This window comes from Denticeps clupeoides, chromosome 3, assembly GCF_900700375.1.
Source record: "Denticeps clupeoides chromosome 3, fDenClu1.1, whole genome shotgun sequence".
Lineage (NCBI taxonomy): Eukaryota > Metazoa > Chordata > Actinopteri > Clupeiformes > Denticipitidae > Denticeps > Denticeps clupeoides.
Genome location: NC_041709.1, coordinates 20,039,448 through 20,100,395, shown reverse-complemented (window position 1 = coordinate 20,100,395; position 60,948 = coordinate 20,039,448). Strand labels below are relative to the sequence as shown.

The 60,948-nt window shown below is 42.7% G+C and overlaps 4 protein-coding genes, 1 long non-coding RNA gene and 1 other non-coding gene across 10 annotated transcripts in view; 4 read left to right on the top strand and 2 right to left on the bottom strand.

Annotated features, from left to right (window-relative positions):
• The first annotated feature begins 494 nt into the window (after nucleotides 1-494).
• LOC114785974 (retinol dehydrogenase 12-like) lies at nucleotides 495-11,380 on the top strand. Its single transcript, XM_028972638.1, has 6 exons — nucleotides 495-763; nucleotides 4,885-5,124; nucleotides 6,694-6,783; nucleotides 7,372-7,560; nucleotides 8,007-8,116; nucleotides 11,072-11,380. Exons 1-6 carry the CDS (start codon nucleotides 601-603, stop codon nucleotides 11,249-11,251), a joined length of 972 nt encoding a protein of 323 aa, XP_028828471.1. The 5' UTR covers nucleotides 495-600; the 3' UTR covers nucleotides 11,252-11,380.
• Nucleotides 11,381-21,748: 10,368 nt separating this feature from the next.
• Nucleotides 21,749-22,280, bottom strand: LOC114785179 (uncharacterized). Its single transcript, XR_003749027.1, has 3 exons — nucleotides 22,181-22,280; nucleotides 22,009-22,105; nucleotides 21,749-21,911 (listed from the first exon to the last, which is right to left on the bottom strand). It is a non-coding gene; the product is annotated as an uncharacterized LOC114785179 (long non-coding RNA).
• Nucleotides 22,281-30,503: 8,223 nt separating this feature from the next.
• Nucleotides 30,504-39,664, top strand: LOC114786198 (retinol dehydrogenase 12-like). The gene is made up of 6 exons (XM_028973093.1): nucleotides 30,504-30,847; nucleotides 32,890-33,129; nucleotides 35,283-35,372; nucleotides 36,001-36,189; nucleotides 36,456-36,565; nucleotides 39,356-39,664. The coding sequence occupies exons 1-6, from the start codon at nucleotides 30,577-30,579 to the stop codon at nucleotides 39,533-39,535; spliced, it is 1,080 nt and encodes a 359-aa protein (XP_028828926.1). The 5' UTR covers nucleotides 30,504-30,576; the 3' UTR covers nucleotides 39,536-39,664.
• A 7,376-nt stretch (nucleotides 39,665-47,040) lies between these two features.
• nop56 (NOP56 ribonucleoprotein homolog) lies at nucleotides 47,041-52,872 on the top strand. Its single transcript, XM_028973086.1, has 12 exons — nucleotides 47,041-47,135; nucleotides 48,050-48,139; nucleotides 48,228-48,342; nucleotides 48,555-48,719; nucleotides 48,958-49,156; nucleotides 49,879-50,066; nucleotides 50,246-50,397; nucleotides 50,629-50,729; nucleotides 51,033-51,181; nucleotides 51,411-51,532; nucleotides 51,719-51,880; nucleotides 52,113-52,872. Exons 1-12 carry the CDS (start codon nucleotides 47,133-47,135, stop codon nucleotides 52,347-52,349), a joined length of 1,683 nt encoding a protein of 560 aa, XP_028828919.1. The 5' UTR covers nucleotides 47,041-47,132; the 3' UTR covers nucleotides 52,350-52,872.
• LOC114787240 (small nucleolar RNA SNORD57) lies at nucleotides 51,573-51,647 on the top strand. Its single transcript, XR_003749370.1, has one exon. It is a non-coding gene; the product is annotated as a small nucleolar RNA SNORD57 (small nucleolar RNA).
• A 2,032-nt stretch (nucleotides 52,873-54,904) lies between the features above and the next one.
• Nucleotides 54,905-60,948, bottom strand: part of ubap2a (ubiquitin associated protein 2a) — an 18,814-nt gene continuing 12,770 nt past the window's right edge. The window contains exons 17-27 of one of the 5 annotated variants that reach the window (XM_028973614.1): nucleotides 60,771-60,942; nucleotides 59,482-59,542; nucleotides 59,160-59,388; nucleotides 58,914-59,005; nucleotides 58,561-58,611; nucleotides 58,302-58,383; nucleotides 56,985-57,341; nucleotides 56,363-56,464; nucleotides 56,199-56,266; nucleotides 55,836-56,027; nucleotides 54,905-55,737 (exon numbers count right to left, since the gene is read on the bottom strand). In XM_028973614.1, the coding sequence (XP_028829447.1) occupies nucleotides 55,642-55,737; nucleotides 55,836-56,027; nucleotides 56,199-56,266; nucleotides 56,363-56,464; nucleotides 56,985-57,341; nucleotides 58,302-58,383; nucleotides 58,561-58,611; nucleotides 58,914-59,005; nucleotides 59,160-59,388; nucleotides 59,482-59,542; nucleotides 60,771-60,942 (1,502 nt within the window). In that variant the 3' untranslated portion in view covers nucleotides 54,905-55,641. The remainder of the gene's footprint in view (nucleotides 55,738-55,835; nucleotides 56,028-56,198; nucleotides 56,267-56,362; nucleotides 56,465-56,984; nucleotides 57,342-58,301; nucleotides 58,384-58,560; nucleotides 58,612-58,913; nucleotides 59,006-59,159; nucleotides 59,389-59,481; nucleotides 59,543-60,770; nucleotides 60,943-60,948) is intronic. The other 4 variants (XM_028973617.1, XM_028973616.1, XM_028973618.1 and 1 more) reach the window with 4 other exon arrangements.

Genomic DNA, 60,948 nt, shown 5'->3' with positions numbered 1-60,948 from the left:
GTTGGTAAACACAAGTACATCTTATTGAACATAATTTATTTTCATCACCAATTATCATAGTAGAAGAGCTTTCTCAAGCAGTTTGTGATGCATTTTGGAAACAGGAGATGAGCCCCTGGTCTAATGTGCCACCTGGCTTGAGAAACCCGCTCTCAAAGACTTACTTTTAGTCATTATTTGGGTAGCACACATATTCTGAATGCCTTCGGCAGAATTCAAATGAGCCATTTTAAGATTAATCTAGGATCTAGATTAATTTTGCTTACTCTCGATTAATCTAGATTCATTCAAAAATTACAGTGAGATTAATCTAGATTAAGAAAATGAATGTATGCCCACCTCTAGTTTGATGACACCCATGATTCGTCCAACGCTGCATTACAGTGAAGGTGTTTGGCCAAAAGCATTTACAGAATCTATGTTGGCTGTGCTGGTCATTGTTCGTAAATTGCTGAATATTACCGGACTAACCAGAAATTCCAGCGCCCCATCATGCCTACTAGTCAGACGTTAAGACCCGGCGGAGGATGGAGACCGGCCGCCCTGCTTGTAAAACTCGGACCTTTCGGCGAGTCCGGACTTCGTCTCGTTCGCCGGACCATGCCGTGGGAGTGGAGGGACGTGGCGTCGCAGCCGCTGTGGATGGTCGCCGCGCTGGTCCTGGCGCTGGTGGTGCGCGCGCAGCGGAGGGGTCGCTGGGACCCGCGCGCGTGCCGCGTGGGGCTGCGGGGCAGGACGGCCGTCGTGACGGGCGCCAACACGGGTAACGATCACGCGTGATCTCGCTGTAGAAATGCATGGCGTGGATTTTTTCTGTGTGTGTTTTGTGTGTGTGTGTGTGTGTGTGTGTGTGTGTGTGTGTGTGCGTTACGCACAACTTTTAGAACTACTTTATTTTCGACACAAGACTCCACGCAGCCTCCACACAGGGTGGTAGCAGCCTAGTGGGTAACCAGAAGACCCAGGTTCACACCACCGTTATAATAGTTTTGGATTCTTCATTAGTTTTAGTTTTTATTTCGTTTTGATTAGCCTTAATTAGTTTTTAGAGGCAGATTTACTAGTTTTTATTAGTTTTGATATTTTGAAATTGCTTAGTTTTAGTTTTTATTAGTTACAGTGTTTTATTTATTTATTTATTGTAAATTAGGATATTTGTCAGGTGCATGAATCAAAATCACCAGAATAAGTATTGTATAATAAAAACTCAACCAAAGATACATTTGGAAACATGTATTCAGAGGACACACCCATCCTCAAACTGAAATACAACAGCCCACAAGATAACAGGAACGAAAACCAATATCATGTTAACAGCCCTAAGTACAATATTTGTGCAATACTGCGTCTGACGTTAGATACACAGTGTGCTGAGTACAAGTGTACAAAGACACGCATGAGCATAAATACAAACACGCATGGCCAACCAATCTTTTTCCTACAACTTCTTCTCGTTTGTGGTGTTCCTGCGTTTTTACTAGCCAGTGGAAGCAGTCCATTATGGATGCTGTATCGCGTTCCTTTCCCATGTTACCTGGCCTGGCTACCGCTTCTCTTTCGGGGGAGGGCGGGCGAGAGGCTGGCTTGTCCAGGTACTCTTCGTGGGTTTTTTTCCCCCTTGAGAGATATTCCACATATTGTATCACCTGCTTCTACACTGTCATAATCAAACAAATCCCAAATAGGACTCTGCCGCTTTCTTCCAACTATGGACACGTGACATCACAGACCACGTGTTGCCATACTGGTCAAACACCTGGCTTAAAACTGGCAGCGTGAAGTAAATAGATTTTAATTCAACCCAAAAAACGGCATATTACAAAGACAAAAACGAAGGACGTTTTTTCTATAATATTAGTTTGTTTAAGTTCGTTTTGTATACACACAAAACAGTTTCAGTTAGTTTTCGTTTTTTTAAACTCTCGCTGTTGTTTTTATTTCAGTTAACGAAAATGCTTTTTCAATTCTAGTTTTAGTTTTTTCATTCGTTTTCGTTAACTATAATAATAACCTAATAAACCCCACTTACTACCATTGTGTCCCTGAGCAAGACACCCTCTCCAGGGGGGGGACTGTCCCTGTAACTACTGATTGTAAGTCGCTCTGGATAAAGGGTGTCTGATAAATGCTGTAAATGCCTCCTGTGACACATTTAAATACCTGTGACACAGCCTGAGGTGGACTGGTGCCCCGCCCTGGGCGAGTCTTCGCCCCTGGGCGCCCCTGGGCCCGGTGTTCCCTGAGTAACAGTGCCGAGGCGCATTGGAAATGGAGATCCAGTGAGTGAGTTGATCTCCAGACGTGCAGCAGACTACAGGACTGCGATGTTCCCAACGTTACACGTTATGGTTCTGCAGTGAGAACCCGCACTGGCCTCCCGTGGCTGCCCGTGTTAAGAATAATCGTTTTAACATTTAACTCTTGCCTTTGAGGAGGAGCATGAAGAACTTGTGCCTCCTCTTTTTGGTCCTGGCTCCTCCTACCTTTACTTTAATTTGCAGATGCTTTTATCCAAAGTGACTTACAAGAGGAAGACACCAGCAATTCTCATTCGATTTCTATAGATTTTGAGTTTACAAAACTAAGAGCCCTGATAAGGCCTAACTTGTCAGAAAAAAGAACAAGTTCGGAAATTGTAAATTATTTTGTGCAGTGTGTATGCATGTGCGTGTGTAAGTGTTAGATTCATCTGAAATGCTTTCTGAATAAGTGGGCTTTCAACTGCTTCTTAAAGGTGGGGACATGTCCTACCTGTTGTCATTAGAACAGCTGAGCCCCTTTATATATTAAAGTATCTACTGCACTAAATACACTTAACTTATCCATTACCAAAATAAAAAAATCCGTACTAATGTTTATTCTTTTGACTATACTTTTTTTTAATGTAAGGCTCTTTGAAATGTATGTAACATAGCTGATAGTCTCCATTGAGCAGCAACGGAGTCCAGCTATACAGGTATGAAGATCAGATATGGACCACGAAGCACCGATGTGCGAAGGGTCTACTAAATGCCATACATGTAATGTATTGTAAATGTACATCGTTCTGCTGTCTATGATGGGGAAGTGTGAACACACAGTGAGGCAGAGTAACTGCAGTCCAGTCAGAGTGAAACGAAAGTGATTAGTTGTCACATGACACACCACAGCACAGCACCACAGAGTGAAACGTGTCCTCTGCTTTTAACCATCACCCTTGGTGAGCAGTGGGCAGCCATGACAGGCGCCCGGGGAGCAGCGTGTGGGAACGGTGCTTTGCTTGGTGGCACCTCAGTGGCACCTTGGCGGTTTGGTATCTGGATCGCATCTGGACAAGGAAGCAGTTGAAGGTGACCTGGACGGCCGAGTCACTTTTACTGTTAGATCGTGTGGATGGCTGGCTAGTTGCGCTGAGAGCAAGATTGTTGCACACCATTTTTGTCCTTAAGAATTGACAGTGGGAGGTAAGGTCTCACCCCTTTGGATTCTCGTCCAACACGCTGGAACTTAAAAGGAATTTATTTCATTTTAAATGGAGTTATGCAACTTTGAATGTGCAGTATTCTGAAACAAACAACAAATAAAACGGAAAAATTTCAGCATGAATATATAATCAGCAGTACATTTAGGGTCATTGTCCTGCTGGAAAGCTGACCTCCGCTGATCGACTTCTGTATTTTACATTTACATTTACAGCATTTATCAGACGCCCTCATCCAGAGCGACTTACAATCAGTAGTTACAGGGACAGTCCCCCTGGAGCAACTTAGGGTTAAGTGTCTTGCTCAGGGACACAATGGTAGTAAGTGGGATTCGAACCCGGGTCTTCTGGTTCATAGGTGAGTGTATTACCCAATAGGCTACTACCATTTTGATTCAATTCTGACTGGAGACACCCCCTCTGAGGAGAAACATCACCACAGCATGCCTGTACTTTGCTTTCGTCTGACTTCAGCACCTTCTTCCAAATGTTTGGGAGTCTCCGAATTTCCTTATCGTTTCCATGAAGCTACAGCCACTCTTCCGTTGTGCCCAGTTACTCCCATGTCTCCAGTAGAGCTGCCTAGTTCCTTCAGGCTTATCCTTGGCCTTTTGGTTGCTTCTGTGGTATTATTGGTATGTAACTTACCAAAAACATATATCCATATAGGCAAAAGCAGATACGCTTCAGTTTGCTCCCATAAAACGTCACAATGACCCATTTCGCCAAACATTACGATATTTTAGGTTATATTGTTTTAGAGTTGTTTTAATTTGTTTTAATGACTGTTTAGCTTTGAGTTGTTAAGACAATGGTTGCCTAGCAGTTAAAAAAAGCGGACCCGTAATCGGAAGGTTGCCGGTTCAAATCCCGATCCTCTCGATGTGGTCACCGTGTGCTGTGCTGCAGTGTTTCACAATGACAATCACTTCACTTTGGAGTTGATTTTTCATGATTTTTTTTTAAGTTAATGCTTTATTGTTATATGGTGTCTGGCAGAGATGCCACCACTTCTGTCTGTCCTCTGAAATTTAAAATCTTAGAATTCACTTCTATCCTCTAATGGACTGCCATCTGTTTTGAGAAGTGGAATATTTTTTTCTAGATGATTGTTCAGATATGCATCTCACTTGTTTCCTGAAATTCCTAAAAAGGGCTGAAGCATTAATCAGTAGAGGTTTAGTTGTCTAGTTATGTACTTGGTATTTGAGTTTACTGGCAGTTTCATAATACTGTCATCAATGGGAAATTATTAGGAACAAGAATTGGCACCATAGCCACCATATTGAGCCATCACCACTTTTCTTTAGGTTGTCCACTTTAGGTTGTCCATAATACAAGGATACAGAATAAAACTATATTAAAACTATACTATAAAAAAATAAAATATTAAAATAAATTCTTCATTGCCTCTTGTTGATCAGGTATAGGGAAGTTTGTTGCACTGGACCTTGCACGGCGCGGAGCTCGCGTGATCCTGGCATGTCGGAGCGAGGCCCGTGGCTCGGCTGCTGTGCAGGACATTCGGCAGCGGAGTGGGAATGATAATGTCCACCTACGCATACTGGACACCTCGTCTCTGGCGTCAGTCAGGAAGTTTGCTGCTGGAATCTTGAAGGAAGAGAAGCAGCTTCATATCCTGGTGAACAACGCTGGAGCTTCAGGTAAATGCAGCACTTCTCACCACTGATCAGACAAACCAGACATACCAAAAATCAGTAGTTTTGGTTTATTCAATTTTGATTTAGATACAGGCGTGAGAATGAATCAAATACTGGCTTTCACAAAGTTGGCTGCTTCAGTGTTTTTAGATCTTTTTGTCAGTTGTTTCTGTGTTGTATGGAAGTATTATCATGTCACTCATACATTGCATGGTCCACATAAAAATGTCACAGCCTGTGTTTATATGTAAATGTGAATGATGATGCTCATCTTAAGAACTGTAATTTGAGCGTGGCAAGGTCCAAAGAAAGCTAAAGCACCAGGTTGATCCTGATTCTCAGGAACACTTGATCCAGCTTTCTATAACAAACATGTTGATCCAGCTTTCTGACAACAAAGGTCAAAGTTAAGTCCAAAGCTGCCTTTAGGGCTAAATTTGCATGCTAGATTTAATTCCAGGCTTTCTGTCGTGAATCTGACCCAACCTGTAAATCCATTTGAAATTCAATGGGATTGAATATCTCTGCAATCTGCAATGGCATCCTTATTTAGGGGAAGCAACTTGTGTGTTCTTGATAAACGCCTTCACTTTTAACTTATAGAAAGTTCCTTTGTTTGTCTTTTCCTTTTACTCTACTGCTTGGTTTCATGTTTTATCTCTATTCCCTTGCAAGGTCTGCAGCCACTTGACTGACTTCATCCAAGATTCTGCAATATTGAGCTTTCCTTATGTCTAGAATTATGCATAATTTCAGAATGAATCCTGCCAATCATTTTCATATTCTTTCTTCCAACCTGCATTTAACAAGGAAGCAGAGTCTGAAAACCTGCCTGAACTGAACAACAAAATAAGAGGATGTGTTAGTCAGACTCTTGGCAGATTGTATCATTAATTAGGGAGGTTTTATAATGTAGTCTGAAATGAAACAAAAGTGACATCGCATAGTCTGGAAGCAGACTTTTCTCCAGTTTAATTGTAACATTACATATTAAATGTTAATATTCACTACCTCACAGCAAGTCCCATTGGAAAAATTGTAAAATGATTTCTAGAAGAACCAAAAACCTATTAGCCTGAACGTTTTTTCAATATTAATTTCCTTATGGCTAGAATTAGTTGCATTTACATTTACGGCATTTGGCAGACGCCCTTATCCAAAGCAACTTACAATGTGCTTTCAAGTTACCATCGATGAAAAGATCAATTCTGGTTCACTAGGAACACCAACTTTGAATACAATCTTTTTATTCACTCTGTTGTAGATTCTGTACACAAGTTCGACAATAAGAAGGTTTGTAACTTGTGTACAGAATCTAATCTGTACACAAGTTAGATTTAATCTAAATATAATTTAAAGAGGAAGGTCTTGAGTTGTCATTGAGCTGTTGCATAAAATGAATCCTGTCATAGCATCTTCTCAAGGCAATATTCCAGTCTGCATTTAAGAAGGAAGCAGAGCCTAAAATATCACCATAGCACCAGAGCCCGTTAAGATGTAATACTATTATACACACTCATCTTGAGACTCTGAAATATTTGTATATGTGTTTGTATGTGTGTGTCAATGCAGGATTAGCCAGAAGCATCACAGAGGATGGGCTGGAGCTTTCTTTTGCCACCAACCACGTGGGACCATTCCTCCTGACCAACCTCCTGCTGGGTCAGACTTTGCTGCATCCTCAGAACTAAATACCCTGTGATACCTCACACTGACTTCATAGTCACTTCTGATACCTTGAATTCACTTCTCAAGTCATCTACTCACTGTGTGACTTCACAGCAAGAAACAGGACAGATGTCACAGTTGTCATGAGTTACAGCAAAAACAAGAGTTGGTATTTTAGTCAGACTTTTGACAGGTTGTTTCATTAACTAGGGAGGTTTTATCATTTAGATGAGACATGCACAGTCTGAAAGCAGTCATGACACTGCGGGCATATAATGATGTTATAGAAAGTGTGCCTTCAGACCTGACTCTGGCTCTCAGTAGTGACATACCAACCTCGCTTTTAAAATTCCTCTGGAACTGTGATAATATTTTTGATCTGCTGCTAAGTACAGTGCTGTGCAGTAAGTGTTCATTTTTTTCTCTAGTATAATTGTAACATATTCTATATTAAATGTTAAAAATTCACTACCTCACAGCAAATGCCTGTTTCTATTAAATTCTAGAAGAACCAAAAGTGAAATATACTAATATACTTTGCCTTTTTGGGATTGTGTGTGTGTGTGTGTGTGTGTGTGTTAGATCTCCTAAAGAGATCCGCCCCTGCCCGCATTGTAAATGTTTCATCGGCCAACCACTGGCGCGGGGAAGTGAACTTCTCTCATTTCCATGGCGACAACCTCAACTACAGGATGGACACCGTCTACAACAACACCAAGCTGCACAACATCCTGTGCACCAATGAGCTTGCACTACGCTTGAAGGGCACAGGTACCCACCTGAGACCTATGGCATGTACTTACTGTGTCTTCGCCTGAAGGGAACTTCTGAAAGGAGTTAGATTGTCTATTCTGTTACACTGACCATATTGACGGCACATGATTAACTGGTTAGAATGCTCCTCGCCTCGATGGGTCAGAGCTGTGTAATGTACAAGAGGGACCAGCACGATGTTCGGTTTTACTCTTGTGGCTGGTCGGTGTATGTGCATTTATTAAAAATACACCAGACACAGCAAACAGGTAATGTGATAATAGACTAGTGGCTGAGATTTGTTTAGTGGTCAGATTAAGGATTTGTAGTGTTCATCTGACCCATGACTCAAGATGTCAGATGGCCACAAACATTTTGTAACGTGTTCTTTTTGTTTAGTCTTTAAATTAATCTAACACTTTTGTGTGTGTGTGTGTGTATGTGTATGTTTGTGTGTGTGTTAGATGTGACTGCAAACTCCCTTCACCCTGGAGTGGTGATGACTGAAGTTATGCGCAATTATAACTGGCTTGTCCGTTTCCTCTTCAACTTGGTGGGAATTTTCTTCTTCAAGGTAACAATAGAGATATAGTTGTTTTATAAGTTGTAGATATTATATAAGTTACAGTTGTATAAGTAAGTTTTTAATTGTATGCCTGTTTGAGAAGTGGGCTCTCAAAAAGTAGTATAACTTTAGTTTCATGCTTGACTTTTTAATGTACAAAAAGAGTATTTCTAAATTACCTACAGCATACTTTATAGTTTGAATTATGACAACTTGCACTGAACAGAATCAGCCATGGTCGCGTGGTCTGGACGGTAGTTGCATGGTAACCAGCCTCAAGCAGTCTTAATAAGCATCATGACTCACATAAATGCAGCCAGGGAGGTCACACATGTCCATAAATTCTAGACTTCAGCTCAGTGTCAGCATGAAGGGACAAATTTTTATCCAATGTGACTTGTCCCCCTGGAGACAATCAGTTTCTTGCTCAGGGACACAATGGTAGTTACCAGGTCTTCTGGTTCATAGGTGAGTGTGTTACACACTAGGCTACTACCTACGTCACGGGTGGGCTGGACATGGCGATGAAGGACACGCACAATGACCCGACGGCGAACAGACACGAACAGGATAGTTTTATACAATTATATAAATAGACAGCAGGTGAACACGATCAGGAAGCATTACACAAGACGAACATGAAACTCCGGTCCGAACTCCGGACCGATCCGGAGTAACCCCTGCCGGTCCGGATCATGACAACCTACCTACTAGGCTACTAAATGTTCTCGGCTTCTTCCCAACATGGGTAGCACGTAATTGTCAGTCTGCTTTGAGCAGCGTGCTGTTTTTGCGCACATGCCTTCTGTCGCATCTGCAGCTCTGATGCATGGTTTTAGAAGCTGCCCAAATAATGGAGCTGCAGCTTTTGAGTCCAGATGTTTTCGTTTGAAACCATTAGCTGAGCTGATGATGACTGTAGTTTTGTCTTTTCCTTGCAGCTCTAAATTAAGTGCATTCAACACGTTGTTTTTAAAGAGATTTTACCTCCAACAGAACAGGCAATGTTTCCATTGTCTCTTTACCATTTTTGCAAATAAATGTTGTTGGTGTGTCCAGTGTTAATTAGGATTGTTGGGGAAAGCATCATTAACATTGCACTTACCAATAAATCCATTCACACGGAGGTTTGTTGCAGGTGCATTGTCTGACGCAAATTTACAAAGCTGAGTTTTCTGAGTGAATTTTTTTAAATACTTGACTCCGCATGTGTGTATTTTTTTATGGGCAGTCTGGTTAACATCTGTGAACGCCACCCATCCACAGCGCCACGTGACTGTACTTCTTGATAGCTGGAGAGCTGAAGATAATATTTTCAGCTTGTTTTTAATGTCATCTGCTATAACAAATGCCTCTTAGCATCCCACAAGGACTCATTTTGCGTAATAGTGCACAGATTGATGCTTCGATGTCTGCCTTTCTCTGTCTTAACTCACTTTTTCAAGGGAAGTCTGTGTCGCAATTTTTTTCTTTTTATAAACAATTCGAAAGGAAAGCGCGGCATTTCCTTTCTTTGGAATAGCAATAGTAGAAATGACAAGGACGTATGACATTGTAAGAACAGATCCTCCTCCCATTCTAGATTGGGAGTCCTTCACTGAAGAGCATTAGGTGGTTTGACTTACAGCATGTAAAAAAAATTACCTGGCTCTTGTTTCTCCCTAATACACCCATGATCACAGTGCCGTCAAAAGAACGTCTGCTTGTGGTATGAGAAAAGGTAGAATATGACATTGGTCAACATGTGAATAGTCAATGATATCAGTACAGCTCTCAGGATCCAACAGTTCTAAAAATTTCTCCAACCTTTCCTCTGGTAATGCATGGCCCTTCAATCTGTTATGACAAATCCGTATGATTATGCATTTTTTTTCTGATTGCAACATAACTTCTGACGCACAATCTCCCCAAGAGATACTGCATGGATATAAATCCAACCTGGCAACCCACATCCTTGTTCAGGGAATGTGTGCATGAACGGAGACTATGCCAGTAGGAATTATACATGAGTCAAGGTTTCAGCACAGGTTTAATTTATTATTTGCCACTTTTGTGAAACAATTACTATTTGACTCATGAGGAGAGAAAGGGCTCTTGGCCAGCCTCTTTAGTTAGGTTGTTTAAGCTGCTAACTGTTGGTTCAGCCCACTGAGGTGAACAACCGCTGGTTCACGTCAGATACGGTGGAATGAGCTACATTTTATTCAAAGCCAAGCACACTAAATACCCAGCAGGCACCCCAGTTATGCAATAGTATAAAGGGCCGTGCTTACAGGAAAGAGTTCTGATGTCATCTGTCACAACTGGAAAGATAGAACAGGCAGCAAAAGTGCAATGGTTCTGTGTTTTAGGGTAGATAGACCCTTAACTGGCACACAAAAATTCATGAATGGTCAAGAATGACAGTAAAAGCATTCTTTTTGTTAGTCTTTGTAGTATGTTAGTTTTGAGGATAATAGTGATGTCACATGGGTTGAGGAACGAGGTGCAGGAGCCCGACATTGTGCCAAACATTACAATCAAAGGAACACACCACCGGATCAATGGATCAATGCAGTACAGAGGAGCGAATCCCTTACATCTGATAAACCAGTCAAGTGGTGCCACCTACAGTTTATTTTTCCTCAAAAAAATGTAACGACAGTAGCAAGTTATCCAGAATGACTAAAAATGAGTTGTTCAGTTATTTACAGTAAATAATTTGGTGAGCAAACGGCAAAGGTCACTGTGATGTCACGTGCTGCTGAACACGATATAGCAGGCTTCTTTCTGACATTTGGTTTACAATTTCACGTGAGTTAACTGATTTGTCACCATGTGGTCATAATCCTTGTTTTATACTGTATATACATTAATTGTGATATGACTGTTTGGGGCATTCACCTTCAGGGGTTGGTGTTACTGTACAACTTTTTAAGGCATGCCACTCTGTGTGTGTGTGTGTGTGTGTGTGTGTGTTTTCAGTCATCAGAAGAGGGTGCGGTCAGTACCATCTACTGTGCGGTTGCGGAGGAGACTGAAGGAATTACAGGGAAGTACTTTGACAGTGACTGCTCGTTGGTGCTGCCCTCACCTTCAGCACGTGACCCCGCTCTTGCTCGAAAGGACTTTGAGTTCTGTGATCAGTTGGTATCTAATCTCTGACCGCACCTCATCTAAAATGGTGCCGGAGTTTCAGATTTCTTTCTTCTTCTTTTTTTTGGTGGACGTGCATTTTATTCTGCCAATTGTAATACCCATTATGCAACATTTAATAAATCTGAAGTGTCCTCAGTTGTGTTTGGTGGCGTCTGTTCAGTTTGAAAATTTCTGGGGACAACTGTGGAACAGTGTTGATTCATATTAAGCAAAATGTTTAATCTACGACATAGAACAATATCTCAAATCCGAATTTTAAAAACAGTGGGATTTCACATATGACATTAAGATGTTTGGGTATTTATCTGCTAACCTGCTGCAATGCAGCAACTCACCATCTCCTATAAAAACACTGTGTGTGTCATTTCAAAGTGATCGTTTTTGTCATTGTGATACACTGCAGCACAGCACATGGTGACACAACGAAATGTGTCTTCTGCATTTAACCATCACCCTTGGTGAGCAGTAGGGTTGCAAAATTCCCAGAATTTTCAAAGATGGAAACTTTCCATGGGAATTTATGGGAATAAACTCGGAATTTTCAAAATTGAAGGTTGGCTCTTCTTAGGGAACTTAAATATAGTTGAGCAAAGTATATTTTAGCATAATATTGACAAAAACAAACAAATGCAATTCAAATACACTTGAATATCCATGCCATTCCTTAATCACATGTACAGAGCACATGCTTGCTGCATGGCTATTGAGACCACCTACTGGCACTGTGCATGCCTCCATCACATGTACACATAGACCACACTTTTGAGCCTGAAGGACAAAGAGCATTGAAGGCACACATTTGAGCCTGTGGACTTAACAAGTGAGGTAAGTTGGTGGGAAAGAGTATCTAGCAGTCAGAAAATCCTCAAACCTATTGCAGCAGCAATAGCGAAGATAGAGGGGGATGGTGCCATCTTGTCAGATGTCCAGTGCCTTTTTGCAGAACTCAAAGAAGAAATCCAGACAATTCTGCCCACTTCCCTACTACTGAAAGCAGAGGAAACGGCTGTGGTCAAGTCATTGGAACAGCGGAGGGAGTTCTGCATGAAGCCAGTGCATGCAGCAGCATACATGCTGGACCCCAAATATGACAAGGGCATACTTTCTGGGGAAGAGATCAATGGTGCCTATGCGGTCATTACAGCCATGTCTGATCACCTGGGTCTCGATAAAGGCAAAGTTCTAGGCAGTTTGGCAAAGTATCGAACAAAGCAAGGCCTTTGGAAAGGGGATGGAATATGGCAGTCATGCCAGCACATATCTGCAGCCACCTGGTGGAAGGGACTATGTGAATCTGAGGCCCTTGCACCTGTAGCCTCCATCCTCCTCCAACTCCCACCATCATCAGCCGCCTCCGAGCGCAACTGGTCACTGTTTGGGACACGGAGCCATCCTCAACAAGGCTGGAAAGTGACACTGAAGAGGAAGACTCAGAGTTGGATGCTGATGAGGTCCAGGAAGTGTCAATTGACTGAGCAAAAATGAGAAAAGAGGATTGCTTGAAGGAAGATTTGCATGTTTAATGGGACGTTTTGGAGGATAAGTGGCATTTTTCATTTAACCTTTTGAATGGGACTTTGTGGAGATTTTTGAACAGGGGGCATTTTTGAATGAGCGGGGTTAGGGGATGGTAATGTTGAACTCAACATTTCTGTTTTTATTCATCCATGAAACAAGTTATTGAAACGTGTTCTATTCTGCTGTACTTACAAATAAATCTGTTGAAATATCTGTTGAAAACATTTTGCATGTTTATATTTATGCTTCGAAATAATATATTCCCAGTTAGTTCTCCTTAATTCCCATTAATTTCCAAAATTCCCAAGCTTAACTTACCATGGAAATTTACTGGAAGTTTTCCGCCCCTTTGCAACCCTAGTGAGCAGTAGGCGGTCACGAAAGGCGCCCGGGGAAAGGGGCCTTTCGTATGAAAGGCCTATGAAAAAAGGGTTGTGTAAAAAAAACGTGGGGAGAGAACAACTCTCTCTCTACACCCACACAAAAGCACTGTATTCAACCTAGGGCTGTATACCTTGGAGAACCTGGCGATACGATACATACCTCGATACACAGGTCACGATTCGATACGTACCTCGATACAGAGCTGTCTCGATATGATTTGATACAATGTGACACGATTCGATTCGATTCAATAAAAATACATGGGCCAGAGCCAATTAGTTAATGCTGAACACATTTACTCAACAAACAGAACTCAATTTATTGAAGACAAAAGTGCATTTTGCTTAAATATTTGCAACTTAAAGTGCTCTGATTAATTGTACACAAATTGTATTTGTGTACAACATTTAACTTTCCAAGGGTACCGTCTGAGCTCACACAAGCACAAAATCTTCTTCTTACCATTCTTAACTTCTTATTGAATCTTCTTATAATTCTTTTTTGTGACACCATGTACTGCCATAACATATTTCACTATGAAATCACTTAAATGCTATATCTTGCTTTAACATTTGGCACAACAACAACAAACAATCTCCTGTGCACGGACTGAGTTAGATGGAAGCTTGGATGTTGCGTTGTCCAAAGTAGTTTGCGTGGGGTCCCGTGTTTTTTGGGGCTGCGGCGAAGCTAGCTTGTCCGCATGGTGTCTTTGCAGGTGGGCGCGCAGGTTAGTTGTATTACCGGTGTAGCGTATAGAAGCCTGGCAATGCTTGCAGATTGCATTTGTTTTATCGATCCATTGGGTTCCTTCCTTTGTTTTAAAACCAAAATGTGTCCAAACATCTGCCTTTAGGAACAACGGCGCTTCTAAAATCTTCTTCTTCTTCTGGTGTTTTATGGCGGTTGGCAACCAGCTTAATGGTGCATTACCGCCACCGACTGGACTGGAGTGTGGATCGGGATGTATGCATTCATTAATATGTTGGGTAAAGAAGGGAAAGGCCATAAGGACTACAGAACTATATGTTATGTAAAAAAAAATCACACATTTTACATAATATTAATAATACCCATATACAATTATTCAATTAATGCATTGACCAAATGCATTATTAATATTCTATATTATTTTACTTAATCCACATTCTTGGATAAACTTAATAATATCATCATATATCTTATTAGCCATATTCCCCAATAAACCGGTTAAAGACATGTCATGATGATTTGCCTTTTTCATTGACTGAAAAAGACGATATCTCTCATTGTTGTATTTGGTACATTGAAGTAGAACATGTTCAACTGTTTCTTGTTGATTACAATGTCTACATTCCCCAGTTGGGTGCTTGCCAATTCTATATAATGTGCTGTTAAGTCCAGTGTGTCCGATTCTAAGGCGTGTTATAATGTTTTCTTCCCTTCGATACCTACTCCCTATTCTCCCGGCATCTACTGATTTTTGTATTTTGTATAAGTGTCTGCCTGCTTCATGGTCATCCCAATACATCTGCCAAACAGATTGTGTGTATTTCCTGATGTATACTTTCTTAACGGAATACATAGATCTATTTCCTTTATTCTTATTGATTGTTTAGCCAGAGTATCCACCTTCTCATTTCCCTCCACTCCAGTATGAGCAGGAACCCATATGAATTGTGTAGATATGCCCTTAACTTTCAGATCGTACATTTTGCAGAATATTTTATAGACAATATCCATCCTAGCTGATGACCTGCCGGATTTTATACTTTCTAGTGCTGAAAAACTGTCCGATGCAATGGCACTATTATTTATTTCCATTTCTTCTATCCAATTTAGGGCCAATAATATTGCCAGTAACTCTGTAGTGTATACTGAGAGATGATCGGTTACTCTTTTCTTAATACAAAACTCACATATTGGGACATACACTGCTGCACCTGCACATCCTGTTTCCGTTTTTTTGGATCCATCTGTAAATACAACCTGTGACTGTGGGAAATTATCCTCAAAATATTTCTGCACTATATACCATATTGGAATGTTATTAGAATAATTTTTTAGTTCCTGCTGAATTCTGAGATCTACTACTGGCAAGGGAAATAACCATGGAGGAATGGGAGAAAGTGGGACTGCAGAAGGGTCAAGTGTGGGGGGTGTCAACTGTAGGGCCTGTCAAAGCCCATTGAGACATACTGTATGTGATTTTGGGCTTTATAAGAAATAAACGTTGTTGTTGTTGTTGTTGTTATTACTATACTGCAATTGATGTAGTCCTACGATTCTTGCTTTCGCATCGCCTATCCACCCAAAACTTGTGTAATTTGTTTCATTGTGTTCCCAGCACTCTTTTAATATACTTTTAACAGGATGTTTTTCATTTTGTCCTTGGAGACTGTCCCAATATGCCATCATTAATTTTATTCTTCTGATCCTAAATGGCATTTCTCCCATTTCCACTTGCATTGCTGACACTGGGGATGATTTAAATGCCCCACTGCATATTCTCAGGGCCTGAGCTTGCAATACATCTAATTCCCTGAGGTTTGATTCTGCTGCTGACATGTAAGCTATACATCCATAGTCAAGAACAGATCTCATAAGTGCCCAATATATGCTTTGTAGAGATGTTCACTTGCTCCCCATTCTTGCCCTGATAGACACCGAAGCATATTGATGACCTTTTTACATTTGTCCTTAATTTTATTCAGATGCTTTTACTTGCTCCAGTTGTTGTCTGTACAGATACAAGGAAAGGGGTGAAATTGTGTGTCACCTAGAGAAACAAATAACCTGTGTTTTTGCAATAGATATTTTAAATCCCCATTTATTAGTCCACTTTTCCACTTCATCAATTGCAGCTTGCATTTTATTATTGACATACAGTATATTCCGGCCTCTAATCCACAAAGCCCCATCATCAGCATATAAAGATTTCCCTATGTTTTGTTCAACCTGAGAGAATATATAATTTATCATTATATTGAATAATAATGGACTACACACACTACCTTGTGGAGTACCATTCTCTACAGTATATACCCTGGAATATTCTTCACCTACCCTCACTTGTACCTTCCTATTAAGTAAAAAGTCCAAAACCCAATTATATGTTCTACCATTAATTCCCACAGATTTTAATTTTATCAATAGTCCTTCCTTCCAGAGCATATCATATGCCTTCTCCACATCAAAGAAGACTGCAATTACTACTTCTTTGTTGGTCTGTGCTTTCCTTATATCTGACTCAAGACATAATACAGATTCCATAGTATTTCGACCCTTATGAAACCCACTCTGATATGGAGATAAAAGACATCTGCTTTCCAAGTACGTAGTTCTTTCTGTAATTATTCGTTCCATGATTTTGCATAAATGCAAAGTCAAGGCAATTGGTCTGTAACTAGAAGGATCTGTTGGGTCTTTCCCTGGTTTAAGAATAGGTATTATTATTGCTTGTTTCCAGATTGAAGGCAGATGTCCAGTGACCCAAATTTGGTTAAACAAGATTAAGATTATTTCTAATGTGTTCTCTGTCATGTGTGCCAGCATTTTGTAACATACCCCATCCTTCCCTGGAGTAGTTTGTCGAGCATTGATTATTGCTCTTTTTAACTCAAACATGTTAAGTGGCAAATCTAAGGGGTTTTCTCTCACATCGTCTTTTTGTAAGATATTAGGGTATTCCATTAAGGTTCTATTCCTACTCTGTCTGGCCTCTACTGAAAGATTATCAGAGCTATGGACTCTCAAAAATGTCTGAACTAAAAGTTCTGCTTTTTCCTGATTGCTAACAGCCGTTTTATCTCTATTACTCATCACTGGTAACTCATAATTTTTCCTGATCCCCCCCATTCTCCTGATCATGCCCCAAACATCTGATAATTGTACTTCTCTCGCTATACTGCAGCAATATTGTCTCCAATATGTACGTTTTTGTGTTTTAATTGTTTTCCTAACTTTTGCTTGAGCCCTTTTGTACAGAATCAAAGCCTCCACAGAATGATGTTTTTTGAGTTTCCTAAATGCTTTATTTCTTGCTTTTATAACTTCTTTGCACTCATTATTCCACCAGGGTACACGTCTAACCCCTCTGCTTTTAGGTATTATTTCCTCAGCTGACTGAATAATCACATTAACTAGTTTTTCATTAAGTGCATCTATATCCCTTTGGTTCTCCTCTCGAAGGGTCACAAATTTCTTTTAAAACGTCCCAATTTACATTCTCTAGTTTCCATCTGGGAATTCCATTTCCTTTTTCGAAACATATTTCTGTGCCAACTTTAATCATTATCGGGTAATAATCACTCCCTACAGTATTATCTTTTAATACACCCCAAGTGCTAATCCCTGCTATTGAACTAGATACAAATGTTAGGTCAAGTACCGCTTCTGTATTATGTATATTATTATATCACGTTCCTTCTCCATTATTAATACATACTAGATATTTATCATCAATAAATTCTTCTATAAGTAGGCCGTTTGCATCTGTAGTCTTACTCCCCCATAATGAATTATGCGAGTTAAAATCCCCACACCATATTACGCTATTTTGTGGTGATCCCACAATCTCTTCTAAAATGCTTTGACTTAGTTTTTCACATGGATTATAGTAATTTATTATATCTATACATCCTCTTTCTGTCCATATCTTACTTCTAATTGACTCTAAATTTAAATTTATATGTTCTATCTTATATTTCATACCCTTCTGTATAATTGTTGCTAGTCCTCCTCCTTTGCCAAATTCTCTGTACCTTCTAACTATATTATAACCGTTTATACTAAAGTCTAACTGTGGTTTCATCCATGTCTCCTGTATACATATTACATTTGGTTTGTCTGCTAAATCATCTATATATTTCTTAAACTCTTGACCATTTGCTATTAGGCTTCTTGCATTCCACTGTAGAATAGATAACACCATTATGATGATCCAGCCCATGTCTGAGAGGATTGGGTTTCTTCATTAAGGATATGTCTGACTGTTTCCCAGGGCAACTCTTTAATATTTAGATACTTCTCCGCTGATTTGACAATTATTTTGATCCTTTCATTTCGGCTTTTCGTCTGTGCAGAACAATTTATTATTTCTGCTACATGTCCTGCTACATGTCCAAACCTCTGACATTTAAAACATCTAAGTGGTGGAGGTATGTATAACCTCACATTGTAACACATGTATCCAATGTATATCTTTTCTGGGAGAACTCCCCCCTCAAAAGTGATCATAATCGAGGTACTATCATTTAAACTTCCATTCCTGTTTGTTTTTAGACGTTTAATTTCTTTTACATTTGCATTTGTTATGGGGCAGTGGTGGCCTAGCGGTTAAGGAAGCGGCCCCGTAATCAAGAAGGTTGCCGGTTCGAATCCCGATCCGCCAAGGTACCACTGAGGTGCCACAGAGCAAAGCACCGTCCCCACACACTGCTCCCCGGGCGCCGGTCATGGCTGCCCACTGCTCACTCAGGGTGATGGGTTAAATGCAGAGGACAAATTTCACTGTGTGCACCGTGTGCTGTGCTGCTGTGTATCACATGTGACAATCACTTAACTTTATTATTATTATGTTTCGTTTCACATCTTCTACCGATATATTCACCGGGATTCCTGTAACAACTCCTTTTATAAAGTTCCTGCTGTTGGCCTAAGAACATTCCACTCTCTTTCCATTTATCCTGCTCATTTTGATTGCTTTCTCTTGCTGTTTTGAGTCTCTACAAATAATCAACAACAGTCCGTTTCTAAGTATTTTAGCACTCTGTACTTCACCTATTTTTTTATTTAATGCTTTTGTCAACAGTATTGGATTCATACCTTCAAACAAGTCTCCATCATGCATAAGTTTTGCAAACACTTTATATTCCTCTTTCGTTTCGTCTACAATTGATCCCCTGTCAGAGTTACTTTCATCCGATTTACTCTGTCCTTTCTTTTTCCGTTTATTATTCCTAACCATATCCCATTTTTCATAACTCCCGCCACCTGACTGCAGCTGTGCTCATCACCGGTGGCCAATCCTGACGGCGCATCGAAAGGGACGACATTTTAGTGGACCTTAGTGCACATATCTTAATGTGTGTATTTTTGAGTTCTGGCAATCGCCACACGCCTGCGGGTTTGTTTATGTTCTTTACTTAAGTTGACAAAGTTTTGGCCACCGCACCGCTGTTTTATTTGTATTTATTGTATATTTGTTAATAAAACCCCCTTCCCAGCATGTCCTGCTTCTGCGCTTCCTTCCCCCGTAAGTCCGTAGTCGTGACAGAGAGAGAGAAAGAAAAGCTAGGAGAAAAGTGGGAGAAGAGAAAAGAGCAAGAAAGCCCAGTCCCTTTCCCACATATGAACAGATCTTTTTTACACCTGGCCTGCAGGAAGACCAATCAGAACCTGTTGTTTCTGACGTCACGCCCCCGGTGCCTCCCGTCTGGGGAAGACAAAGAGAGTGGGCGGTCCAGACGGCCGACACCTCACACATTTGGCTCGGGGGAGGACCGGCAAATGTTGCACTGCCGTCCGACAAAAGACATGTAAAACGAAGGTGTTGAATCTTCATGCACAACAAAGGCACAGGAATGTCAAAATCTCTTCTTAAAGATGGCCGCTATGCAAAACAAAAGCGTAGAAAGGCCATGGTCCTGCGACACCCCATCTTATAGTTGGGATTTGAGCCGACAACCCTTCACTTACGACTCCGCTTCCTTACCCACTAGACCAGGCAGCGGGGTAGTGAAGGATGATGCTTCAGAGGATCGTGGACAGGCAGGGATGTTATCGCAGCATGGGGTTCAGACGCAGGCAGAGTTTGATTGCCAGGGAAGCACTTGGCTAAGTCAGAAAAAGACTCAATCTAAAGGTATAAGATTTGGTTAAACCTGCAGTTGGAAATGGGGGAGGGGGAGAATGCCAGTGGCCTGGGTGCTGGGGCCGTGAAGAAGCACAGAGTTGACAACCTGGCTTTCTTGTTATATATATACGGCACCGTATTTTTCTCCCACACAGTTTGAGTAGATCGTCACCAGCCAGGGTCCGCACCATAGCAGCTAATGCGTTGAAGTATTCCACCGCGGGCCAATTTCACTCTGGCATATTGTAAAAAAGACCATGTGGTGTGAGAGATAACAGAGTATTCTCCCTCCACACAAAGCACTGTATTCAACCACTCTAATTTGATGTTACCTGACAGAAAGAGGCATGGCACAATAGAGGTTAAAAATGAACAGTTTCTAATTTATTAACACCGGTAAATAATTATTGTAGTTACATGTAAATATTGAATGTAAAAGGGTACCAAGGTTACAGAGAAAATAAAAATAAGAAGAAAGAGTAAAGAAGAGAAAGAAAAAGCGATGAGAAAAAATGGGAGAAGAGAAAGACTCAGAAACCTTCCGGCTTCCGATGGAAAAACCCCTGAGCAAGAGAGCTCAGTCCTTCTTTCCACATGTGAGCAGACCTTTATACCCCTGGCCTACAGGAAGTTGTCACTGGCCTACAGGAAGTTGTCACTGACCAATCAGAACCTGTTGTTTCTGATGTTACGCCCCCGATGCCTCCCATTTGGGGAAGACAAAGAGGGTGGGCGGTCCTGATGGCTGAAACTTCACACGTTGCCGTCAGACAAAAGGCATGTAAAACAGGGGTGTCGAATCTTCACCCACAACCGTCAACACAGGAATGTCACACCTCCCCCTGCAGACATCTGTTATGCAAGACAAAAGCAGGCTCCCGTGATGTCCATTCTTACAATATCTCTTTTTCTGAGGAATACCAGATGGCTGGTCAAAGGCTCCTGCCAAATAAATGCAACTAAATTGTTTAGTCTGAAGAGTGCGAGGCTTTTGTTGTAAAACCATGTGCCTACAATGAATCTCAGCAATCTGTTTTTTTCATGATGTGCCAAGATCGAAGGCGCAAAATGCTGTCCCTGTAACTACTGATTAAATACTTCAAATAGCTGCAGTGCAATGAAATATATTTGTATCTGTATTTGAACAGATGTGAAAGTTTCACCAAAATAACCATGTGCTGTCCTTTATCACGGCAATTTAGATTCGCTGCATTTGTTGGAAATAACTCCTGGTACCTAAGTGTTTTCTGCTCTCTGACTACGTTTACATCTGGTGTGTGCATCTCTGCTCCTCTCCGGGTTCAAACCGTTGCCTAATCTGAGCAGAAGTTGTCTTCAGTTCTGCAAAGTGGTTTTGTGGAACAGCTTCACGGTTCTTGGCCTGAAGAAGCAGGTTTGTTTAGGTACCCTGTTTAGGTATTTGCAGCTGCTTCATCCTGTTTATTTCTCTGAGGTGAGACGTGACGTGTGATGAAAGAGCTGCGATTTCCGAGGCCGTCCAACAGGGACAATGAACAGTTTTCTCTCCCTGAGGGGCTGTTTGTGGGTTAAGACGCTCATTCAAACCTTCTTTAGGCTCTCACGAAGGTTCTCATAAGAACCTTTAGGCAATTTAGCGTAGGGAGAAGGAATAAAGGTAAATCCGGGAGCATTTTTAACATTTTGCTTGAAAATGTGAAACCGATGCCACTTAGAGGGAGGATTCTCACAGACAAGTACACACGGTTAACAAAGTTGGCCTTTAGGCGATGATAAATTAACTTTATTTATACAGGCTAACCAGCCACCGGGGATGCGGGTACGTTGGGAGGAGCAGCCGAAGGAAGGAGGAGGATACAGGTTACAACAATGGAGCATTTTGTCTTCACTCGGCGGTGAGGAGCGAAGTCGTCGGTGAAAAGGCAGCAGTTCCTCTTTCTCACGGAGCCGCTACAGCACAGATGCAAAAACAGCGAGTGCGCGCGTCTGTGTTTGTCGTGTTAACAGATTTCAATCATTGCTTATTCTCGACATAAAGATACGTTACCGTTCACGGCTGTTTGCAGCGCGTTCTGTAAGATGTCACGAGTCACATGCTCCAGCTGTTTAGGGCTCAGTCTGACTGCAACGTGTCCCTCCTCGTCCTGCAGGCAAGTAGCCAATGCAATACTGAGACAGAGCGATACTTTAACGGAGGTACACGTCACACGCACACTTACCGGGAGTTCAGTCTCGTCTTCCTCTGCTGTCTGAGCGGACGGCTGTTCTGCCGTCTCGTCTGACCGGAGGCCCACTTCTTTCTTCCTCTCCTTCTCGTCCCACAAGCGCAGGGCAACGTGTCCGGAGGAAATACAGCAGATCAGAATCACAACCACTTACAAATAATAACACGCAATCGATCGCATGATCTTGACAATAGCTGGTCATTAGTTGGTTACTTTACACGGTGGATTTTATTGAACAGATATATACGGCTTTTTCTCTGTCGTTTCGTGCTGAAATCTAACCCGAATCAGTGGAATATAGAAGCATGGATTAATGACTCGTGGTGAGGATCCAGCAGTAAAACAAGTCGCTGTGGGCCTGGTGTGCTTGGTCCTGAAAACGTGCACCTATGTTTACCTCTGGCACTGAGCAGAAGTCGTGGGCGCCAACACAAACCCGGCGAGAACTGTTTGTTTATCTAAGCAGCATGCAATTTTGTTAACGTAACAAAACAAAAAACTACGTGAAACATCGATGTCTCCAATGTCTCCACAAGTCTGTTATCAAGTCTGCAATATTGTTCTCCATCTGTAGACCTTTACTTGTAGGAGATCATGTAATTAGTAATGACCCTCTGCTCCAAAAACAGGCAGCCCGGTCAATCTCGGTGCAGTTCTGCATAAGTAGTAGAAACTTTAAATGGCCAGTTGCTCTGACCCTCCCCCCCACATGCTACTGCGCTCGAAAGACCCTGACCTTTCTACACATATGACACACACTCCGTACTTGCTCCACCCCACCAGGGCAAGTTATCTAGTGGTCTCCACCCCCCTGACGCACATGTGTTCACCCCAACAACTCGCACACACACACCCTACAAGTAGATATAGAGGTATCTCCTTGGGACCTGTAGGGTCAGATCTACTCTCTCGCTCTTTCTCTCTCTCTCTCTCTCTATTACACACACATGCACAATGCACAGTTCAAACATAATTGATTCCACGTGCTTGAATAAATTCTGAACACTGGGTACAAACTGTTCTCTTGACTTCATCCCATCAGCCAGTGCTACTCAGATACATTATACACTGAAACTCACTGGTCCCTTAAATATGCCATGCCATCGTCAGTATCATCATCTACATATAATGTGACACAAGCCCATTACATAATAATAAACAATATAAATGTCTACAGTTTATAAATGCTAAATTACAGTGAGTTTTTTTTTCAACATAGGATTGTTCTATGGTTTTACACCATGCTAGAGTAAGGCATGAAAATGTCTTCAGATATTATAGACATCTGTCAGGGCCGCATAGCAGGGAACGGAGGAAGACGTAAGGGAGATGTAATAAAAACACACATGACACACGGGCAAAATGACAGGAGAAGGACACAGCAAGGATACGTTTATAATAACTAAAAGTGAAAAGGTGAAAGTGAAGTGATCGTCATACACTGCAGTACAGCACACAGTGACACAACAAAATGTGTCCTCTTCTTTTAAACATCACCCTTAGTAAGCAGTGGGCAGCCATGACAGGCACCCGGGGAGCAGTGTGTGGGGACGGTACCTTGGTCGGTGGCACCTCAGTGGCACCTTGGCAGCTCAGGATTCGGCAACCATTCCTTACCTGCTAGGACACCACTGCCCCAGTTGGGCATAATTACAACTGATGAAAACAATCAACCAGAAACCCAGCAATTGTTCAGAATGTGATGATAATCAGTTCATTTTCTTGTTAAATGACAAGGGGATTTATGGACCAAACCAGAGCGTTTTGAATTAAAACCAGGTTTGGATTTTAGTGCCAGATGTCACATGGTGCTTCGTGTTGCTTTGTGGTGCCAAACGTGGGATGTGTGATCCAAGCTGAACAGTCTACAGTACTTTTTTTCTTTTAACTACAGTATTTTTTTTGCTCTTGAAAAATCTCATTAATGACTGAAACTGTATCCTGGTTTTGGCGCCAGTGCATTTGTCGCCAAGGACATCTCTGATACAGCTCAAACAATTAGTATTTGTTTTTGCTCAACGGTGTTGGGTTCTGATGACACTTTGTGGTGCGCCTGCCGGACCAAATGAAGAGAGATGAGAGAGATGTCTGTCATTTTCATCATAGATACACTTCAAATGTGAGAGACAGACATCACATTGTGTGATTTTTAAAGAATTTATTTGTATGTGGTGCAGAAAGTAAGCACCTACAAACATGCAATAATTCTGGCCCTCACCTACCTGTTACTTCTTAAAATATTTCTTCTGTCCTCCACATTTTTTATTGTATAGCCCATAATCACATACAGCATGTCTCAATTGGCTTTGACACCCCCACACTTGACCTTTCCGCACACAAGGAAAAACTCCACAAAAATAAAAAAAAGGAAGAAACCTTAAGAAGGAGTGATACAGAGAGGGACCCCTTTGGTGGTCTTTTCATTGGACTCTGGAGGTCGTCTGGGCTACAGACAGCGGCATATGTTTGCATTGTACAACTGGTCTATATCGGTCTATAGTATAGGTGCTATTTCACAAATTAATCATTTTAAAGATATGATTTATAACATCGGGTGCTACTTGTTTAAGGAAACTTGTAGGAAGTGGATCTAATATACAAGTACTTTGATTTGACAATGAGTTTAGTTTAATTCATTCAGGCTCAAGGAGGCTGAAGCGTTCTAATCGGTTGTCCGCTAGGGGAATATTATTTTCCATAGTAATATCAATGGAGCTGTTTTTTTATGTTTATTTCTTATTCTTCTTATTTTTATTCATAACAATTTTAGCATTAAAAGTATTAAATAGGAATCTGGGATTATTTCTCGTCTATTAAAGAGGAGAGATACATCAATCGAGCTGCGCTAAAATCCTTCCTATAGTTACGGAGGCTCTCCTTCCATGCTATCTCTACGGCATTTACATTCTAATTGCCAGGCCGTCTACTTTAGCGAGCACATCTGATCGTTATACCAAGGTATTACTTTTTTTTATCTATTAATTTTTTCATTTTTAAGGGAACAACATTATCTTACATGGTATGCAATGTCAATTCTAGGCATTTAGTTGCTCGGTTGAGTTCAGCGGGGTCTGAGGGCGAGTTAAGTGGTGATAAATCTGGTAGGGTATTAATAAACCTCTGTGCTGTAATTAATACATATTAATTAATTATTGTTACCTGTATTAATGGCACCTGTCTGAAGTCATTATCTGTATAAAAGACACCTGAACACACCTTCAAACAGTCAGACACCGACCTCCACTATGGCCAAGACCAGGGAGCTGTGTAAGGACACCAGGGAATATCTACAATAGAAAAGCAGCTTGGTGAGAAAAGATCAACTGTTTACTAGGAATTACTAGGTAATTGAATCACAGACAGTCTCCCTCAACCTGGAGCACACACTACGTTGTCATGGATTAAAATCCCGCAGCGCTCAAAATGTCCCCCTGCTTAAGCCAGCACATGTCCAGGCTCGTCTAATGTTTGCCAAAGACCATCTGGTTGATCCAGAGGAGAATTGGGAGAATGTAATTTGATCAAATGAGATCAAAATAGATCTTTTGTATTTACACTATTCGCCGTGTTTTGGAAGGAGAAGAATGCTGTCTTGTCCTAAGAACAACATACCCACTCTGAATCATGGGGGGTGGGAACATTATACCTCCACCCCCATGCTCCATACCTCACTGGAGGTATCAATATTCAATGGATATCAATCTGTGGCCTGATACACTGTTGAGCTATTCTGAATTTAAACCATGACAAAGATCAGATCCACTTGCTTAAAACAATGTCTGTTTGATCCAGTGGTGTTTTTTTGTTTGTTTTTTTGGATGACATATCACTGAGCCAATAAGAAAAACATACAGAGCCATGAGAAGAGCCTTCACACATTTACACTCTGAAGCACTACGAGACCCACTCACTCACTTTTTATTACTGCTTTTTCCTAATAGTGCCGACAGCAAGAGGAGTCCCATCCTCTGTAGGGCGGAGTTCAGGGAAACCAAGTTATCACAGTTTGCAGCTTTAAAAAAAAAAAAAAAAAAAAAACTACTAATAGCAACTACTAATAGATATTGTGTGTGTGTGTGTGTGCGTACAACCCCATTTCTTAGGGTTCCTGGACTGAATGATCTTTGTGTGTACAGGGAGGAGGTTTGAGGGTCTCATCACTAATGAAGGATTATATCAGAATTTAACCAGCACCATGGTCAGAGCCTCAGTTATTTTTCAACAACTCTTGTCTGTGTAAAGCATGTAAAACATTTTCACATAGAGGTAGTTACTTACTTATTACCCAAGGTCTTCACTAAGTTTGGCTGACCAAAGTCTGGGGTTATAAAGTGTTGTGTGTATGGTGACCCAATCTCTCTCATTAACATAATCCAATACGCAATCCATTAACCCTTGTGCCTCGTTCCTCAGGATTACCGATATTGTAAAATCATGCCTTGACTTTTGTAATTCCTTGCTTTTTGTCATTGTTCAGACATCTTTAGCTCAATTCAATTATTACAAAATGCAAATGCATGTTTGCTCACTGGTTTATACAGACGAGATCACTTAAACACGATCTTAGCCTCAATACACTGGCTTCCTGTCTGTTTTAGAGTCCGTTATAAAATAGTTTTATATGGTTTTAAATCACTGAATGGCTCGGCTCTAGCCTATTTGTCAGACCTACTCCGTTCCTACACTCCACCAGGTTCTCTTAGGTCTTTAGACCAGAGACTATTGTCTTTTCCTCGGTCACATTACAAGCTGAGAGGTGACAGGAACATTTGCAGTGGCCGCCCCACGTCTATGGAATGACCTGCTAATCAGTGTCATACAGGCCCGTCAATCACTGTGTTTAAATCTAATTTAAAAACTCACTTTTACACCCTGGCTTTCAACCCAGTGTGGCATGGTTCTTATACAGTGTTCTTATGCAGTGTTTTATGTGGTTTCTTAGGAAGTCCTTTCTTAACTCCTTTAATATGTTGTCTTAAATATTTTATTTTAATAAATTGCTGCATGTACTCTTTTTATTTAATTTTTGGTTTTTCCTGGACATTTTTTTCCAAGTCGGTCCTGTCCAGGTAATTAAAAATGTTAATTAAATTTTAGCTAATTTTTTGTACCCCCTTTCCCTCTTCATTTGCATAAATGTACACGCACAAAAACTGCCATAAAATCCTCATACTTCAATATTTTTTTCAGATTTTTTTTTTTTCATAAATCACTTAATCAACTTGAGCCCTTTACAAAATTATCAATATTTTTTAGGTTTTTGAATACCAGTTTAATCATTTGAATCACTGATTATTGTTTTGAAAAACTATTAAACAATAAATATTTTCCAAATGGTTGCGAGATGTGCCAATTGTTCTAATTTGAGCCTTGGTCATGTCAAAGATAAACAAAAAATGGATTTGATTGCATTTGTCAGGTTTGACGGCACCTGGACACATCACCTGTGCCCAATCCGGACAGCTATTAAAAGCCTGTGGCTCCACCCCTCTGCAGCGGCGGCATTTTCATGAACTTGACCTGGCAACGGTTTATGTGTATGTATTTTGAGTTCTGGCAATCGCCACATGCCTGTGGGCCAGTTTGTGTTTTCCCCGTTTTCGGCCACCGTGCCGCGTTTATTTGTGTTTTCTGAATGGGTGGTAAGTAGCCTAGTGGGTAACACACTCGCCTATGAGCCAGGAGATCCAGGTTCAAATCCAGGTTCAATTACTACCATTGTGTCCCTGAGCAAGACACTTAACCCTAAGTGGCTCGAGGTGGGCTGTCTCCTGTAACTACTGATTGTAAGTCGCTCTGGATAAGGGTGTCTGATAAATGACATAAATGTAAATGTAAATGTAATGAATACAATCCCTTTCCCAGAATGTCCCGCCTTTGTGCTTCTCTCACCCGTCAGCTCGCTGTCGTGACAGAATGCCGCCGCTCCAGACAAAAGCACAGAGGAAAAAGGCAGTGAAGTGAGGTGAAAGTGGGCGCCAGCGGGAAGCACTGGAGAGACGGCCGATCGAGAGGATCCATGGCTAGACATGCTACTCCTTCTGGTGGAGCGCTTTCTTTTACGGCGAGCCATGGCGCGTCTGCTGGAGAAACCCGGAAGCGGCAATGGAGGAGTTCCTCCAGCGAAGAGATGGCCGGGCTCCAGACTGAATGGCCAGAGTACTGCCCATAGGAGTTGATCGCGCCCTGGGTCAGGGATGTGGACACGGACTACGAAAGCGACATGGATTGGTGGGCGGTCGGGGCCGGGATGGCTCCACCCATCGCGCGCGTCCGAGATCGTCGCGAAGTCCGTGAAGACCCACGTGACTTCTGGAGGTACGAGGTCGACACGGAATACGACGACGATGACGCGGGTTGGGTGGTCGGTGCCGGGATGACTCCGCCCATCGCGCCTGTCCAGGATCATCGCGAGGTCCGCAAGGTCCACGTCACTCCCAGAGGTGCGACAACAGCGAGGAGGAAGACGGCGACATGGAGGTAAGCTGGTGGAACAGGGTGACGGGAGGTTGCCAGCCCGCAAATGCGCTGCTGGGACTGCCTCCCGGGGAATTTGCCTCTCCAGCTCTGGTCGCCGACCCGCCTTCCCTTTGCCCGGACGTTCCCCAGCTAAATGGCAGTGCAGCACCAGCGCCCCCGCCTGCTGGAGAGGGCATCAACCACCCCCCATGCCACACACCCACCACCATCTCCAGCTATGTGCCCAGCCCCGTGTGGGACGACCCTCTTGTCCCAGGTCCCTTCAGTGGAGCAGCAGGTACATGCCAGTCATTTATAACATCCTGTGGTATGTACTTTGCTGCCCTTTCAGACGCGGAGAAAATCACCACCATCCTCACGTGTCTGACTGGGTCAGCATGGGGCTGGGGTGCAGCCCTTTGGCAGCAAGGAGAGATGGACAAAATTGGTTTTCAGGACTTCCTGGAGAGACTGAGGGCAGAGTTTGATCGGCCAGAGCCAGGGATCGAACTCTGCCCCACCACCACATCCAGCACCTGTCAGGATCCGGGGCAAGAAACCCAGCACTTGCGGGGACCCGTGATTCTGGCTGTCCACCTCCAGAGGGGTGCGTCCACCTCCAGAGGGGTGGAGCACCATAGAGCCCGCTGGATGGCATGAGGACCCAGCTGGGACAGGCAGGAAGAGGGCATAGCCCTTGGAGGGGTGGCTGTGTAAGGATTGACGGCACTTGGACACATCACCTGTGCCCAATCCGGACAGCTATTAAAAGCATGTGGCTCCGCTCCTCTGCAGCAGCGGCATTTTCGTGAACTTGACCTGGCAACAGTGCCACCGTGCCGCATTTGTGTTTTCTGAATAAAATCCCTTTCGAATGTCTCCCCCGTCAGCTAGTGGTCGTGACAGCATTAGTATTTTTCAAATAGTCCCTTTCGTACCCTTTATGGCCAAAAATGTACACGCCCAAAATCTGCCATACTTATGATTTTCTTTTCATAAATCACTTAATCAACTTGATCCCTTCACAAAATGACCAAATTCAATGATTTTAAAGTAGACCTACCTGTGTGCGTTTATTTTACAATTCTGCTGTGTATCTGACAAACATCAAAAACTAAATGAGATTGAATGACTAAATGATGTTAAGGCAGTGTAAATATTATATTTTAGTGTTTTATATGTAGTACTTATAATAAGTAAGTACATGGACATGCTGTACACAAATTAGAAAACAATTAAAATTAAAATAAAAAAACAAACATAGACTTTTACATCTACATAGAGCATGCACAAAATACACAAGAAATGCTGCAAAAGTCACCAAATCACCTGGGAAAAAGATTTTTTTCTTCTTCTTCTATAGAATCAAAAAGCTATATACTGCCAGTCTTCGTGGAACAAGGGGGCTGTCTCACGTACTGACGAGGACACTGGTGAAGAAGCGGATCCATATGCGGATCGGCACAAAGAGGTGAGTGAGGTGAGTCCGTTTTTCTGCGAGCGTTAATCAGCTCACGCTGCAACACGCTGTGTGACCCCCACACACTGCTCCCCGGGCGCCTGTCACGGCGGCCCACTGCTCACCAAGGGTGATGGTTAAAAGCAGAGGACACCTCTGTTGTGTCACCATGTGCCGTGCTGCAGAGTTTCACAATGGCAATCACTTCACTTTCACTTCTAAAGTCATATTTGTAAATGTAAATACACCGGATACAGGAATCCAACGAAACTATTATCATGTTAACAACCTTGCTGCAGCATTTTGTTTGATAGAACATTATTGTGTTTGACACCCATGATTTGTCCAATGCTGCATTACAGTGAAGGTGTTTGGCCAAAAGCATTTAGAGAAGCAGCCAGAATCTATTTTGGCTGTGCTGGTCATTGCGGTTCGTAAATTGTTGACTAACCAGAAATTCCAGCGCCCCATCATGCCTACTAGTCAGACGTTAAGACCCGGCGGAGGATGGAGACCGGCCGCCCTGCTTGTAAAACTCGGACCTTTCGGCGAGTCCGGACTTCGTCTCGTTCGCCGGACCATGCCGTGGGAGTGGAGGGACGTGGCGTCGCAGCCGCTGTGGATGGTCGCCGCGCTGGTCCTGGCGCTGGTGGTGCGCGCGCAGCGGAGGGGTCGCTGGGACCCGCGCGCGTGCCGCGTGGGGCTGCGGGGCAGGACGGCCGTCGTGACGGGCGCCAACACGGGTAACGATCACGCGTGATCTCGCTGTAGAAATGCATGGCGTGGATTTAAGCCGCGTGTTTTTCTGTGTGTGTGGGTGGGTGCGTTACGCACAACTTTTAGAACTAGAGGCTGGCTTGTCCAGGTACTCTTCGTGGGTTTTTTTCCCCTTGAGAGATATTCCACATATTGTATCACCTGCTTCTACAACAAGGCACTTACTTTTTATTTTTGACACTGTCATAATCAAAGAAATCCCGAACTTTCTTTCTTCCGACTTTTGCTGCAGCCATCACGCTAGCCGGCGGCGTCACGGACAGACTATGGACACTATAATAACTAGGGCTGCAACAACGAATCGATAAAAATCGATTACTAAAAGAGTTGGCAACGAATTTCCTAATCGATTCGTTATGTCGCGCGACGCGGAGACGTTTGATTATAAAAAAAAAAAAGTTTATTTGAGCGCGGAGCGGAGTGAACACACTCGGTCTCTCTCGTGCACAGATGCTAGCAGAGTTTGGCGCCTCATAGACAGCGCGGAGTAAAAATAAAAAAAACGAGCGGAGGACAGATACATGGCGGAGGCAGAGAAATCTGCGCAAAAATATGCAAAAGTGACATGGCACGGCACGGGAGCACCACGGCAATCCAGCCCCTGAAACGCGTGTTTGATGAGGAGGAAGGGAGTTCAGCAGCAGGGGAAGTCACTACAGAATCCTACTTTTGTTCGACAAAACTATTTCAATGTGAATTGTGTAAATTTGAATGATCAAAACTGAATTTGAATTTGCGTCTCCGCGTGGACGGCACTCGCCTATTGTGTCCCTGAGCAAGACACTTAACCCTAAATTGCTCCAGGGGGACTGTCCCTGTAACTCGCTCTGGATAAGGGCGTCTGATAAATGCTGTAAATGTAAATGTTTACCCGTCATCCAGCTTGACAAGCATGACAAGTTAGCGTTAGCTCGTTAATAACAGTAGTAAAGCAGGGGTGCTACATCACCAGGAGAAACATCACCACAGCATGCCTGTACTTTGACTTCAGCACCTTCTTCCAAATGTTTGGGAGTCTCCGAATTTCCTTATGGTTTCCATGAAGCTACAGCCACTCTTCCGTTGTGCCCAGTTACTCCCATGTCTCCAGTAGAGCTGCCCAGTTCCTTCAGGCTTATCCTTGGCCTTTTGGTTGCTTCTGTGGTATTATTGGTATGTAACTTACCAAAAACATATATCCATATAGGCAAAAGCAGATACGCTTCAGTTTGCTCCCATAAAACGTCACAATGACCCATTTCGCCAAACATTACGATATTTTAATTTATATTGTTTTAGAGTTGTTTTAATTTGTTTTAATGACTGTTTAGCTTTGAGTTGTTAAGACAATGGTTGCCTAGCAGTTAAAAAAAGCGGACCCTTAATCGGAAGGTTGCCGGTTCAAATCCCGATCCTCCAAGGTGCCACTGAGTAAAGCACCGTCCCCACACACTGCTCCCCGGGCACCTGTCACCACACATCTCGATGTGGTCACCGTGTGCTGTGCTGCAGTGTTTCACAATGACAATCACTTCACTTTGGAGTTGATTTTTCATGAATTTTTTGATTATTTTTTTTAAGTTAATGCTTTATTGTTAGATGGTGTCTGGCAGAGATGCCACCACTTCTGTCTGTCCTCTAAAATTCTTAGAATTCACTTCTATCTCCTAGTGGACTGCCATCTGTTTTGAGAAGTGGAATATTTTTTTCTAGATGATTGTTCAGATATGCATCTCACTTGTTTCCTGAAATTCCTAAAATGGGCTGAAGCATTCATCAGTAGAGGTTTAGTTGTCTAGTTATGTACTTGGTATTTGAGTTTACTGGCAATTTCATAATAGTCAACTATGGGAAATTATTAGGAACAAGAATTGGCACCATAGCCACCATATTGAGCCATCACCACTTTTCTTTAGGTTGTCCCATTAGGTTGTCCATAATACAAGGATACAGAATAAAACTATATTAAAACTATACTATAAAAAAAGAAAATATTAAAATAAATTCTTCATTGCCTCTTGTTGATCAGGTATAGGGAAGTTTGTTGCACTGGACCTTGCACGGCGCGGAGCTCGCGTGATCCTGGCATGTCGGAGCGAGGCCCGTGGCTCGGCTGCTGTGCAGGACATTCGGCAGCGGAGTGGGAATGATAATGTCCACCTACGCATACTGGACACCTCGTCTCTGGCGTCAGTCAGGAAGTTTGCTGCCGGAATCTTGAAGGAAGAGAAGCAGCTTCATATCCTGGTGAACAACGCTGGAGCTTCAGGTAAATGCAGCACTTCTCACCACTGATCAGACAAACCAGACATACCAAAAATCAGTAGTTTTGGTTTATTCAATTTTGATTTAGATACAGGCGTGAGAATGAAACAAATACTGGCTTTCACAAAGTTGGCTACTTCAGTGTTTTTAGATCTTTTTGTCAGTTGTTTCTGTGGTGTATGGAAGTATTATCATGTCACTCATACGTTGCATGGTCCACATAAAAATGTCACAGCCTGTGTTCAATCATGCCTTCAGTGAGAATCTACCAATGTAAATGGTCATGAAAATAAAGAAGACCCATTGAATGAGAAGGTGTGTCCAAACACACTTTCCTGAACTGTATATGTTTTTTTTTTTTTATTTAGTTATTCTGGTTATTAATAAAGGGGTTTATGGTGGTGCAGCGTTTCAAATTCAAACTTGTCTCCAACAAGTCTTAAGAACTGTAATTTGAGCGTGGCAAGGTCCAAAGAAAACTAAAGCACCAGGTTGATCCTGATTCTCAGGAACACTTGATCCAGCTTTCTATAACAAACATGTTGATCCAGCTTTCTGACAACAAAGGTCAAAGTTAAGTCCAAAGCTGCCTTTAGGGCTAAATTTGCATGCTAGATTTAATTCCAGGCTTTCTGTCGTGAATCTGACCCAACCTGTAAATCCATTTGTAATTCAATGGGATTGAATATCTCTGCAATCTGCAATGGCATCCTTATTTATGGGAAGCAACTTGTGTGTTCTTGATAAACGCCTTCACTTTTAACTTATAGAAAGTTCCTTTGTTTGTCTTTTCCTTTTACTCTACTGCTTGGTTTCATGTTTTATCTCTATTCCCTTGCAAGGTCTGCAGCCACTTGACTGACTTCATCCAAGATTCTGCAATATTGAGCTTTCCTTATGCCTAGAATTATGCATAATTTCAGAATGAATCCTGCCAATCATTTTCATATTCTTTCTTCCAACCTGCATTTAACAAGGAAGCAGAGTCTGAAAACCTGCCTGAACTGAACAACAAAATAAGAGGATGTGTTAGTCAGACTCTTGGCAGATTGTATCATTAATTAGGGAGGTTTTATAATGTAGTCTGAAATTAAACAAAAGTGACATCGCATAGTCTGGAAGCAGACTTTTCTCCAGTTTAATTGTAACATTACATATTAAATGTTAATATTCACTACCTCACAGCAAGTCCCATTGGAAAAATTGTAAAATTATTTCTAGAAGAACCAAAAGCCTGAACTTTTTTTCAATATTAATTTCCTTATGGCTAGAATTTGTTGCATTTACATTTACATTTACGGCATTTGGCAGACGCCCTTATCCAGAGCGACTTACCATCAATGAAGAGATCAGTTCTGGTTCACTAGGATTCCCAACTATGAATACAATCTTTTTATTCACTCTGTTGTAGATTCTGTACACAAGTTCGACAATAAGAAGGTTACAAGTTAATCTAAATATTCTTTAAAGAGGAAGGTCTTGAGTTGTCATTGAGCTGTTGCATAAAATGAATCCTGTCATAGCATCTTCACAAGGCAATATTCCAGTCTGCATTTAAGAAGGAAGCAGAGCCAAAAAAACCTGCCTGAACTGGACTTCTGCATGTGCTCCACAATGCCCCCCCCCTTTGACCTGAAAGTGGCAGCATATCAAACACTATCAAGTGACGTCAATAAAGTTTCACTAGTTCACATGGCACCATCTACATTGTTTGTTGTTTTTGTCTACGATGTAGTAGTTCAAGATGAGTGTGTATAATAGTATTACATCTACTCTACATTTACTCTAATGCCTTTTTTTGCGTTTATGTCTGGTATGTATATATCTGGTGCTTGCCCCGCCCATCTGACCGATTTTAAAAGTCAGTGTGCTGCCCACCCCTGCCTTATACTCAGCCAATACACTTTAAGCACACCAAGACACTCTCTGATATCCCGTATCTCAACACCATGGCTGTGATGCCAGCTCCTGCACTGGGCCCAGGTTGCATGACCCAGAGAGACTACATATCTTGGGAAGAAAAATATATTTTTATATGCATATGTCTGTGTGTGGGCATGTATGAATGTTTGTGCATAGAGAGACTCTGAAATATTTGTATATGTGTTTGTGTGTGTGTTTGTGTGTGTGTGTGTGTGTGTGTGTGTGTCAATGCAGGATTAGCCAGAAGCATCACAGAGGATGGGCTGGAGCTTTCTTTTGCCACCAACCACGTGGGACCATTCCTCCTGACCAACCTCCTGCTGGGTCAGACTTTGCTGCTTCCTCAGAACTAAATACCCTGTGATACCTCACACTGACTTCATAGTCACTTCTGATACCTTGAATTCACTTCTCAAGGCATCTACTCACTGTGTGACTTCACAGCAAGAAACAGGACAGATGAAAGTTGTCTTTCAGTTGTCACAGTTGTCATGTTACAGCAAAAACAAGAGTTGGTATTTTAGTCAGACTTTTGACAGGTTGTTTCATTAACTAGGAAGGTTTTATCATTTAGATGAGACATGCACAGTCTGAAAGCAGACATGACACTGCGGGCATATAATGATGTTATAGAAAGTGTACAGGTGCCTTCAGACCTGACTCTGGCTCTCAGTAGTGACATACCAACCTCGCTTTTAAAATTCCTCTGGAACTGTGATAATATTTTTGATCTGCTGCTAAGTACAGTGCTGTGCAGTAAGTGTTCGTTTTTTTCTCTAGTATAATTGTAACATATTATATATTAAATGTTAAAAATTCACTACCTCACAGCAAATCCCTTTAAAACATTGTAAAATTATTTCTAGAAAAACCAAAAGTGAAATATACTAATATACTTTGCCTTTTTGGGATTGTGTGTGTGTGTGTGTGTGTGTGTGTGTGTGTGTGTTAGATCTCCTAAAGAGATCCGCCCCTGCCCGCATTGTAAATGTTTCATCGGCCAACCACTGGTACGGGGAAGTGAACTTCTCTCATTTCCATGGCAACAACCTCAACTACAGGATGGGCAAAGTTTACAGCAACACCAAGCTGCACAACATCCTGTGCACCAATGAGCTTGCACTACGCTTGAAGGGCACAGGTACCCACCTGAGACCTATGGCATGTACTTACTGTGTAATAGACTAGTGGCTGAGATTTGACTAGTGGTCAGATTAAGGATTTGTAGTGTTCATCTGACCCATTTAAGGAAATTACAAACCGTGACTCAAGATTTTGGCCTCACACTTTTTTTAATGTGTTCTTTTTGTTTAGTCTTTAAATTAATCTAACACTGTTGTTTGTGTATGTGTGTGTGTGTGTGTGTGTGTGTGTGTGTGTGTGTGTGTATGTTTGTGTGTGTGTTAGATGTGACTGCAAACTCCCTTCACCCTGGAATGGTGATGACTGAAGTAATGCGCAATTATAACTGGCTTCTCCGTTTCCTCTTCAACTTGGTGGGAATTTTCTTCTTCAAGGTAACAATAGAGATATAGTTGTTTTATAAGTTGTAGATATTATATAAGTTACAGTTGTAATGTATGCCTGTTTGAGAAGTGGGCTCTCATAAAGTAGTATAAATTTAGTTTCATGCTTGACTTTGGATTATCATTTTAATGTACAAAAAGAGTATTTCTAAATTACCTACAGCATACTTTATAGTTTGAATTATGACAACTTGTACTGAACGGAATCAGCCATGGTCGCGTGGTCTGGTAGTTGCGTGGTAACCAGCCTCAAGCAGTCTTAATAAGCATCATGACTCACATTAATAAATGCAGCCAGGGAGGTCACACATGTCCATAAATTCTAGACTTCAGCTCAGTGTCAGCATGAAGGGACAAATTTTTATCCAATGTGACTTGTCCCCCTGGAGACAATCAGTTTCTTGCTCAGGGACACAATGGTAGTTACCAGGTCTTCTGGTTCATAGGTGAGTGTGTTACACACTAGGCTACTACCTACGTCACGGGTGGGCTGGACATGGCGATGAAGGACACACACAATGACCCGACGGCGAACAGACACGAACAGGATAGTTTTATACAATTATATAAATAGACAGCAGGTGAACACGATCAGGAAACATTACACGAGACGAACATGAAACTCCGGTCCGGACTCCGGATCCGGAGTAACCCCTGCCGGTCCGGATCATGACAACCTACCTACGAGGCTACTAAACGTTCTCAGCTTCTTCCCAACATGGGTAGCACGTAATTGTCAGTCTGCTTTGAGCAGCGTGCTGTTTTTGCGCACATGCCTTCTGTCGCATCTGCAGCTCTGATGCATGGTCTTAGAAGCTGCCCAAATAATGGAGCTGCAGCTTTTGAGTCCAGATGTTTTCGTTTGAAACCATTAGCTGAGCTGATAATGACTGTAGTTTTGTCTTTTCCTTGCAGCTCTAAATTGAGTGCATTCAACACGTTGTTTTTAAAGAGATTTTAGCAACAACAGAACAGGCAATGTGCAAATAAATGTTGTTGGTGTGTCCAGTGTTAATTAGGATTGTTGGGGAATGCATCATTAACATTGCACTTACCAATAAATCCATTCACACGGAGGATTGTTGCAGGTGCATCGTCTGACGCAAATTTTTGGTGAATTTTTTTAAATACTTGACTCCGCATGTGTGTATTTTTTTATGGGCTGTCTGGTTAACATCTGTGAACGCCACCCATCCACAGCGCCACGTGACTGTACTTACTGATAGCTGGAGAGCTGAAGATAATATTTTCAGCTTGTTTTTAATGTCAAATGCCTCTTAGCATCCCACAAGGACTCGTTTTGCGTAATAGTGCACAGATTGATGCTTCGATGTCTGCCTTTCTCTGTCTTAACTCACTTTTTCAAGGGAAGTCTGTGTCGCAATTTTTTTCTTTTTATAAACAATCCGAAAGTGCAGCTCGGCATTTCCTTTCTTTGGAATAGCAATAGTAGAAATGACAAGGACGTATGACATTGTAAGAACAGATCCTCCTCCCATTCTAGATTGGGAGTCCTTCACTGGAGAGCATTACGTGGTTTGACTTAAAGCATGTAAAAAAAATTACCTGGCTCTTGTTTCTCCCTAATACACCCATGATCACAGTGCCGTCAAAAGAACGTCTGCTTGTGGTATGAGAAAGAGTAGAATTTGACATTGGTCAACATGTGAATAGTCAATGATATCAGTACAGCTCTCAGGATCCAACAGTTCTAAAAATTTCTCCAACCTTCCCTCTGGTAACTCAATGCATGGCCCTTCAATCTGTTATGACAAATCTGTAGGATTATGCATTTTTTTCTATTGCAACATAACTTCTGACGCACAATCTCCGCAAGAGATACTGCATGGATATCAATCCAACCTGGCAACCCACATCCTTGTTCAGGGAATGTGTGCATGAACGGAGACTATGCCAGTAGGAATTATACATGAGTCAAGGTTTCAGCACAGGTTTAATTTATTATTTTCCACCCTAGTGAAACAATTACCAACTCATACCCTTATTTGTGGTTTTACCACATGACATGAAATTTGACTCATGAGGAGAGAAAGGGCTCTTGGCCAGCCTCTTTGCAAAAGTGCAATGGTTCTGTGTTTTAGGGTAGATAGACCCTTAACTGGCACACAAAAATTCATGAATGGTCAAGAATGACAGTAAAAGCATTCTTTTTGTTAGTCTTTTTAGTAGGTTAGTTTTGAATAAATTGAATCAATTATTTCAGCAAATGCTGGATTATTTCTAGCCATTTTTACCGAAAGGATAATAGTGATGTCACATGGGTTGAGGAACGAGGTGCAGGAGCCCGACATTGTGCCGAACACTACAATCAAAGGAACACACCACCGGATCAATGGATCAATGCAGTACAGAGGAGCGAATCCCTTACATCTGATAAACCAGTCAAGTGGTGCCACCTACAGTTTATTTTTCCTCAAAAAAATGTAACGACAGTAGCAAGTTATCCAGAATGACTAAAATGAGTTGTTCAGTTATTTACAGTAAATAATTTGGTGATCAAACGGCAAAGGTCACTGTGATGTCACGTGCTGCTGAACACGATATAGCAGGCTTCTTTCTGACATTTGGTTTACAATTTCACGTGAGTTAACTGATTTGTCACCATGTGGTCATAATCCTTGTTTTATACTGTATATACATTAATTGTGATATGACTGTTTGGGGCATTCACCTTCAGGGGTTGGTGTTACTGTACAACTTTTTAAGGCATGCCACTCTGTGTGTGTGTGTGTGTGTGTGTGTGTGTGTGTGTGTTTTCAGTCATCAGAAGAGGGTGCGGTCAGTACCATCTACTGTGCGGTTGCGGAGGAGACTGAAGGAATTACAGGGAAGTACTTTGACGGTGACTGCTCGTTGGTGCTGCCCTCCCCTTCAGCACGTGACCCCGCTCTTGCTCGAAAGGACTTTGAGTTCTGTGATCAGTTGGTATCTAATCTCTGACCGCACCTCATCTACAATGGTGCCGGAGTTTCAGATTTCTTTCTTCTTCTTTTTTTTGGTGGACGTGCATTTTATTCTGCCAATTGTAATACCCATTATGCAACATTTAATAAATCTGAAGTGTCCTCAGTTGTGTTTGGTGGCGTCTGTTCAGTTTGAAAATTTCTGGGGACAACTGTGGAACAGTGTTGATTCATATTAAGCAAAATGTTTAATCTACGACATAGAACAATATCTCAAATCCGAATTTTAAAAACAGTGGGATTTCACATATGACATTAAGATGTTTGGGTATTTATCTGCTAACCTGCTGCAATGCAGCAACTCACCATCTCCTATAAAAACACTGTGTGCCTTACTGTCATTTCAAATTGGCAAATGGAGTAGGGAGCACAGTGAATGTTCTTATGTTTAAGTTGAGAAACAGCACGGAAAGGCAGACAGGAGACTGCTTACCGAGGGATGGACACAGCTGGGTGAGTAGGGGAGGAATTCAGGGGGACGAGTGATCGTTTTTGTCATTGTGATACACTGCAGCACAGCACACGGTGACACAACGAAATGTGTCTTCTGCATTTAACCATCACCCTTGGTGAGCAGTTAGACGGTCATGAAAGACGCCCGGGGAGCAGCGTATGAAAAAAGGGTTGGGATTTGAGCCGACAACCCTTCACTTACGACTCCGCTTCCTTACCCACTAGACCAGGCAGCGGGGTAGTGAAGGATGATGCTTCAGAGGATCGTGGACAGGCAGGGATGTTATCGCAGCATGGGGTTCAGACGCAGGCAGAGTTTGATTGCCAGGGAAGCACTTGGCTGAGTCAGAAAAAGACTCAATCTAAAGGTAGAAGATTTGGTTAAACCTGCGGTTGGAAATGGGGGAGGGGGAGAATGCCAGTGGCCTGGGTGCTGGGGCCGTGAAGAAGCACAGAGTTGACAACCTGGCTTTCTTGTTATATATATACGGCACCGTATTTTTCTCCCACACAGTTTGAGTAGATCGTCACCAGCCAGGGTCCGGGTTCACAAGCACCATAGCAGCTAATGCGTTGAAGTATTCCACCGCGGGCCAATTTCACTCTGGCATATTGTAAAAAAGACCATGTGGTGTGAGAGATAACAGAGTATTCTCCCTCCACACAAAGCACTGTATTCAACCACTCCAATTTGATGTTACCTGACAGAAAGAGGCATGGCACAATAGAGGTTAAAAATGAACAGTTTCTAATTTATTAACACCGGTAAATAATTATTGTAGTTACATGTGAATATTGAATGTAAAAGGGTACCAATGTTACAGAGAAAATAAAAATAAGAAGAAAGAGTAAAGAGGGAGAAGAGAAAGAAAAAGCGATGAGAAAAAATGGGAGAAGAGAAAGACTCAGAAACCTTCCGGCTTCCGATGGAAAAACCCCTGAGCAAGAGAGCTCAGTCCTTCTTTCCACATGTGAGCAGACCTTTATACCCCTGGCCTACAGGAAGTTGTCACTGGCCTACAGGAAGTTGTCACTGACCAATCAGAACCTGTTGTTTCTGATGTCACGCCCCCGATGCCTCCCATTTGGGGAAGACAAAGAGGGTGGGCGTTGCCGTCAGACAAAAGGCATGTAAAACAGGGGTGTCGAATCTTCACCCACAACCGTCAACACAGGAATGTCACACCTCCCCCTGCAGACATCTGTTATGCAAGACAAAAGCAGGCTCCCGTGATGTCCATTCTTACAATATCTCTTTTTCTGAGGAATACCAGATGGCTGGTCAAAGGCTCCTGCCAAATAAATGCAACTAAATTGTTTAGTCTGAAGAGTGCGAGGCTTTTGTTGTAAAACCATGTGCCTACAATGAATCTCAGCAATCTGTTTTTTTCATGATGTGCCAAGATCGAAGGCGCAAAATGCTAAACGCGGGCACAACGTCAGGTTTTTTTTTTTTTTTTAAATACTTCAACCAAAAATAGCTGCTGTGCAATGAAATATATTTGTATCTGCATTTGAACAGATGTGAAAGTTTCACCAAAATAACCATGTGCTGTCCTTTATCACGGCAATACAGATTCGCTGCATTTGTTGGAAATAACTTGTCCATACCCTCCCGGTACCTAAGTGATTTCTGCTCTGGTGTGTGCATCTCTGCTCCTCTCCGGGTTCAAACCGTTGCCTAATCTGAGCAGAAGTTGTCTTCAGTTCTGCAAAGTGGTTTTGTGGAACAGCTTCACGGTTCTTGGCCTGAAGAAGCTGGTTTGTTTAGGTACCCTGTTTAGGTATTTGCAGCTGCTTCATCCTGTTTATTTCTCTGAGGTGAGACGTGACGTGTGATGAAAGAGCTGCGATTTCCGAGGCCGTCCAACAGGGACAATGAACAGTTTTCTCTCCCTGAGGGGCTGTTTGTGGGTTAAGACGCTCATTCAAACCTTCTTTAGGCTCTCACGAAGGTTCTCATAAGAACCTTTAGGCAATTTAGCGTAGGGAGAAGGAATAAAGGTAAATCCGGGAGCATTTTTAACATTTTGCTTGAAAATGTGAAACCGATGCCACTTAGAGGGAGGATTCTCACAGACAAGTACACACGGTTAACAAAGTTGGCCTTTAGGCGATGATAAATTAACTTTATTTATACAGGCTAACCAGCCACCGGGGATGCGGGTACGTTGGGAGGAGCAGCCGAAGGAAGGAGGAGGATACAGGTTACAACAATGGAGCATTTTGTCTTCACTCGGCGGTGAGGAGTGAAGTCGTCGGTGAAAAGGCAGCAGTTCCTCTTTCTCACGGAGCCGCTACAGCACAGATGCAAAAACAGCGAGTGCGCGCGTCTGTGTTTGTCGTGTTAACAGATTTCAATCATTGCTTATTCTCGACATAAAGATACGTTACCGTTCACGGCTGTTTGCAGCGCGTTCTGTAAGATGTCACGCGTCACATGCTCCAGCTGTTTAGGGCTCAGTCTGACTGCAACGTGTCCCTCCTCGTCCTGCAGGCAAGTAGCCAATGCAATACTGAGACAGAGCGATACTTTAACGGAGGTACACGTCACACGCACACTTACCGGGAGTTCAGTCTCGTCTTCCTCTGCTGTCTGAGCGGACGGCTGTTCTGCCGTCTCGTCTGACCGGAGGCCCACTTCTTTCTTCCTCTCCTTCTCGTCCCACAAGCGCAGGGCAACGTGTCCGGAGGAAATACAGCAGAGCAGAATCACAACCACTTACAAATAATAACACGCAATCGATCGCAGTGATTGGCGTTCAGCACAGGGAGAAACATCAGCCAACGGGCCGAACCCAACCACGACCAGTAAGTGAAGGTGTCATTGTGATACACAGCAAGCACAGCACACGGTGACAAAACGAAATGTGTCCCGGCGTTTAACCCGTCAGCCCGGGGAGCAGTGTGCGGGGACGGCGCTTTGCTCAGTAGCACCTTGGCGGTTTGGGATTTGAACCCACAGTCCTCCGCGTCCGCTTGCTTCGCCGCCAAGCCACCACTGCTCGAAAAAGACGCATAGTCATTCCGGAAAAGCGGTACGGTTACAGCATCAAGGACCAAGATGAGTTCTCCATCAGTTCTCCAACGTCCTGGACAGTCCTGTCTTAATCCAACACGGATCATTTATGCCGGGCAACCCGAAGCCGGAAACTGTCTCAAGGCTTCGATGAGTGGAAGGGTCACAGCACCACAACCAGGCCGTGTCACTTCAAAGGCCAGACTGGATATCAGGCTCAATAGCCAACACATCCCATTCCAGCGCATGCAGGTGACGGCTGGTGGCACTAACAGAGATTTATGTATCTCGTGTGACAATGCTCGGACGCTTCTGTCCCCGACCATTTCTACCGACTGACAATCGGGAATTTTAGCCAGAAGAACTGTTTTTCCCCTCACTGAGGCGGCCTCTGGACAGCTTTCACTCGGACGAGCCGAGGCTTTGTTTACCTCAGCATCAGTGGGATGTTTTCTGCAGGACGGGACAGGAATTAGAAGAGATCTAAACATCAGGTGGGTGTTACGTAAGCTGAGAGTGGGCTCCAGTTTTATTTGGTCAAATTCACAACTTTCATAAATCCATGCAGTTCACGTGTCTTCACACATCATTCATATATTACGTCTGATGTTCTATTCTATGTATCTATGCTACCATTTGAAGTCAATGAGATCCGTCAAGAATGTAAATATTCTTCGGCGCTGAACAACGGAATAAGATGCCCTGTAAACATGTCCACTTGCACCTGAGCATCTCAAGTTATTTTCGAAAATCACGGGTCTGCTTAAAAACGTTGCGTAGTTTGATTTGATTTGTGAGTTTCTTTTTGTCAATGTAAACTTTGATGAAAAAAATTTTTGCAAGATTATTTGCATTATTTTTTAAACTGAAAGTGTGCTGTGTGTTTGCTGTTTACTTAATAGATAAGTTAAGGAGGCGGCCCCGTAATTAGAATTCGTAATCAGAAGTGCACCGTGTGCTGTGCACTTCACTTTCACTGCATGGACAGGCGTGGGTTTATATCGTCCTCAGTCTGAAAATATGTCCCTTTCTCTAGTTATCTTGACAATAGCTGGTTATTAGTTGGTGACACTTTACACGGTGTATTTTATTGAACAGAAATCTAACCCGAATCAGCGGAATATAGAAGCATGGATTAATGACTCGTGGTGAGGATCCAGCAGTAAAACAAGTCGCTGTGGGCCTGGTGTGCTTGGTCCTGAAAACGTGCACCTATGTTTACCTCTGGCACCGCGCAGAAGTCGTGGGCGCCAACACAAACCCGGCGAGAACTGTTTGTTTATCTAAGCAGCATGCAATTTTGTTAACGTAACAAAAAAAACTACGTGAAACATCGATCAAATATATAATGAGCTACAATGTCTCCACAAGTCTGTTATCAAGTCTGCAATGTTGTTCTCCATCTGTAGACCTTTACTTGTAAGAGATCATTTGCTAGTTTACAGAGCTGGGAGAGACCGACGCCCAGTTCTAATGACACACCTCTAGACATCAACAGTTTTTCTCAAATCGGTTTAACGTTTTTTTTTCTCAAATCATATAAAGTTATTGCCACTTTTACTTTTCGTGTTTTACGCGTTTGTTCCCTTCGTGAACAGTTTCAGCTTCTTTACTGCCTAAAACTTCCGCACAGTACTGAATATGCTCTGGGCGTCACGTGTGGAACTGTCACTCCTACACATCATTGCGGTTCCTCACCCTCAAGGCCTCCATCTGTCTGGGGCTGAAGAACGTGATGTGACCCTCGGCGACCAGAGCAAAGACCCACACCACCAACATCCAGCCGATCAATGTCCTGCACATCACTGCTCTGCTTATTCCTGTGGTGAAATACACACACACACACACACACACACACACCAAAGACAAAGACAGATCAGCACAAAATGAAAACAATTAAAACAAGTACAATTTTCCCGTGTTACTTTTTAATAGCCGGTGAACAGAGTTTTGGAGTGTGTGTGGAAAAAAAAAGATGCAGAAGAGTATCTTCAGAGTGGAAAAAGAAGCATGAGAACAACGTGAAAAGGGAAAAGAAGACATCCGTACTCACGTGTTCCGAATGTGACCTGTGGATCTGGAACTGATATGTGATGTGTGTGTGTGTATGCAGATGTACGTGTGTGTCTCTGACTCTGACCACTGAGTGCTGGCCTTTATAAAGCTGCTGCGGAGCCCATCTGTGACGTATCTGTAAGGTCCTTCACTTCAGCCAGAAACAGACACATTCTGGGAACCATGACTTTTCAGTTATGGCCCCATTAAGCAGTTTACGGCAGTGAAAATGAAGTTTAGGACTCCTTACTGTCTGTTTATTTTTTAAAAAACCTTTTATATACATTTATGGGAGCTTCGGATGTCTTAAAATACATCCGATAATCTTAAAAGTCCTTGTAGTTCTATGCCATATTGGTGTTGATAACATTTCATAAATGTTCTTCACACGTTCAAGGGCATGTAATAAATTCCCGTCTCTCCATCTACAAACTCTCGTGTACGTCCGTGTTTATGATGTTAAAAGAATACATTACTCCATTACATGCTTCGATATTTCCCGGTAGCAACTGTTACCAGGAGCTCCAGGGATCTGGTTGCACTGCCGAGACTTCGGAAGCTCCCTGGACTGCAGTGACAGAAGGCAAAATACACATTTATTACTTTATATATATATATAAAATTCTGAATCATGGTAGTAGACTAGTGGGTAACACACTCGCCTATGAACCAGAAGACCCAGGTTCAAATCCCACTTACTACCATTGTGTCCCTGAGCAAGACACTTAATCCTAACTTGCTCCGGGGGGTGTCCCCTGTAACTACTGATTGTAAATCGCTCTGGATAAGGGCGTCTGATAAATGCTATAAATGTAATAAATCTCTTTTGTTGCCCGCTGCTGTCTCTCATCCCCTCAACTGATTCTGCTTCTGATAGACAGAACCAGAACAAAGACTCTCTCAGCAGATCAGCCTTCATCATGAGGCTGAGGTCTTCAGAGGTTCAGAGGATGTTACCTTTTAGGGGAAAATTCATGATGTTCTGAGAATTCGGGGGGGGGGGGGACATATACAGGACATTCCCTTTAGCTCGCTGCTGTAAGGCTGGCAGAGAACGCAACTTGAGAGCGCTGATATATAATGTTCTGTTTTGTTCTTCCAGCTCATTTGCAGGACCTTTTCAGGATATTTTAAAATAATTAAGCAACAGACAGTGATGTTAATTCTTCCCGTGTGAGAGTAGTAGCAGACCATACTGTTAGTTGATTAACTTTAGTTTAACGTTAAGATTAATGTTAAACTAAACTTTAGATTAACGTTAGTTGATTCACTTTAAAATATATCTTAGTCAGTGAGCTACTTACCCAAAGATCTAAACCAATCATAACAAACGTATCAAACATAAAAAATTCCAAGCTGAAAACCTATGCAAACCTGAACCACTAAAAAAGTGGTATTGTAATTGGAGTTTGAACCTGTGACTTCTATGTGGCCTTTTATCCTTCATAGGCAAGTGTGTGTCCTCCTAGGCTGCTGTCGCCTGCATTCAAATACGGTGTAGCTGACGTACTTTAATGGCCCTGCATGACATGACACATCCTGCGTGGGTCTTGCACCCCTTTGCAACCCCAAGTGTCTGTCCTTCTAGGCTAATATCTCCTGCATTCAAATACGGTGTAGCTGACGTACTTTAATGGCCCTGCACGACATGACACATCCTGCGTGGGTCTTGGCAAAATGTGCTGAGAAATGGCCTGATATCCAATCTCACACGTTCCCCAGCAGCAGAGCGATGATCAGGGAGAAGAGGCTGAGTGCCATTTCATTCTCTCTGTGTTATCAGATTATATTGATGTTAAATGGTAGACGCGCTGGAAACCACACACGGTTGTTTGACAAGATGGGTAAGATGGGCAACTGTTTAGACTGAGATTGCGTCACACGGCGCGTCCAGCAGGGGGTGCGCTTCGCGGGATTTTCGAAGTCTCGCGAGACGCGCCACGATGAAAGGGTCACGTGGCCAGTCGCAGGATAGCGGGGTCTTTCCGGTAGAAGTGAGCGCGTAGTGAGGCCGCGGAGGAACGCGTGGCGCACTAAGGCTGCAACGATGGTGAGATTCTTTTTTTGTTTCTTTCGCAGATGTTTAGCCGTGTCGACGGCCCTGGGAAGGGAAGGAATTTCGTGAACGCTTTGTTGAAATGCGGCGAAGGCGTTTTTACTGCTTTGCGCTTCTCAGCTGGACCACGTGTGGCCGACCGTGTAGCAGAGACTCGCCCAGCGCAATATCGGTCATATTACATTTACAGCATTTACCAGACGCCCTTATCCAGAGCGACTTACAATCAGTAGTTACAGGGTGTTCCCCCCCCCGCTGGAGCAACTTAGGGTTAAGTGTCTTGCTCAGGGACACATTGGTAGTAAGTTGGGTTTTGAACCCCTGTCTTCTGGTTCATAGGCGAGTGTGTTACACACTAGGCCACTAGTTATTAACTATCAACCACTAGTTATTAATGTGCGGGTTGCTTCAGTAACTGGGCCCAAGTCACGTTCTTGGGGCGTTTTGTGTAATGGCGCCGGGCCTCCGGTCTGAAAAGACCACCTTTCTGGAGCGATCCTCCAAACTACAGGGGCTTCTCGTATTGTTTTCTTTTCCTCGCTGAGAGTTCTTACTATGGCGCCTGCCGGTCTTTATATCCAGGCTGGACCGGGACTCGACCACGTGGGTTTTTTTTTTTTTTTTTAACTTGTTGACTATCTTTTGTTCAAAACGGGAATCTTCTCGCACATCTAGTGCTAGTTCTCGCACATCTAGAGGACCGATTGCAATACGTCGCTTTAAATGTGCTATAGGCGTCGAGCGTGGCACCGCGTTTTTCGTGGTCGGTACCCGATCCGTCCTCCAGAAGCCACGTGTTGGCGGCCTAGGCCTCGCCGCTGCGCATGCGCCGAGTCGGCGCTCGCCGGAGTATTGTAGTGGAGTTTAGTAAAGTGTAGTAAAGTACCTTTTCCTCCACCTTTCTCCAGGTTCTCTTACATGTGCTGTTCGAGCACGCCTCGGGTTATGCGTTGTTTGCAGTCAAGGAGGTGGAGGAGATTGGGATGCTCCTGCCCCAGGTAATTTATTTATTTTATTCCTAGATGTGTCTTGCGTGGTTTTGCCAACACCTCTTTGTTTGTGAGCTTAAAAAAGTCTTCTGTGCAGGTGGAGTTAAGCGTACTGAACATTGGGAAGTTCAGCAGCGTGGTCAAACTCTCCGCCTTTTTCCCCTTCAAGTCTGCCCAGTCTGCTCTGGAGAACATCAATGCCATTTCTGAAGGTGAGCGGACGAAATCATGCCTTACTCTCTGTTCTTTACCGGGCAGAAGTTGTGATGTTTCAATAATCTGTCAATCCACTGAGTACCTGTGCTGACTGCATACCCAACAACTGAACTTCGGCTCTTTAAATGCTCGCTCGTGCTGCGCCAGGTCAAGCGAAACCTGCACGAACGTTTTTTTTTAAAGTTGAGAATCCTTCTCTGTTGAACAGGTGTTGTGCATGCAGACCTGAAGCTCTTCTTAGAGACTAACCTACCCACCTCGAGTAAAAAGAAGCCCACGTTGGGTGTGGCCGACGCCAGGATTGGCGCCGCCCTGCAGGAGGAGCTCGGTTTTTCTATCCAAACCGCAGGAGTCGTAGCAGAAATAATACGAGGTGAGATTTGTCACGTGAATGCTTGCTGTTTTCTTGATGACCTGTTCTGTGGTGATGTGATTTGTTAAGCCTGATTTCTGATGGTCTATACTGAAAAGCTGAACGGTCAGGTCGTGTGGAAGTGCCTGTTATAACATCACTTACTTCAATGTTGAGCAACTTCACTCTTTAAGTGTCTTGATGTTCAGCCTTGTTACACGTTTAGTTGCTGAATAAATGTTAACGTGTGCATTGTCAGGGGTGCGTCTGCACTTCCACGCTTTGGTGAAGGGTTTGACCGCACAGGCCGCCTCCAAAGCTCAACTTGGCCTCGGGCACAGCTACTCCAGGGCAAAGGTCAAGTTCAACGTGAACCGGGCTGACAACATGATCATTCAGTCCATCGCTCTGCTGGACCAGCTGGACAAAGATATCAACACGTTCTCCATGCGCGTGCGGTAGGTTGGACAGGGGATGACTGAACACAGACTTTGACCACCAGCAAGGTTTGAAGGTCCCCTATAGGTCTTTGTGGTCCCCTAGTACTGTATCTGATGTGTATTTCTGAAATTACAGCTGCTTTGTTCGGTCCCACAAGGAGGGCAGCCTATAGAAGTTGAGGGGGCATCAACACCACTCAGCAGTCATAATTAAAACATAAAAAAAATTCCCCTTCTGACTGCATAAGGGGACAAATTCCAGATCAGAACATCTGAACAAGGCGCAGCAACATTTCCAAACCACCTTTTACCGATCACCATTTCTAGCTACTGCAGGACCATAGACAGGGTGGTAGTAGCCTAGTGGCTAACACACTCGCCTATGAACCAGAAGACCCAGGTTCAAATCCTACTCTCCCTGTAACTACAAATTGTAAGTCATTCTGGATAAGGGTGTCTGATATGCTGTAAATGTAGACAGGCTAGAGGATTTTCACTTTGTGAGATTAAGTTATTTTCTAGCAGGAAATGTTCATTCCTCCCCATGCTTACCACAGTCAGAGGCTGCACCACTCCTGGCTGTATAGGAATGGGAGGTACAGGAACTCTCACCTTAGAGAGCATTCGGCCCTTCGGTTTGGACTGCGTGCTTCTAAGAGGGAGACAACTTGTGTATATGGAGGCTTTTTATTCCCTCCATAGGATCCACTTCTCATTTGCTTTTTGTTCTTGTCTTGCAGTGAGTGGTACGGCTACCACTTCCCAGAGCTCATTAAGATTGTGAGCGATAACTCCACCTACTGTCGCGTGGCCAAGATGATTGGTAACCGCAAAGAGCTTAGCGAGGAAAACCTGGAGGCCCTTGAGGAGATTGTGATGGATGGCGCCAAGGCTCAGGCCATTTTGGAAGCCTCCCGCAGCTCAATGGGTGCGTAGCGGGTTTGATCTCAAACCTCCTCCATCCGAGTCATGATGTTTTCATAATCTGTCAATCCACTGATTTAACTGTGATGACCACATACAATATAACTGAACCAGTCACTGGTATCTGTGTAGTATAAAACTTGCGGGCATGTGGTTAAGGACGATATATTTTTGCGGCCGTAGGTATGGACATCTCCCCCATCGACCTGATCAACATTGAGCGTTTCTCCAGCCGTGTCATCTCGCTGGCTTCCTACAGACATGAGCTGCAGGAGTACCTGCGCTCCAAAATGGGCCAGGTGGCTCCGAACTTGGCAGCACTTATTGGTGAAGTGGTATGTGTGAGATCTGTTCCTCGGTTTATAAGTGAAGTGTACACAGAAGTCCCTTTTGGAAAGTGCCATACAGTCTAAACATTCTATGCTGCTCTAACATCTAAGCAGTAAAAAAAAATGGTTTGAAAGGCCTTAATTAAACCTGTAAAAGGTTGAGTGACTAGTTTTGTTCATCTCTTATTCTCTCCTATGTTTTGTGGCTTTTGTCATTTACACCGCATCTGTTTTTAGGTCGGGGCTCGTCTGATCTCTCACGCCGGCAGTCTGACTAACCTGGCAAAATACCCGGCATCTACCGTTCAGATCCTGGGAGCGGAGAAAGCCCTGTTCAGGTACTGGGGCGACCCCTCCCTGCGGGGTCCTGTAGGAGTCACGGTGATGGCAGGGCGGGGGGCGGGAAGTGAGACTGGTGATTGGCTGATGGGTTTGTGTGACCCTGCAGCTCTGTGTGATCCCAGTTCTCCATCAGCGTACCGCAGCTTACTCCCCCCAAGTCTGAGTGACCAACCCTGGGCAGTGAGAGGTAGATATTGGGTGGGGGGGTTGGTACAGAGGGCAGCTCAAGGCAGGAACAGCTAGGCAGCCCAAGTACCAGGGCGTGTGGTCGCAACTGTAACCCCTGTAACCCTCGCCAGGGCGTTGAAGACGCGAGGAAACACCCCGAAATATGGCCTCATCTTCCATTCCACCTTCATTGGCCGAGCAGCTGCCAAGAACAAGGGGCGCATCTCTCGCTACCTGGCTAACAAGTGCACCATTGCTTCGCGCATTGACTGCTTTTCTGGTGAGTGTGTGCTTTGGTATGAAGGAATCACGAGTTTTGCATTTATATAACATTTATTTTTTGGTTTGGACCCCTGTGCTATGATGCTTTTATATTTTTCGTCAACAGTATTTCACTTTCTTGAGGTGAATGTTGAGAACTTTATCCCCTGAGCAAATTTATGGGCCTGTCCATGCTTTTGGTTGGCGCCCCCTAGTGTCTTGGTGCCTGAATTTGTGTGTTTCTTCAGACGTGCCTACAAGCGTGTTTGGTGATAAACTGAGAGGGCAGGTGGAGGAGAGGCTCTCCTTTTATGAGACGGGGGAGGCGCCTCGCAAGAACGTTGACGTCATGAAGGAAGCAGTCAAAGAGGTGTGTGGAGGGGGTATCTGGGTTATATGTGCTTTTCTGCGGTGAATGATGACTACTACTTCTTCCCCGACTCAACTGATGGGGGTTAAAATTACTGATTTAATGAGCCTGACACCTTCATTACATTGAGGTCTCTCCCCTGGAAATGAACTACCTATGATAGATGATAGTCTTGTCTTTCACCAGGCTGGAGATGTGGCTGCTGAGATTAAGAGGAAGTTGGACAAGAAAGAGAAGAAACGACTGAAGAGAGAGAAGAGAAGGCTGGAGGCCCTTGCCACAGCAGAGGCCGAGGAGGAAGCTGTGAAGCCCAAAAAGATAAAGTCGAATGGAGATGCCGTGGCTCATGTAAGATTTATTAATTTTGTTAAGAGCATGGTTTGTAATGTGTGTGGACCCTCCTCATGGTCCCCTCGCAGTTAAAACTGTGCTAGAGTAAGTCTTCTCCGAACCATTGGATGGTCCCAGCAGTGGGCCAGATCACTGAAGTGAGCAGGACATCTTTACAATGCAGATTTCTAATGGCTTTATAATTGTGGTTTTTGGGTGAGATTTTGTTAATTCTGTTTCATTTTCTCAGGAGAATGGAGCAGCAGAAGCCACTTCAGTCAAGAAGAAGAGAAAGAAGCAGCAGGAGGAAGAAGAGGTGGAGCCAGACACGGGGGCCATTTCAGAGAATGGGGTGGAGGATTCTGCTCCTGCCAAAAAGAAAAAGAAGCAGAAGAGTGAAGCTGTGGAGCCTGAGCCAGAAGAGGAGGAGCCACAGCTTAAGAAGAAAAAGAAGAAAGCCAAAAAGTCCTCTGCAGAAGGGGAATAGTTGAGGCAGATGAAAGAGACTGCTTTTCTCCTGTGATACTGTTGTACAGGTTTTTTTTTTTGTTTATCTTGAAGTTATCAGACTGGCTTTGCTGAAGCACATTGTAACGGGCAGTATGACGTTTGTTTCATTTAATTTAGATTTTTTTTTTTTTTTAATATATAATATGCTCACACATAAATCTGTAATAGTAGCTTGTCATTAAAAAATGTAAAACATGACTGTACACTTCGCCTCCACAAACATGAAGATATATTTGTGCAGTTTAGCAACAGTGTGTACCATAAAATTACATTTCTTAATTTGCAAATGCTTTGGGGATTTAATTTAAAAATGTTTTGTATACAAAATTGTTTATTGATCATGTTTTTGAAGTTTTGTTGATTTAGCAGAAAGTGCGATTGCAGCATCATAATAGAAAACCAGGTTGTGTTCTGGTAAAGATTCATCTCTAATTTTGTATACAAAGCATCCTGCCATATCCCACTGACTGACTGCAACTAATAAAACCTTTTTTTCCATACTGTAATGTTTGTCATGTGGCATAAGAGGATAATGTTATAAATCCTCAGATGTCTGTAGGTCTGTCTAGATGCAGAAAAGGCATTTGATCATGTGGAGTGGAAATATTTATTTGCATCTTTAGGAAAATTTCAATCTTTGATCCAAATTAATTTCATGGATAAAACAATTATGTCTGTACCCTTATGCTTCTATTCTTAATAATTCACAACAGTCACAACTCTTCAATCTTCAACAAGTCCATTACTCTTTGATCTGGCTATAGAACCAGTTGCTGTCACACTCTGAAGTTGTGGGGAGTTTCAGGTATATGGAGGAGAGGAGTTGAGCACAAAGTGTCACTACGCAGATGAACTGCATTTTTTTTTTGTCAAACCCAAAAATATCCATTCCCTCCATGATTTCAATATTTACTCAATTTGGTAATTTTTCAGGCGATAAATTAAACTTGCACAAAAGTCAGTAGTTTCCTGTTGATGGAGCACCAGCTTCTGAATATTTTAATTTCCCATTTAAAATAGCACAAGATCAATTTACTTACCTAAGCACAAATTACTCTACTTTCCTCTTACTCAAATTTCTTACACTATTAAATCATACAAAACTGTCCTTAACACAATGGTCCCCTCTTTCTGCATCTTTAGTGGGAAGAATTAGAATTTTTGTATTTGTTCCAGTAAATACCTACCTTTATCCCCAAATCTTTTTTTGATTCTTTAGATTCAGATATATCATCTTATATATGGAGAGGAAAACACCCTAGTTTGAATAACGCTCATCTCCAGAAATCTAGGAATTATGGAGGCCTGGCTTTGCCTAATTTCCGTTACTATTGGGCAGCTGATATACGCTGTATTGCATTTTGGTTCTATTCCCAAAACAAAGATAATTGTCCATCCTGGGTGTCATTGGAATTGTATTCAGTTTTTGGCACTTCTTGGATCTCCACTTCCTTAAGCCCGAAACAAGTCAATTGATAATCCGGTTGTTTGGCATACTGTGAGAGTATGGGCTCAGATGAACCATTTGAAATGGTTTCTCTCTTTTAAGTCCAATTATGTCAAATCATCTCTTTCAACCCTCTTTATCCGAACCTGTATTTTATGACTGGTATTGGAAGGGAATTGTGCATTTTAATTACTTGTTTTTTGACAATAGCTTTGCATCTTTAAATTTATCAGAAAGTTGAGTAAATCTCCCACTTGCACATTTTTTTTAAAATATCTGCAGATTAGATGCTTTCTTCAATCTCAAATTCAGAATTTCCCTGAGACACCAGTTATGAATACAGCTGCTACATTTCTTGCTTCGCAGCCTTGATATGTCCAAAGTCAAACCATTGCGTATTTACCCAAATGTGGATCCCTGCTGTGATAAATGTGGAAGTGAGGATGCCTCGCTTATCCATATGTATTGGTCGTGTCCTAGCCTTGAAAAACATTGGAGGGAGATATTTTAAACCCTTTCGCGCTTTTTGGCATCAGTGATGATGCATGTCTGAACCCGGTAAAATGCATGACACTATCTTTTGCTTCCTTTTTAGCCAGACGTGCAGTCTAACTCAGATGGAAATGTGCTGCTCTTCCCACCCATGGAACCTTATGTCCTGTCTAAGCCTCGAAAAAGAGTATTTTACAAGCCTTCAGTCTCAGAATCCATAATGGGAATACAAATATTATTAGTCTTGTCTTGTTCCTTTTCATTAATCAATCTGGCATGAGGATGGGGTTATTATGTGGAAGGGTTGTTGGGTTTAGAATTGCACACGTTATCATTATTGTTCTTCGAATATGACTGAACTGCCATCTTTCCTACAATACTCTACTGCAATGTTACCCGATCTTTGTATGTAACTCTTACAGAATTGATTTACTTATTACATTTTTTTATTACTACTTTATAGTGTGCATTGTATTTTTATTTTGTCTTTCTCCAGTTGTCAAAAATATATTTGAGGAAAAAAAAAAAACAAAACAAAACACCAGCAGCAGTTTTCCCCATTTAGTTGATCATAAAGTGAACAACGAGTCAAGTTGATTAAACTGGTCAGGTTTTATTTGAACAGTGAAGGTAAAACCAAACTTCTAAAACAATCAGAGAACTTGAAACAGTTGCCATGTTCCTGCCAAATCAGAGAATAGGGGCATAAAAAAGGTGTGGCATCACAAATGAAAAATCCATGATTGGGGGTGGACTTCACCAAATCCCACCCCTTTCTAATAGAAAAAAAAGGTTCACAGGTTAAATGGGCAGGGGGCACAAAAATACAAAAAGTTGTTTAAAAAATGCATCACCATCAAATGAGGCTTAGCAACAATGTACACCATCTTTTCGGTTGGTACAAAATGGGTGTGGAGAAAAACCTCTTTTTCCAAAGTCAACTGCCGTTCTGTTTTTTTCCTCAATTTTGTTTATAATCTTACCATGTTTAAATAAAAAAATTAAACAAAAAATCCTTCAAAAACAAATGCAGATGACCACATTACAAGTATAGTATACTGTATAAATACATACATAAATATATTTTACATACAACAGCCAAAACTGTGAAAAGGGCAAGATGAGACAGGGAGCAGGAAGGTAGTGTGTTTTTTTTATATATATATATATTTATATATTTATAAACGTGTGCGTGGCAGAGTGTGTGTCTGTCTATAGCACGACTAAAAATAGTTTATCCCTCTGATTCTGATCAGTTAGTGGTGAACACAGGGTAACAACTTCAAGAACACACAAACACACACTCTTGCATGTGCGCACACACACACAGTTAGTTGCCCCAGTATGGGGAGCTGCCGTAAGTGGACTTGTTGACCTGTGTCTTCTGCTGCATGCTACTAGCTTGGCTCCTCTGACTCGGACCACCCTGTAGAAACCACACACACAGTGAAGAATAAAAATGCTATATAATGAACCAATGATGGATAAGAACAGAATAGAGAGACAGCTGTGTGTGTATTTTACCTGTGTGTCCTGGTTGAGGTGGTGGTGAAGAAGCTGGGAGTGTGCCTGCTGATGAGGGGGCAGGATGTGGAGGAAGGGGGCGGGGGCATATCCAGGAGCCCCACCTGGGGTCAGGGGTCCTGTGCCGCCAAGAGCAGAGGGCAAGGAGAAGGGGGGCGGGGTGCCAGCATGGAATCCCTGCTTGTCAAATGACTGGGTGAGATAGAGGTTTCAGAGTAGAATGATTACAAATGAAACTGATAAACATAGTAAAAGCGCCTTTCAAATGGTCCAATTCGAAACGTATTCTGTAGTCATGGATTTTCCCACAGAATAACTAGAATACGGAATACTTATACGATGCTTGCTGGGCTGCCTGCTCACCTGAGTCTTATTGTAAACGGTCCCACTGATGTCTGGCACCCCAGAGTTACTTGAGGTCACAGACACGCCTGCAGATAAAAAAAAAACAAAAAAAAAACATTATATTCAAAAATTGCTGTGTGTGTACGTACGTACGATAGTGGATATAAAACAAACGTTTTTACCTTTCCCAGGGCCTGAGGCTGCAGATTTGGCCTGTGTTTGAGATGAACTGTAGGCCTTGCTGTATTCTGCTCCGGTGGGTCCTGGTGTCAGGTCATCGTATCCTATACAAACGTGAAAGTTCAATAAAACCCTTCTAAAACCATGTATGGACAGAAAATATCTTAATATGTATTGCCATAGTGTCAATTTGTGGCATTAAATGCATACAGGAAACATTTCCCAAATGCTGTTTATTCACTATATTACATTTCAAAATTCAAAAACCAAATCTCTTCACCGTACTATTTTACATTAACATAATTTATTTACATTTATGGCATCTATCAGACGCCCTTATCCAGAGCACCTTACAGTTGTTACAGGGACAGTACCCCCGGAGACACTCAGGGTTAAGTGTCTTGCTGCAGGGACAATGATAGTAAACTGGGTTTGAACCTGGGACTTTGTGGTCTTCTGGTTCTGTGTCTTACCCACAAGACTAGACTACCACCTTTCAGTTTCATGCATGCAATCTTTATAAATCATTAAGCAAGATGGTTCATTGTTAAATGTATTGCAGAGCATATTACATTATACCATTATTGCATAGCCTGTGTGTGTGTGTGTGTGTATACACCCTACCTGAGCTGAATGTGTGCTGGCCGTAACTGCTAGGCTGCTGGAATGGCGTGGTGGGTGGGTTGCTGATACCCATGCCATGCTGCTTGGCGTTGGCAGGGGGCACAAACATGGTAGGGCCATACTGAAAGGCGTTGGGCACACCCGGCATTCCTGGATAGTAGGGCAGGCCGGTGTAGCTGTAACCAGGGGGCAGGGCTGGGTTGAGGAACGCCTGCTGGTGCCCTTGGGCCTGGGGGGCGCTTTGAGTCCCACTCTGAGCCTGAGGTGGCTGTGGAGCAGGGGCAGCGTGGGCTGCCGACAGGCTGGTAGGAGGGGCTGGGGAGGTAGAGTCGCCCCTGCCAAATTTTGTGACTTCACCTGCAAATGACCAGCAATACACTCTGTTGCAATACATTATTAATAAATGGATTCAAAAAGGTGCTGTGATGCAGAAACCAGTTTGGGGTTATTTTTCTAGCACTACCCGGAAACTGTTTTCTCTGTAGCGGTAAAACTGGTCCGATTTGACCCTGCGTCCACACGGAGACGGCATTTCAGGGAACCCAGACCGGCTACTTTCTGAATTGGGTACCAGATTGAATTTCTCTTTTCCGGCTTTTTTGTGAAAGCGCTGACGTATTAGTGTTACATAAACTCATCGGAAACAATATAATGACTGCTTTCAGACCGAACTTGGCATGCATTGCGCTCGCAATGAGGTTTACGATTTATATCCAACCTGACCTAAAACCCCAAACAAGTCATGCATACAACGATGGCTGATAACGTGCTCATGGTTGTGCTGCAGAACCTCAAAGAAATGCTCTCTGTAATGAAGAGTCAAGACTAGAGACGTGTTCTGTTTAACTCACAGCGGATGAGAACTAGACCGAAACAAGCCGCGAGTTACAGCGCCACTTACAGGTGTGGAGGGGGATTAAAACAGAGCGCGGGACGTTCTCTGCGTCTCTGTGTGGACATTTCAGATAACGCTCTCGTCTAGATGCAGTTTAAGAAACTGAATTGGAAGTTAAATTGGAATACATTTAATAGTTATCTAGAACAGATTTTTTCCAATAATAATAATAATAATTATTATGATACAAAAAAAAAAAAAAAAAAAAAAGAACTCAAAACCAATCATGAGGTAACCTGGAATTGCTATGGGAGTTTTGGCTGAGCGACATATTGATGAAATATTGTACCATGGTTGACAATTATAAGGAATTTAACATTTTTAATAATTAAAACATGACAGATCATCTCAAAATATGGATCTGTCAGCAGGATCAAACTTTCATTCTTTTATAAACCAGCAGTTAGGTGCATTGTAGGTACCTGAGTAAGGGTTGCTTCCGAGGCTACCGTCTCTGCCTGACAGTGTAGCCGCGGGGCCTGGGAATGTGATTCCGTAGTAATCCTGAAACCAGAAGACGGAAAAACATGAGAACATAACCACTGAGGTTTCAAGCAGAAGCAAGTTCATACCACGTTACGATAAAGGTTCATGCTCTTCTAGATAGAACCAAAATGCTATAAACAATGGCCACAATGTCACACAGAGAGTGAATGGTGAGGTCAGTGGAACAATGCTCACCATAGGCAGTCTGGACTGCAGCATGTGAAGATCCTCATAACCATAGAGCTGCTGCAGACAGAACATCGAAATTATAGACGCGATCTAGACACACACACACACACACACACACACACACACAAAGGGCGGCCTGAACAGTTCACAATCTAAAATGAATTTTTAACACCAAATGTGGCAATACGTAAACACACACAAAATCCTTTAGTTCATATTTAGGGATCAAACGATTCCACATTATTGTAAAAGAGTATTATATAATATTATATAATTCCACTGAACTGGACTGAATTGCTCAGCAGGGTGAGGTAGGGCAGGGAAGTGTGTGTGGAGTGTGTGTGTGTTGGAACACATACCGGGTAAGCAGGTAGGAGTCCTCCAGGACCCATGATGTACTGATTAGGCACAAGGGGAGGCACGCCCTGGGACAAGTTAGGAGGGGCTTTACCTGAGGAGAAAAATAAAAAAGCATGACAGATCACATTTCTACTAAAATGTACAGAATTCTGTACAAACCTTTTTTTCTACAATACCGTAGCTGCAGTTACTGTTAAATGTTGCTGATCTTGCATTACAATAAGCGTATGAGATGTTTTCCTTACTGGTCGAAGATGACAACAGTGCCGTGGTCCTGACTGCAGCGGCTGTGTTTGAATTAGCATTAGCGGTGGTCCCATTAGCAGCAATACCTAGAGCTACAGCTCCATGGAGGCCGGCATTGCTGCTGCCCACCGGGCACACACTGCTACTGGGCAAACCGGTCGACTGAGCTCCTGAGAACGCCACTGCAGAAGAGGCAGCCAGGGAATTCACACCGTCCACGGCCGAATGCTGGAGACACACATCAATACAACAGTAAGTGTGTGTGTGTGTGTGTGTGTGTGTGTGTGTGTGTGTGTGTGTGTGCGTGCATGTTAAACTCACTGTGAGAGAAGAGCTGGTAGCAAGTACTGAGACTGAGGAATGGCCACTGTTTACATGACTGCTAGAGAGAAGACATAAGAGATTACTTCCATATATATATATCTCATCAATATATATTTAAAATGTACAGAGTTCAGATTAGGGATGAACCGCCAGTGCTGTGCCAGTGTTGAGGGGTGGCACGCACACAAAAAACTATAAAAACCACCAACTTAATAAAGCCCCTCCAGAAGAATAATGTCCAAAGAACAAGGTGTTCAGCAAAAAGTTGACTGTTCTAAAGAGTGTTTAAATATGTATTAGAGGGGTGAACCTTCACTGGTCTCATGAATCAATTATGATTAGCAATGCCTTGATATCAACGTATTGCTATGCATCCTACATTGTCACATGATGTTTTCAAATACAAGAGTTAAGGTCTCGTACACCTACGTGGACTCTTTGATTAGCGACAATGAGCAGAATTAAAAACTGTTGCCATTCAGTCTTTGCACCTTGCAACAGTATACTGGCAGTTCTCCTATAAAGGCACATGGCACTTTGCTGTGGGCGGAGTTTGTCATCTGCCCCGGTCCAGGTGCAGATCGACTCTCCAACAGACGAACAGAGCAGACTGATCAAAGCAGACCCAAACCTGTTACAATACGAAGCCGCAAACGCCATAAACCGGCTCTATATATATATATATATATATATGCATGCATGGTTTTCTAAACTCCCGGTAAAGTGAAGTGATTGTCACATGTGATACACAGCAGCACAGCACACTGTGCACACAGTGAAATTTGTCCTCTGCATTTAACCAATCACCCTAAGACTAATGTCGTGTAGATCTCTGTGTACTAAGAGACTGGCAGAAAGAACACTCTCCATATTGGATTCTATTGGAGGCGTAAAAATGTGTCACTGCACGCAGTGGTCATAGTTCAACAAATTTCAACTTTGACCGCAGTGCAAGAACAAGGCCAGTGAGTGGCGGATCTCCACTGTTTGTAGTCCACCATCAGGCCACCACAGTCACTATCAGCACTACTTTTTAACACGAAATGTTACGCCACCGCCAAAAAATGATCAGGTAATCGATTATGTTCTGCACTGCATCGATGCAGAATCGTCCAAGTCTGCATTGCGATGCATCAGTTATAACAGCCCTAATTAACATATACATGAGTGTGTGTAACTTGTTATATTGTCTTACAATTATTTAGAAGTTGATTCTGATATTACCTTAAATATAAAAGACGACAAATTTCTAATTCAGATGGAAGTGACAGTCGTATGATTCCTACCTGCTGAGGGGGGGCAAGTTCGCAGAGGAAAGCTCTGGTGCCAAGTTGGGCATCTGGCCACTGTGGGGGGGTACAGAAGGGGGCAGAATAGAAGAGGAGGCCGAGGGGGGCACACTGGCACTGCTACCCAGAGAAGGAGACTCTGGTTTCGGAGTAGACGACGAGGAGGCAGCTGGGG

What these genes read in the sequence shown, in the direction of transcription:
- LOC114786198 (XM_028973093.1), top strand. Translation starts at nt 30,577, where the DNA reads ATGCCTACTAGTCAGACGTTAAGACCCGGCGGAGGATGGAGACCGGCC. An exon ending in GAACAACGCTGGAGCTTCAG is followed by an intron (nt 33,130 to 35,282) that starts GTAAATGCAGCA and finishes GTGTCAATGCAG; the next exon opens with GATTAGCCAGAAGCATCACA. An exon ending in ACTACGCTTGAAGGGCACAG is followed by an intron (nt 36,190 to 36,455) that starts GTACCCACCTGA and finishes TGTGTGTGTTAG; the next exon opens with ATGTGACTGCAAACTCCCTT.
- nop56 (XM_028973086.1), top strand. An exon ending in AGCCTCCCGCAGCTCAATGG is followed by an intron (nt 50,067 to 50,245) that starts GTGCGTAGCGGG and finishes TTGCGGCCGTAG; the next exon opens with GTATGGACATCTCCCCCATC. An exon ending in ATGGAGATGCCGTGGCTCAT is followed by an intron (nt 51,881 to 52,112) that starts GTAAGATTTATT and finishes TCATTTTCTCAG; the next exon opens with GAGAATGGAGCAGCAGAAGC.
- LOC114785974 (XM_028972638.1), top strand. Translation starts at nt 601, where the DNA reads ATGCCGTGGGAGTGGAGGGACGTGGCGTCGCAGCCGCTGTGGATGGTC. An exon ending in CGTGACGGGCGCCAACACGG is followed by an intron (nt 764 to 4,884) that starts GTAACGATCACG and finishes CTTGTTGATCAG; the next exon opens with GTATAGGGAAGTTTGTTGCA. An exon ending in GAACAACGCTGGAGCTTCAG is followed by an intron (nt 5,125 to 6,693) that starts GTAAATGCAGCA and finishes GTGTCAATGCAG; the next exon opens with GATTAGCCAGAAGCATCACA.